The sequence below is a fragment of the Phragmites australis genome, chromosome 18 (assembly GCF_958298935.1).
Source record: "Phragmites australis chromosome 18, lpPhrAust1.1, whole genome shotgun sequence".
NCBI lineage: Eukaryota > Viridiplantae > Streptophyta > Magnoliopsida > Poales > Poaceae > Phragmites > Phragmites australis.
This window is the reverse complement of record NC_084938.1, coordinates 12637675-12709763: the sequence shown is the minus strand read 5'-3', so window position 1 is coordinate 12709763 and position 72089 is coordinate 12637675.

Below are 72089 nucleotides of genomic sequence, written 5' to 3'. Positions count from 1 at the left end.
TGGTTTCCCTTTGCACTCCTGCCTCCGGACGACTAGTAGAATAGCTAGTGGGGTTTAGACTAAGCCTGCCACGGGTGGCTCTATTGTGAAGACTAGGCAAGATGTCACACCAACTCTATCCTTAATCGAACCAAGGCAAATATCTCTATAATAAGCCTACCCCACAGGCATCACTTAACTCCCAAGGTATTCCCTGCTGGAACCCTGATTTACCATAGCTCTAACAGTTCCTTTTGTTACTAGCCATCTGGTAACTCTTCCCATCCCAATAACCCACACATCACCAAACCACCACACTTTACATAGTTCGCAAAAACAAATTATGGTAAAGCTTTAAAATAACAGTGTAATACACAGACTAAGCATACTAGTAACATGGAATTTGTCTTAGCGTAATTAATATTGCTGAGATGGTAATTCTAGGGTTATCAATGTTATATTCAGAATGATAGCAATCAGGTTAGCTAATCTACAATCGGACATAACTAGATAAACAAATCAAGTTATGCCGATAAATAATACTCATGCAATTATTTGGTGGAAAAACGGATTGAGACTTGCCTCCGCTGAAGTCCTCAAGGGGGTCCTGCTCGAAGTCTTGTGCTCTTGGCTCCTCCTCTTCCTCGAACACTCCGGTCTCTAAAGCGTGACATAGAACAAATAAAATAAATACACACAATCACACAATTTAGCTCCAAAAAATTATGAACTGAGGAGAACAAATAGGGCTTGAATTTAGATGAATATTAGCAAAAGAATTGTCAAAATTGGAGCTGAAATGGAGAAGAAACGGGCTTTCAAAAATTAAATCTAGGAAAAAGGAAAAAGTTTCCTGCTCATATTTCATTGGCTGGAGTTGGGAGAGACAACGGTCGACAGGAAAAACATGGAAAGACAGTCTAGGCCGGGTTTTTGGGCATTAGAAGTGAGCATGGGGAGAGAGGGAGGGATTTCCACGCTCGGTATGGCCGGTGAGACACCATTGGCGGCCATGGTGGCTCTGTGGCGATTCAGGAGAGAGGAGGAGGGGTTTTAGGCAGAGGGGCAAGGGAGGTGAAGGGTGGTCGGGTGAAGTTCCTCGTGGGGCCTAATTGGCTGACGGTGGTCTCTGGTGATGGATCGAAGGGAAAAAGAGTGAGAGGGGGAGAGAGAGGGAGGAAGAGAGCACCTTTGGCTTGTTTGGCTTTGGTGGAGTGAGGCGGGAGTTTGGGAAGGGCCTTTTATAGGCTCAACGGGGGGGGGGGGGGGGGAGATAGCCACGACAACGACCAATAATCACGGTGGATGTCTGACCATAGCATGCAGCTTTACCAATGCAGTGGGGGCGGTGTCAACTCGCACAAGAGGTTGAGGTGTAGGTGATGTCACATTGCGCGCGCGTGCAAGCACAGAGAGAGCGAGAGAGAGGTGGAAGGGGAGGTAAGGCAGTGGTTGGTGGTGACCTAATGTTGCCTGTACATGGCTCGCGCGGGCACTACGTGCTCGTCATTGGCTCTTGTGTGCGACGACCTCACAGAGAGGGGAGGGGAGATATGTTCTAGAGGTTCTCGATCCTTAAGCACGCCAATGATTCACTTGATGTTAGTTGTCTCTTGCTTGCCACTGTGACCTCTGAGCTTCAAAAGTAATATGAGAATACGAATGCTCACAATAAGATTGTGGGACTCTGTGGCATGTTTGAGAATCAAGCTAGGGTTGAGAGGTTCACCACTTCCATGTCCATATTTGCATCCATGTTGACAGAAAGTAGTCCAATCAGTCTTCATGTGATCAAGATGATTAGTTACATAGAGAGCCTAGAAAAACATGGTTTTCCCCTTAGCCCAAAGTTGGATAGTGATGTGATTCTCTAGTCACTGCCTACGATTTTTGAGCTATTTACTTTGAATTTTCATATGATTAGCATGGAGAAAAGCAATATTGAATTGCATGGGATGCTTAAGATGGCTGAGGAAAGCATTTAGAAAAGCACTAGTCTTGTGATGGTTCAAAAGGATAGCAAGAAGAGAAAGTGCAAGGCCAAGGCCAAAACTTAAGGTGAGAGCCCGAGCTCAAAACTTAAGCATGTTGGAAAGACCAAGGCTGGCACCGCTGCTGCTGTTGCATGTCACCACTGCCAAAAGGTTGGATATTGGTGGAGGAACTGCACACTGTATTTGGAAGAACTAAAGAAAAAGAAGGGAAGTGAGACTTCATCTTCAGGTATAAATGTTATAAAAATTAATCTTGCTATTTGTCCTAATGACTCATGGGCATTTGAAACCAGATCGATGATTCAAACTTGCAAATCATTGTAGGGACTAAAAAGGACTAGGAAAATTGCAAGAGGCATGATGGATGCTATCTTCGGCAATGGTGCAAAAGTTGATGTGTTGGCCATCAGGACGTATTCATTGTTGCTATCCTCAGGACTAGTTTTGAAATTAAATAATTATTATTGCATCCGGAGGCAGGGCCATCTGAAGCCTCGTGGCATTACCAGAGCAAAAGCCAATGGCTAGGCTAGGGGAGGCAGTCTGTGACCCCCTCAACCCTTAGCCGTGGCTAGGCTCTAGAGGCAGGGCATCCAGAGCCCCACGGCATTTACCAGAAGTGAAGCCGATGGCTAGGCCGGGGAGGCAGTCCGTAACACCTTCGGCCCTTAGCCACCCTGAGGCTTCAGAGGCAGGGCCATCATGAGCCTTGTGGTGTTTGCCGGAGGTGAAGCCGATGGCTGGGCCAGGGGATGCGGTCTGCGAACCCCTTGGCCCTGTGCCACGGCCAGGCTCCATAGGCAGGGAAATCTGGAGCCCCGTGGCATGTGCCGGAGGTGATGCCAATGGCTGGGCCAGGGGAGGCGGTCCGCGAACACCTAAGCCCTTAGTCGCAGCATTTGCTAGAGCTAAAGCCGATGGCTGGGCTGGAGGAGGCCGTCCATGACCCCCTCGTCCCTTAGCCGTGGCTAGGCTCTAGAGGTAGGGCCATCCAATGCCTCACAGCGTTTGCCAGATGTGAAGTCGATGGCTGGGCTAGGGGAGGTAGTTCACAACCCCCTTGGCCCTTAGTCACTCTCAGGCTCCAGGTGTAGGGCAACCTCGGGCCCCATGATTTTTTCCAGAGGTGAAGCCGATGGCTAGGCCGGAGGTGGCAGTCCGTGACCCTATCGGCCCTTAGCCTTGGCTAGGTTTTGGAGGCAAGGCCATCCAGAGCCCTATGGCGTTCTCTAGAGGTGAACTCGACGGCTGGGCTAGGGGAGGTGATCTATGACCCCCTTGGCCCTTAGCCATGACCAGACTCTAGATGCTAGGCCATCTAGAGCTCCACGGCATTTGCCCAATGTGAACCCGATGGCTGGGTCAGGGGAGGTGGTCCATGAACCCCTGGACACTTAGCTGTGGCCAAGCTCCAGAGAAAGGGCCATCTGGAGCCCCGCGGCATTTGCTGGAACTGAAGCCAATTGCTGGGCTAGGGAAGGTGGTCCATGACCCCCTCGGCCCTTAGCCGTGGCCAGGCTCTAGAGGCAAGGCCATCCAGAGCCCTGCAACATTTGCCAAAGCTAAAGCTGATGACTGGGGTGGGGGAGGCAGTCCATGACCCCCTCGTCCCTTAGCCATGGTCAGGCTCTGGAGGTAGGGCCATCCGACGCATCACAGCATTTGCCGGATGTGACGCCGATGGGTGGGCTGGGGGAGGCAGTCCGCGACCCCCTTGGCCCTTAGTCACTCTCAGGCTCCAGGGGCAGGGCAACCTTGAGTCCCATGATGTTTGCCAGAGTTGAAGCTGATGGCTAGGCCAAAGGCTGTAGTCCGTGACCCCGTCGGCCCTTAGCCGTGGCCATGTTCTGGAGGCAGGGCCATGCGGAGCCCTGTGGCATTCTCTAGAGGTGAACTCGATGGTTAGGCTAGGGGAGGCGATCTGTGACCCCCTCGGCCCTTAGCCATGGCCAGGCTCTAGATGCTAGGCCATCTAGAACTCCATGGCATTTGCCCAAGGTGAAGCCAATGGATGGGTAAGGGGAGGAGGTCCGTGAACCCCTCGACCCTTAGCTGTGGCCAGGCTCCAGAGGCAGGGCCATCTGGAACCCCGTGGCATTTGCTGGAACTGAAGCCGATGGCTGGGCTAGGGGAGGTGGTCCGTGACCCCCTCGACCCTTAGCCGTGGCCAGGCTCTAGAGGCAGGGCCATCCAGAGCCCCACAGCGTTTTCCAGAGGTGAAGCCGATGGCTAGGCCAGGGGAGGTGGTCCGTTACCCCTTCGACGCTTAGCCGCACTCAAGCTATAGAGGCAAGGCCATCCCGAGCCCTGCGGTGTTTGCCGGAGGTGAAGCCGATGGCTGGGACAGGGGATGCAATCTGTGATCCCCTTGGCCCTTAGCCATGACCAAGCTCCAGAGGCGGGGCAATCCAGAGCCCCGTGATGTTTGTCGGAGGTGAAGCTTTTTGCTGGGCTGGGAGGGGCGGTCCACAACCCTCGAGACCATTAGCCACGATTAGGCTCCAGAGGCAGGGCCCTTCGGAGCCTTGCCGCGGATTGCCTTAAGTGAAGTCGATGGCTGGGTAGGGGGTGGCAGTCCGTGACCCCCTCGGCCCTTAGCCATAGTCATGCTCCAGAGGCAGGGTCATCAGAAGCCCCGCGATGATTTGACAGAGGTGAAGCCAATGCCTAGGCTGGGGCAGGCGGTCTGTGACCCCCTCGGCCCTTAGCTGCAGTCAGACTTCGGAGGCAGGGCCATCAAGATCCCAACAGCGGTTTGCTGGAGGTGAAGTTGATGGCTGGCTTGGGGGAGGTGGTCTACGTCCCCCTCGACCCTTAGCTACGGTCAGGCTCCTGAGGCAGGGCCATCTAGAGCTTCATGGCATTTGCCGAAGGTGAAGCTGATGGCTGGGCCGGGGGAGGCAGTCCATGATCCACGACCCCCTTGGCCCTTAGCCATGGCCGGGTAGTGGGCAGTAGAGGAGTCCATACCGGCTTCATGCCATGCAGAGTGGAATTTTTTGTCGCACCAATGCTTCGGCTGTCTCCCCTTTCCCGCCCCCTTGCATCCTGCGGCTGCTAGTGGCCGAGGGGTGTCATTCTCTAGGGGTGTTTTGTCGAGTTGGCTGTGAGCAAAGCTATTTCTTGCTACCTTCTAGGTTATCTAGGCTACCGAGGATGTCCATCTAGTGCATGGCATCCACAGTACCACGACTATGCAATGCATTCCAGGTGACCTACGAATTAGATACATTCCAGGTGGCCTAGGCATGCTACGCCTGCAGGTGTGTAGGCTTCACTGCCGACCAAGACTATGAAATGCCTTTCAGGTGACATAGGCTTGTTGTCTTCTAGGTGACCTAAGCATGCTATGCCTACATGTGCGTAGGCCTGTCCGCCATCGAGAATGTCCCTTGGGTGCGTTGCATCTCCACTACCGAGGATGTCCCTCTAGTGAGTGGCATCCACACTACCTAGGCTATGCAATGCCTTTCAGGTGACTTAGGCATGCTGCGCCTGCAGGTGTGTAGGCTCCATTGCTTACTAAGGCTATGCAATGCCTTTCAGGTGACCTAGGTATGCTATGCCTACAGGTGTGTGCACGTGTCCGCTACCAAGGATGTCCCTCTGTGCGTGGCATGCGCACTACCAACACTATGCAATGCCTTCTAGATGACCTAGGAATAATATGCCTTCCAAGTGACTTTGGCATGTTGTGCCTACAGGTGTGTAGGCTCCACTGCCTACCAAAGCTATGCAATACCTTCCACGTGACCTTGGCTCGATTCCTTCTAGGTGACCTAAGCATGCTATGCCTACAAGTGCATGGGCGTGTCTGCCACCGAGGATGTCCCTCGGGTGTGTCACATCTCCGCTTCCGAGGATGTCCCTTTAGTGCTTGACATCTACACTACTGAAACTATACAATGCCTTCCAGGTGACCTAGGCATAATATGCCTTCTAGGTGATCTAGGCATGCTACGCCTGCAAGTCTGTAAGCTCTACTACCTACCAAGGCTGTGCAATGCCTTCTAGGTGACCTAAACATGCTATGCCTATAGGTGCGTGGGCGTGTCCACCACCGAGGATGTCCCTTAGGTGCGTCACATCTCCGCTATTGAGGATGTCTCTTTGGTGCATGGCATCTACACTACTGAGTCTATGCAATGCTTTCCAGGTGACCTAGCCATAATATGCTTTCCAGGTAACCTAGCCATGTTGCGTCTGTAGGTGTGTAGGCTTTTATTGCTGTGTACTATTTGAGCAAAGGCATAACTTAATTTAAGTTTTGCTACCTACAATTTGAACATAGATACAGCTTAAGTTTGACAGTCTACTATTGTTAGTGAAAGGCTAGTTGCGGCACAAGTGATGACTAGGTCGGATGGCTATTCTTAGCACATGCCAAACTAAGATATAACTTAAGTTTCGCTGTCTATTGTGAAGAAGAATATGACTTTACTATCTACTATTGAAACAGAGATATAACTTGAGCTCTACTATTTCTACCTGGTAGCTATCTGTCGTATAGACTTACAATAGCTAGGCTAGATATCGGCTAGGCAAACTATTGCTAGGTGGTCATAGGCGTATCTTTGCCAAAATAAGGTCTCCACCGCAAGGTACGAGGCCCAGAAGCCCTCGTAGCTTTGAGGCGGCGGAAGGGTTGGCCTCTCCGGCCTGAGTCGTCTGCTAGAGGGTTTTGGTCTTATGGACCTTCAGAGTACCCAGGGCCTTCTTTCTGTGGGGCCAGCGTCCTTTTCCCTTAACCAACCTTGCCCATACTAAGCCTGACAAGGGAGGCCTGCCGAGAGCTTTCACCGTCTGAAGCCTAAGGTGGGCCCCCCTCGTGTCCGTGACCTATCAGCTCCATTACGGTCAAGGCTGTCGGGGTGGCTCAGCCCTCATCACTGGGGTATTGTATCATCGGCGACGGAGTTGGTAGTGGCAGATTGGGGTCGGTGGCCCAAAGACCTACCTAGGGCCCAATCCAGTCTTATGACCCCTGTGTGGCTTGTAGCTGGCTTCCTCCCCTACCAGGTGTCCTACTTGCCTTCTGAGGTACTCCTTCCGAAAAGTTATGCAGGTCCGACAGTCTTTTGTACTGTGGCCACATCCGATCCTGTGTAGGATACACCCGTATACTTCCGATGGTACCAGAGCTTGTGGACAGCGTCGAGGGCGTCAGCGGGGGCTATGCACACCAGAGCATGTGGTTTCCCTAGAGTCCTTTTCCATCCGGCAGGATGATGAGGCTATCGGGCGAACCGGCTCTCAGAGTTGGAGTAGTCTGGACTACGCCTTCTCGTTCGGGATGGACTCAGAGCCTCTTTCACGCGTTGACATCGCGATTGCTGCGTTGATGGTGTTGGCGATGTCTGTGCGCCACGGAGTCCTGGGCCCCTTAGAATCCTCTTCTGCCAGAGGGGGTCGAGAAGGATGCTAGGCAGCCAGACTCTCCGAAGATGTCAGTTCAGTAAGGGTGTCTTATGTATTGTCAGAAGAGATGCCTTGGAGCTAGGCCCATGCATGAATACCCTTGTGTTTGAGTGACCATAACAATTAGAGAGCAGCTTGTGTGGCTATGGTCTTTGCCGCGCCACTGCTGAAAGGCCTCCACATCGGCCTGGGCCTCCATACCAACCCAAGCTATTGGGTCATTATTGGCCGGAGGGTCACCGTTCTACCCAGCTGCAAAGCTAGTGGGGGCACATAGTGTGCTTGGTCTCAGGTACCATTCATATTTCTTCATGGGTGTGGTGATGGTAACAGGTGCTAGGGCTAGTGCCTTGGTAGTCTTTTGTGGTGTCCTACCTCTCTTTGTACAAATATTCAGATCCCCAAAAATGACAGGTTGTTTGTGGAAGAAAATTTCTTCCACGAACAATTATGGCGAGAGCACACTCACAGGAATGGCTCAAGCTTGGAGAAGAAGTGGAGAGAAAGGAACACCAAATGTATTGATCGTCAAAAGATTCATCCTCTGGTCTAGTGGCAAGGGTCAGTATTTATAGTGCCATTCGGGGTGTACACGTACAACTATGCCCTTACAGAGATAATGATACAAGTTACTGTTGTACTGTAGGGACCCAGGACCGATCGAACTTACACAACCCAAGCTCTGGTAAAATACTTTTACCCCTACCTAGAAAATATTATCCATTATGGAAAATACAATGGTACAAGCAACCATAAGGGTGTGATGTTGAGCCATTCATCAATTATGGCACGGCTACGCACTGAACCTGGTGTTAGGATGTTCTCCACTTGCACTAGTATTAACTACCGGTCACTTTGTGTCATATGACTGCAGGGGGTGTCCTTCCTTTCCTGATATTTCCTCCGGAAGCTATTTGCCTCTCCCGCCTCGAGAAGGACCGACCTGATGAGCTGTTATAGCCTCCGGAGGTTGTAGTCTTTGTGGGGAGCTTAGAGCCTTGGGGCTCCAGAGTAGCACCAGATAGCACCTCCCTAGTAATGCCTGTGAGCTGGGGCATTTCCCCCAACACAGTTCAACTCGAAGAATTTTAGGAACCATTAGAAAGTGTTTTAGCTCTTACTAAACTGCAATAGAAAGTGCAAAATGTTGTAGAGCTTGTGGTGGAGGAACCAACCCCATGACGATCATAGAGGGCATGTCATGTACCTGAAAGGTTCATGTCCCTAACCACGGAGCAGCATGACATTTATTATTGGACAATGATGAGCCCCAGACTTATGCAGAAGCAACGGTGGGACAAGACTCTAAGAGATGGCTTGAAGCCATGAGATCCAAAATAGAATCCATGCATGATAATCAAGTTTGGAACTCTGTTGATCCACCTGATGGTGTAAAAACTATGAAGTGTAAATGGATTTTTAAGAAAAAGATGGACATGGATGGAAGTGTTCACGTCTATAAAGCACGATTCGTGGCGAAAGGTTTCAAGCAGATTTAAGGTGTTCATTATGATGAAACTTCTTTGCCCGTCATAACACTAAAGTCTATTCGGATCATCCTAGCAATTGCCCCATATGATGACTATGAGATATGGAAAATGGAGTTCAAAACGGATTTCCTTAATGGAAGCTTAAGTGAGAATGTGTACGTGACATAGCTTGATGGTTTTGTCTATCCAAAAAATTTTAGGAATATATGCAAACTTCAAATGTCCATCTATGGATTGAAGTAAGCATCTCGAGGTTGGAATCTTCATTTTGATGAAGTGGTCAAAGGGTTTGGCTTCATCAAGAACAAAGAAGAGCCTTGTGTTTACAAGAAGGCTAGTGGGGCACACTTGTATTTCAGATCTTATATGTAGATGACATATTATTGATTAGAAATGATATTCCATTGCTTGACGCTGTCAAATCTTCATTGTGAAACAATTTCTCAATTAAAGATCTAGGAGAGGTAGTGTACATATTGGGCATAAAGATCTATAGAGATAGATCAAAGAGGCTAATTGGATTAAGCCAGAGTACATACATTGACAAGGTATTCAAAATGTTCAATATGCATGATTCCAAGAAAGTTTTCTTGCTAGTGTCACGTGGTATTAGTCTTATCAAGAGTCAGTGTCCGATAACACCTAATGAGCAAAACAAGAAGAGTGTGATCCCATATGCCTCTGTTGTTGGATTCATCATGTAAGCTATGCTACACGCCCAGATGTCACCTATGCTCTCTAGGTGTTACAAGCAGATACCAATCCTTAAGAACTTGAGAACAACTATGGATATATTTCTGTTCTATAGAGGTGACTAGGAGCTCGTTGTAAATGGTTACACTGATGCTAGCTTCCAAACCAACAACGATGATTCTAGATCACGGTCTGGTTTTGTGTTTTGCCTCAATAGAGGAGCAGTGAGTTGGAAGAGTTCCAAAAAAGAAATAGTTTTTGATTCCATGATGGAGGCCAAGTATATCGCAGCTTCTGAAGCTGGAAAGGAGACTGTTTTGATCAGAAAATTTGTTGCTGAGTTGGGTATGATCTCTAGTGCGTCCAATCCAATGAATCTCTAGTATGATAATAGTGGAGTCATTGCACGAGCCAAAGAGTCTAGGTCACACCAGAAGTCCAATCACATAATCCGAGAGATTATAGATAGTGGTGACATAAGGATATGCAAGGTGTACACGGATTTGAATATTGTTGATCCATTAACAAAGCCACTCTCACAGCCTAAGCATGTGGCGCATATGAGAGCTATGGGTATTAAATACTTATATGGTTGACTCTTGCAAGTGGGAGATATTTGGTGACATGCTCTAGAGGCAATCATAGAGATGATTGTATCACGTCTATGTTTATATACATTTGAACAATATGTTATTTGGTTCCTTAGATAATTATCATTTACATTGAATAGCAATTATGTGACTTATTTGTTTTATTCTGATGTTATTCTAAAATGATTCCTAGTTGTTATATCATTGTGTGGGACAATAATGATTCATAGACTACCATATGTATTGATTGATGATCATGTTTCACATATCATAGAAATAGAGATATCAAATTAATAATGTGGCACATGTTAGAGAACATAGTGTTGGATAGACTCACCTTGAGATACTACTGGGATTGTTATATGATGTGCCATCAATTATAATCTCAAATGGTGTACCTGCAGAATCTTTAGATCTAAGATCATCATTGATTCCTAGAATGTGTAATGGCACACTTAGGGGCTATCAAACGCTACTCCCTGACTGGGTAGTCATAAAGGTAACTTTTGGGTTTGCCATGAAAGATGTCTCGGGATGTGAGCGATCAAGATTGAATTTCCCCTCCTATATAACAGGAGAGATATCTCTAGGCCCCTCATTGTGGTTGGATTAGAAAGTGCATGGTCATGCCAATGTAATTAAAGAGTTAATCAGGAGTTGAGTAATCCGCTACAAGATTGAGTGAATGGTCAAGCTATCATAAGGATGACACATGTATCGTCTTAAGCTTGACTGGTATCGTGCGGTAAGGGGATTGGTGCATGTGTATATCAAGGTTCAATCAATATAATCTTGATGTATACTTGAGAGTGAATACGCCATGTTAGGGACTGCTATTAATTATGGTTTAGAAAGAAATTTTTGAGTTGTAGCCGTTGGTACATGAACCAAACGGGTCACACACTTAACGGGTCAGAACATGACACACAGATTGGGTCCGTCAGAGGGTTTCAACAGATTGTGATCCATGAGGGACTAGAGTCATAATGGGATTCCAATGTGGGAGCCCATAGTAGGATCTATATAAGGAGAGATGTGGGGAGGGGCGCGTACGGTTGAGCCACTCTGAAATCATAGCCGCGCAGCTGACCTCTCGAAACACTAGTGGTATGTGTGGTGCTAGCACACCAGCAGTGTGGATACCATAGAGGCATTGCTGCTATTGCGGCGCTAATCGGCTTGACGTTGCTCTTGACAAGGTGATCACAACTAGTCGGAAGACTCTAGACTATGTAGTCAAAATGCTCTCGACAATGAAGCCGAACCTGGAAGTTGATTCCGACTAGGAGGTCTATCGTCTACGACTGTGACACCTAGTTTTATAAATGATCAAAACCAGATGTAAACTACATGTATGTCAGGATCAAGTTTCATACATGCAGCAACTTCATCAGTATATCACACACAGTGTCATTATTACAGTGTTTAACTTAAATAAATAGAAAGGACCTCATGGTCTTATCCAAAGCACACTAGCAAAACACAGCGAAGCTCCCATCTTCCACAGGCAATCGACCAGGGTCCACTAGCCTAGAAGTCCTCATCTTCGTCTGTGAAGTAGTCTGGTTCTCCTTCATTGTCTGAGCAGCATTTTGAAGTATATTTGGTATGGAACTAGGAAGTGTGAGTACATGTCGTACTCCACAAGTGTGGAAAATAAATAGCACGCAAGCTTAAAGAAAAGAATAGGCTACATGTACTATTTATATAAATGCTAACTATGCTAACGCAAGAGTTATAAAAGCATCCTATTTAACTAGGTGAATTAACATTAAACTTCCACGTCTGGAAACGTCTACACATGTTTCCCAATCACCTGAAATCCACATCAGGTTCCCAAACCAACCAACTTGATACCTATCGCAAGTAACCAAGAACCATTCACTACTATTACCCATAACAGGTAACAACCCACCAACCAAACCAATTAAACTAACCCAAACCAAACAAATTAATCATGTGAAGAGACCACACCACTCTTAACTATGAGCACACCTGATATATCAGTTTTACACTCTGTAGAAGTTGTCAAACTTTACCCATATCGTGATTTCTATGTTTCCGTGTTCTCGAGACACACCTACCTATGGTGTGTCGCCTGGAGATTACTACAAGGCTGTTACAAAGTATCCTCCCAACAAGAAAAAGCTCACTAAGGATTCACCGTCGTCAAAGTGGAGTCACACCACCTAGAAACCCCCTCTTGCGCCTTGTAACTCCAGAAAGAATCACTCTTCCCTTCCACTACACCACCATTGGCTCATTCTATGTTGAAGACCCGCTAATAAATTGACCAGGCTATACCCATATAAGCCTCATGGTTAAACAATTAATTAGGGTTACTCGTTCCACCAACTGGTCCTTAAGATACCAAGCAAACACTACTACCAACCATAGTGCTTCACGAACCTATGCTCCACACACCATCATCATCGAACCTTCTGCTCAACATCCCTATGTTCCATGCTGCTACAACAATTACCAGAATTTTCCAAATCATAGTTGCATAGTTTGTTAGACATGTTTAACCAACAACTCATTCATACTCTTGTGCGAAGCTAAGCATAAGCTACCCCAACATATCCACAACTGATAACTAAGGCAACAAGGAAAGTAAGGAACATGGTACTATAAGTAAATATGATTCATAATTAACAGCATGCATGTTTGAATTAAATAAACATATTTGAAAAGTAGGGATCAAAAAGTTCAAGGACCCTTGCCTCTTCCAACTTCCTGCTCAGACTCTTCAAAGACTTGGTGCTAGATATTCTCGATCTGCACCTCGTCTACTCTCGATACACACCAAAAACCACCCAACAAAACCATTTAAGAATAATACACCAAACAATAGCTAATATCTATAAAAAAGGTACTAAAAGATAGTACACGCTGCTATGAACGTGAGAGCATGAAAATCGCCTAATTCGAAGCTAGAACGAGAAAGTTACGCTAAAAATAAGTTTAGGGTTAAATCTAAAAAAAAGAAAAGGACTTATTTTGAATAAAACAGAAAGGACATGGGCCTTTTTTTGAAAATAGAGAAGTTCAGGGGGCTTTAGTGCAAAATTGCCAAATTTCTTGAATTAAAAATAAATAGAATTGACTGGGTAAAGGGCTTGCTGACGTGGCTGCTGACTGAGCTTGACACAATGGTGCACTGACTGATGTGGCAATGATGTGGTGCGATGACGTGGTGATGGCGCTGACTAGGTGTATGTAGCCACGTGGCAGCGCATTATTGGATGGTGAAGGGGTACGAACAGATCTAATCTCAACCATCCATCTCAGATCTAATAGCCAAGGGAGAGGGGTAGTGCTCTAGAACCAGCCAACGACAGAGGGGCCTCGGCACGGCGATAGAAGGGGAAACAAGTGGTAGCGAACTCACCAGAAAGGGCCAAGACCTCGTCATCGGGCACAAGGAACGACGACGAGTGGCAAAAAACAATGCCGCGGGCAAGGTGAACCAGTTTGAAGGCTTACCTCGGGCGATGCGGCGTGGGAAGAAGGTTGACGGTGACGGAGGCCGTGGCTGCGTACGGGAGTGTGTCGGGGAGGCAACTCTGGTGTCTGGGACGCTAAGGTGAGCGCACCCATGCACTCAGCTAACAACAGCAGAGCTCATAGGCGACTCGGATGGGGCAATGCACAACAAATTTCGGCTGGGAGCATAGTTGAGGCGGCAATGGCGGCGGGGCGGAGCAAGGGTTTTGGGCTCAGGCGCAAAACGACGGTGACTAGATGGGAAAACAAGGCGAGAAGTGGACTTATATAGGGGCACAACAACCACAAAGAAATCGGGTCGATTAGGGGGGTGGTTGTTAGGATTTTAGTGGCGGTGGTGCAAATCTGAAGTGGAGACAGCTGTGGCTAAGAGTGGAGACAAAGGCGCGGGCATGGACGCCAGTAGCGGGGGGAGGCGGGTTCAACCGGGGTGCCTTCGCGTGGAGGAGGGGGCACGTGGGAAGACCGACTTAGGCACGGCTGTGACGGGCAAAACCTAGGCGGGAGGCGGAGGAAGGAGAGATGGAGCGGATTCGGCCCAAGAAGAAAAGGAGGATGTGCTCCAAGGAAAAAGAAAGAAGGAGAGAAAAGAAGAGAGATTCGGTCCGAGGAGAAAAGATTCTTCTTTTTTGGAATTAATTTCAAACTTTCCAAGATTCTAGATGACGTGCCACCAGGGTTCAAAAAACCGTCGGTAACCGCTCAAAAATCGCGGTTACCGACCTTCCCGGTCCGGTCCGATTTCAAAAACCGCTCGGTAACCGAAATTTGAATTCAAAAAATTCGAAAAAATAAAAACTTTAAAAAAATTTCAAACAAAATCTTAAAAAAAACTAGACACAATTCTAAGAACTTCTGTGAAAATAACTTTCAAAAATAATGTCGTTTGCATCATATTCTATAGGGAGAAAGTTTGAAAAAAATGAAAAAAATTGAAGCGTGCGGCTCAATTATTAACTCACGTTAAGGAAAAGTGTAACATGCAAACACATATTTTTCTTGTATAAAACGTATTTTAAGAGAACCTTTAAAATTGATTTCACTTTATTTAGAGTTTTATTAAATTCTCTATGATTTTTACAAAGTTCACAAGCATAAAATGAATATGTTAAGAAACATCACTGTAATTAATTTTTTCATGTCTACTATTATTTTTTCTACGTAAATCATAATATAAATAAGCTAATGAAAGTGGTTTCACTAATTTTTAAGGTGTGATGGGTCAGTTATGAATTAATCTAGTCGCAACACATTTACACAATCATGCATGTTACAATAACTAATTCATGAGTTCATATATTTTTAAAAGATATAGGATCATGTAAGAAGACTAACAAAATTAGTTTCATGATTTTTGGATTAGCAAAGAGTAAACTATGCATTTACCTTGGTTTAACAAATAAAATTTCTCACAGAAAATTTTGAACTTTTTTATGAGTATAAATACTTTTATCATGTAGATCATGTTACAAGGAAGCCAACAAAATTTGTTTCACTTGATTTGAAGCTCGGATGAATTAGTTATTGATTTTACAAGATTGAACCCTTTTTTAGGTTTTTTGTTGAACTGCGCTGAAATTCGATAAAACCGCTCGATAAATCGAGAAAACCGAGCGGTTACCGAGCCAAACCGCTCGGTAACCGACCGAATCAAAAATGCGAGAAAATCGCTCGGTAACCGACCCAAACCGCTCGGTAACCGACCCAAACCGCTCGGTTACCGAGAGGGCAAAAACATGATTTTTTCGTAAAAATTTAAAATTTGCCGAATGAATTTTCTCCGAATTTTTTTGAATTTTTGACCGGTAATCGCGGTTACCGCGGTTTTTCGGTTATCGCCGGAGGTCGGTAACCGACCTCCGGTCGGTAACGTGAACCATGCGTGCCACTATGTTTTCAAAAATTTATTTTCACACAATAAAACCCTAATGCTTCTATGCCAGCATGAATGCAACATTAAAATAAATATAGCCTAAATTAATTATTTAATTTAGAAAATAATTTTCCACCTAGGGTTTTGACACAAAGATTAACACCCTAATCTAAAGAAAGAATATTTTATTACTATTTTAAAAGTTGGAAAAATTAGGGTGTTACAATGAAAACTCTGCTGAGTTTGATTGCTTCCTCTATATCGATGGTCACGGTCTGCTACAACTCTCCTTCTGTTGCACTACGTGTCTAGTGGTAACGATCTATGATCCCCTACTCGTATGATTTCCAGGCTGAACGCAGTAGATTTTTTTATTTTATGCAAACGTAGCCTACCTGTTCCCCAACAATTATTGGTGCATCTTTTTATGAGCTAGTATCACTACCGGTTTTTGTTATGAATCGGCAATGATACATCATTGCTGGATCCCTCTACGCACCGGTAGTGATAAGTTGTTTATCACTGCTGATTTTGTTACGAACTGGCAGTGATGTATCAGTGCCAATTCATAATAGGAAACAACAATGATGTATCGGTGCTAGTTCATAATAGGAACCGACAATGATAATCACTATCACTACTAGTTCTTGTTAGCTCAGCTTCTTATTTGCCCCTTGAGATTATAAACCGGCAGTGATAAATTATCATTGCCAGTTATAACAATAATGACAGTGACAATAGGGCATGAATGACCCTTTTGTAGTAGTGTGATCTCGACAGGGTAGCCCTAGGTTATTAAGTTACTCTTGTGTCTTGCATCATTGTGATAGGGCAAAGTAGTGAGGGCACTCCAGTTACGTTTGGCTCGAATGTGCTCGCACACCACAATGAGGGGATCAAACCTTTTCGACACAACATAGTGCTTTTCTATGATTGGAAGAGAGATCGACGTACTAAGGATTTTTGTCATTTTCTGTGCTGGTGCATGGTTTGGCCCTAGGTAAAACTAAGTTAAAAAGGTTTTGAATGATGGGTGATAACCGTCATAGGTAACAGGTCCCGTCCCGTACTTGTCACCCCGAATACGTCACTGATTACTATTCATCAATGACGGGTGATGACCCATCACCCATGACCACATTAGTGGTGGGTCATAAACGTGACTCGTCACTTATGACTTGTGACGGGTCGTAATCTTAACCCATCACTAATGATTGATGAACGTTTTTCACGTTTTTTCGACATGAAAAAAGTGAAAAAAAATATTTTTTTCACCCAAGCCATTCTAACATAGGGGCCATCACCATTCATTATGGGTCACATGATATTTTTCACACTATTTTCATACTCTACGTTCTATGGGAATCGAATGCATGACCTCCCCTCGTGCATGCAGCCCCCTTACCACCACACCCTCGCATGCATGGTAATGAAGCCGGATATTTTATCTTTTTAATCTTTTCTGCCGAAGGTCATGAGTGACGGGTCATAATCTTGACCCGTCACCAATGACTGTTTTGCCAATAGGTGATTCGGAGTGCCTTAAGTAAAAGAGGCATAACTTTCGCCTACAGACTCCAATTTTAATGTTTTTTTACTCTATGGGCATAACTTGTAACTTGTTGATACATTTTTCTGTAAATGTTTGTAGTTTCATACTTCTTTGTTTTGAATCTCAGTTATAGCATGATTATAAATTTAGTGTTTACATTTGTGCTTTTATGTGTAAATGTTAAGCTATAGTATGGTTATGACCTTTCTGCACAATATCTTTTCAGATCTGCACAATACGTTTAGTTTTAAGTTAGGAAAATTAAGTAAGAAAGACAGTACCTGGCTAGCTCTAATAACCGAGCTGAGTCATCAACGACGGGTTATAAGTGACAACCTAGGGAGACCTGTCACTAATGACAAGTCATCAGTAACGGGTCGTAATGTGACCCGTCACTGATGACTAGCCTATGATGACCCGTTATTAATTAGTTGGTCATTAGTGACGGGTCACAACTTCACCCATCACTAATGTTATTAGTGACAAGTAACTTTATGATCCGTCACTGATGACCTGTTATAAGTGATGAGTCATGGTTCGGCCCCGACCGAGGCTATGACTTAAAGTGACGGGTCATGATGACTTGTCACGTATGTAGTTTCTCCTTTATTTGTTATTCATGTAGTGTAATGTAATTACTTTGTTATGAACACGTGGCCATATACAATATGTTGTGTGAGGCAGTGTCGATATGTACCAAACAAAATGGAGTATTGTTGGGTGATATTGGATAGGAAAACTTGCTTTATGCTGAAAATATCTTGTAGTCTAGAGCCTTTGCTTTGTTAAGCATTGCATGATTATATGAACTGTGACATGTGTTGTCTCTTGTTATAAATATACTTACCCTTGCTTGTTGAATACTCGTAGTATGAAGATGAAGGCTGAGATTCACTAGTACAGAACGATACTGTACAGGCGGGTGGAAACGCCTTTTCATAGGCGTTTAGCGCACCCGTCTGTGACCGAAGGCCTGTGGAAATCAGGCGCAAAAGTGACCGCCTGTGGTATGTATTTTCACAGGCGGTTCCATAAGAGAACCGCCTGTGGTATGTATTTCTTTCAAAAAAATAATTAGAATATATTTTATTCCATCCAGATTTCACACAGTTTCAATAACATATGAATAGCATCACATATTTCAATATTTAATACAAGCACAATAATATTCACAACATCACAAGCCTATATAGCTAAGAGTCGCTCTCCCACACACAAAGTCTCGGATGGCTACCTAATTCGCCTCCGTGATCAAAGAATCTACCGTTCTTGTGGATGACTTCGTGCATAATAAACCGGCACATGTCACGTTGGACGTTTTGGATTTCTTTGTCAGTGAGAGCTTGGTTGGCACATTGGATCATCCTTGCCTGGATTGAAAACACAACTAAAAGAGTTAAAACACTATTGACAACGGAAACATAACTAAATAAGAATGTGCAGGCGCAATGATGACTTACGTCCTCAGGGTTCGTTGTGTACCTCCCGTTTATCCTAAGAAATTGGCAAACATAGTATCCACAAAGAACGCTATTGAAACCTTGCTTGTGGCACTACAAATAAAAATACAACGTATTCGTTAGTTCAATAAAACTCTTCGTCATTAATAGTGGGATACAAGAATTAGAAGTGTGTTATTACTGGAAAGTGTGTACGGCGCATCCAGCTTATCCGTATCGTGTATCCCACCTTTCGTTACGTACCACTTGTAGGCCCTATTCGAATGCCAACAAGTAATTATCAATTCATAAATAATCTATAAGAATTTTAAATATGGAGGATTTCCTTTACCTCTGTATAACATCAATGAAATCTTAGTAGGATTTTTATTGGAATCGGCAGAGTCAAGGACCATGAGTCTGCTCGACTTTGGCATCAGTATTATACAAATATAGTGATCGCTACATGAATACTTATGTTAGATTCTTGATCGATCAACTAAGTTGAACACTTATGTTAGATTCATAACGTATCACACTTACTTAAAGTTGTAGGGAGCGAAGATGCAGTCTTTGTCCTGCATTTCTAGCATAGCCCTTCCTATGTAGGTTGACATTTCGAGCCTTTTTTTTTGTTGCTTCTTTTATGACCCGTGCTTTATCCTTTTTAGTCTTCCCCTTAATCCTAGGGTCATCAGTCCTTATGTTCATGACCATGTTAGGCTGGGAAATTCGTTGCGGATCAATGAATCCGACAGGCCTCTTCAACTTTTCCGCATCATTAAATTGCATCCTATAGAACAAGTCAATAGTCATTAGCTTCTATAGCATATATTGGTACATATATGAACGTAGGGGTAGATTGTTGACACTTACAGGCACTACACGCTTATGAGATTGACGTCAAGTTTTTCGAGGCGGAACAAAGCATGTATGTCTTTAAAATCCAACATGAGGTAGTTGTCTCTGCTTAGATAAACGATAGCGAGGACAGAAGCAGTGATTATGGAGAGCCCTACGCGACATACCCTCATGTACCATTCGTGGAATTTCCTCATCTCCCACGGACCTTCTTGAAGTTGAAACGATGGCAGAAATGGCTTGCCATGATCATATTTCTCGGGAACATCCAGTGTAGGCACAAAATCTATCTGTGAAGTACTTAATGCTTTGACGATCTCTTTCGTGAGATTGCCCTTCGCTGGAGATTCCTGAGCGTATGATGCCTTTGGTTTTGACGAGGACAGAAGCCACCTCTTCATCGGATCAGGTAGATCAATCTTCTCATATGTGGTAATCATTTTAGGAACTCTTCGATGCTCAGGTGATGGTTGTGCCGAAGGTGGAGATGCCGGAGTCGAAGACGCTAGAGGCGGAGGTGCCGAAGGTGCCGGAGTTGTAGACGGTGAAGCACGATGCGAAGTTGCCTGAGGTGGAGATACCGGGCGCGGGGGCGACGGTGCCTGAGGCGGAGAGGGTTGGCACGGGGGCTGAGGTGCCTGAGGCGGAGTGGGTTGGCTCTGGGGCAGAGGTGCCGGAGTCGGAGTGGGTTGGCTCTGGGGCAGAGGTGCCTGAGGCAGAGATGCTGGGAGCTCGGATAGGCGTGACGCTGGCGATTGTGACTTCTGACAGCTGAATATGATATCCCGTCTGGGCCACAGAATGAAGTTGCCAACAGCCTCATCGAGAATCTCAATACCCTAAGGTGTGCTAATTTCAAGCTTGTACTTCATGAAAACCGGCTACACCGAGTCCACTTGTACCTTGGCGTAACCGACCGGAATATCTTGACTATGAAACACACGGCCTGGAATGGCCTGGCCAGTGGCAGCCTCGACAATGAAGTCTCCCTTGCCGATCGGAACATGAAGAATGCAAGGGGTAGCCTCTGTGATTTCATCCATAGGATATCTCTAGCTATCGAAATGTGTGGACCCGACGCTGCTCTGAAAGCCTGGGTTGGTTGGTTGCTCTATCAGCATTAATGCCACCCTTTCCTTCTCCTTTTCATTCCACATCTTCATGAATTCAACCTTAACCCGTTCTTGTATATGTTCCTCTAGGGTCTTCTTCTATCTATTACAGGTCTTGTACTGGCCCGCAGCATCTGGGAACCCATGCTTCCAGCCCACTTTTGATCCAATGCCTCAAGTGCGACCCGGGTGTTCCTTGTTCCCCAGGGCCTTGGTAAGCAGGTCATTCTCCCTGTCGGGCTCTAGATACCCTTCCTTAGCAAGCCCTTGGATGGTCTGGGTCACCTCCATGGTCTCGGGGCTATTGAAGGCTATGTCCCCAGACTCGGTTCGTTGTGACCGAGCGTAGACCCAATTCCTACTTCGTTTGTCACAATTTTCTAAAGGGTTGGGTTTCCTAGCCCGGGCAGCCTCTTCTTCTTGCCTCCTCCACTCAGGAATTTTGGGGGCGTACCCAGACGAGCCCAGGTGATGGTGGTGCTTGTTCTTCTTCGCAAGGTGCTTGAACAATTCACCCAGTTTGATGGCATTAGGTGTGGTCTTCTGCCTACGCTCGTCCCTTCTTCGTTTCAGCGTCGGCCCAGAGGGACCCGAAGTTTCGGGTACAAATGTAGCTGTGGGTTGTGGCGTAGAATGTTGTGGCGCAGATGATCGATGCGAAGATCTTTGCACCCTCACCCTCTAGAGAGAAAAAAAAGGAGAGTTGACATGAACAGAAGATATTCCTCCATTTAAGAAGTATAAAATGCATTGACTCAACTAAATACCTCTTCAGCGGGATCGTACTTGTTGTCACTTTCCCGACATCGGATCTCCCGATCGCACTGAACAGGGCTCGGGCTGTGATACGAGCCTGAGCTTTTGCTGCTGTCGGAGGAGGACGGCTGGTGAGGGCTTGGGCCCCTATCCGACCTCCTGCTTCCATCCTCTTCTACAAGCGACCTCTATGCCAGGGAGGCCTCTATTGCGAGAGTCCTCTGTGCCGGGGAGACCTCTATTGCAACATCCGACATCCTGCTTGCTTCTGGTTTCTTAGGGGTTACTGTCCTCTTCTGCCCCATGGTACTTACTCGACCGCTAGATTATTGTTGCCTAAAAAAAACTAACAAGTATGCAATGGTACATCAATGAATTCGTGGCATCGTACGGGCATTCTGCTAGTATGAAAAAAAGGGGAATTTAGTAGTAGTGTAAAATGCAAAATAGAGTATCATAGAACACAAGAAAAGCATAGAAATTAGAGAGCAAAGAATGACAATATTGGATTATTCCACGAGGTTGGTCTCAAATTAGAACAAGAAAAGAGAGCTCACCCTAAGTTCAACTAGATATTGTTCATGTGCTCCACAGAAGACTTTCTAAAAAGTGGTGATTTGTAGAAGGGGAAAAGGTCTAAGTGTAAGAAGTTTTTATAGCCCTAATTATGAAAGTACTATGAAAGTACTCATGTTTTGAGCCTCTTAAAGTACAGCTCTTAAAGACATTTTTAGAATAATAAACTGCAACTGAATAATTAATTTGATGTGTCAGGTTTCTTTCAAGGTTTTCCTTGTCATTAAAAATAAAAAATTTAACTTTGAATTTGATTAATATAAATATTATGTATATCGGATATATCAAATATAGGTGATTTTTGAAAAAAATATACAAATCTATGCTTCAAATATGGAGGATATGGCTTAATTTTAAAATAGACTGATGAAATATATATGTTGTAGAAGTGGGCATTTGATTTCTTCTATTCAAGCTATTTTCTATACAGTAAAGCATATACCACACAGATTCTTCTTTCCAATGACACACAGGGGCGGATCCAGCAAAAAAAAATGAGCAGTGTGAAGTATGCATAACAGTGATTGAGCCTTTGCAATTTCACGAAAAAAAGGACTAAGTCCACTTAAAAACAAAAATTTGAACGGAGTCATATACCCTCGCTTGCTCTATGCTGGGTCTGCCCATGATGACACACACTCTTCTTATTGGAAAATTCAGATGAATAATGCAAACACAGCGATAGTGGAACAAGACTTGTCAGCACTCTTAGCAAATCATATACCACACAGACGTCCGATGACAGTACTGTGTCATGGTGTAGTGCATGAATGGTGCCTCACAACCAGAATATTCCTCTTCCTGAAGCCTAACATGATAATTCACATACATTGGTCCGTTTTCATGCCAATATTCCAACCCTGAATTACACTATTGCCTGATAATCTTGTCGAAGCGCCAGATATGGAGGTTCCAAAATAAGCTACTAGGTACTTCTTAAACCTTACAACACACTGATCATATAAGAGTCTGCAAAGCATGCGCATAGTCCTTGCTGTGGCAAAGGCAGCACAAGAAACACAACTAGATCACGAGCTTGTGATAAGACTAACAAATATAATTTGTATATTGACATGTCATAGAGAAACCAAGAAGTATAAGAGAGTGGCTACACACAACTTTCTTCCTTGACCATATTTCAATATTTTTTTTCCACAAACTAAAGCTAGTTAACGAACTGATAAAATTGTAGTGTGGTTTTTTGATAACTGTATATGTTGATGGATTATATTTCCTGCACAAGAAGATATTTTCTATATATGTTCTTCAACGGTTTGTTTGTAGGCATTGACCTGAACATGTAGGACGAATGTGCTTGCATATCCCTATAATCAATTACAGCACTCAGAGCGACTCTTGTTGCATGTTAGCTAGGTAGCTAGTTTCATCTAGTCACTGGCTACAAATGTCACCCATTTAGTGCAGCTATTTAAGAGATACAATAAGAGTACTCATGCATTTTGCTAGTTGAGGAAGTTGAGAGATAAATCCGCACCAACTGTTACTACCATATCTGTTCCTATTGAAATTGCCTTTCTCTTTTTTGGGCATGTACTGGTCAATCGCCTTTCTCTTTTCTGGGATCAACAGAAGCACCAATAAAGGAAGAAAGCAAGCATGCAGTCTGGCTTAGATGGTACACTCCTATTACACTGCAGACTCTAACTGCCAAATACACTACACCGCACTAGTCTTGTTTTCCTCAAATACGAGGCTCTATATGTGCTTGGACTTGCATTGATCACTCCATGTATAAACCACAAAAGCTAGCTTACACATTCAACTCAGAATGATGCAGCAGGCAAAGCTTAGGCAGCCTGCAGCAACCGGACAAAACTTCTACTTGTAGTCTTTATCTGCTACCATAAAAAGCACAAAATGTATATGGCAGTGAGGAAGGCATCCTAAACAGCGACCGGTATAAACTTTGCAGACAGAAACACAGACTGCACTCACAGACAAAAACAAACGGTACTGCTACAAACTGAAGGTCCCGTAGAATGTTGCATTCATGAGAAAATTAGGTTCTTTTCTTTTAGGCTCTTTTCTTTCAGCGTTCCATCTCCTAGCTAAGGTAGTGTTTCCTAGTTAAGGTAGTGTTTAGTTAGGAAATGTTTAGTTAGAGAGTGAAATAAAGGAGGCTACCTAAGCAAGATGGTGGCCTAGACTCTGAAAGTGCTTCAGTGGATGGCCAAATTATCAAGTATCAGCCAATGATCAACGAAGCCGCCAAAGCAATGCTAAGGAACATCCTAAAGCTAGATGCTTCACATAGATTTGAATCTGTGGGCAATTCAGATAATTTTCTACTGGAGAATTATTTGCCAACTGCCCAAGGTTTTGACAGCTCTTCATCAACTGGGAATTCCGGGGTCACCCTTGCAGAGGTTCCAGCTAACTCAGGTTTGCCATATATCAGCGCTGGACTTTCATCTATTTGTTCGCCTTCAACGACTCCCGGAATCCATTGCCCAGCTGCGTTGGACAACAACTCATTCAAACAACTTCCTAACATGAGTGTTGTCCCTCCTGTCCCTCCTATGGAACTTCACCACGGCACGATGGCCGGCATCACAAAGAAGAGGGGGGCATCACACGGCCGCCCGGAGAACCGACTACGACGGCTCGGCCGGGAGGGGGATATGGACCTACTCACCAGCGGCGGCGTCTCCTCCTCGGCGCGGTCCAACTCAGCGGCGGCAGCTCCTCCTCGGCGCGGTCCAACTCAGCGGCTGCGGCTCCTCCTCGGCGCGGTCCAACTCGGCGGCGGTGGCTCCTCCTTGGCGCGGTCCAACTTAGCGGCGGCGGCTCCTCCTCGGCGTCGGAGCGGTCCTCCTCGTCAGGGGTGGGGCCGTCGTGCGGTGGCCCTCCTCGTCGGGGGCGGCAGCGGAAAGGGAGAGCGCGGGAGGTGGACGGAGGGACAGCCTGACGGCGCGGTCGAAGTTTTGTCAAGGCCCTAGGGTTTTCGGGGCCGCGCGCGGTTATATAAATAGAAATGATTTCCACAGGCGGTTTCTTACGTTAACCGCCTGTGGAAACCTGTGAAATGATTTTTGCTTGTTTGGGAAATACTATTCTATTAACATATTAAAGCATCTTAAATATTCTATTACATATTAAAGCATCTTAAATTAAAGCATATACATGCCCTAAATTAAAGAAAAATCTCTCTTACATCATGCATACAAGTCCTTAATACAAATTAAAGCTTATCCTAATTTTATACAAATTTCAGGGTTCTGTCACATTGGAAAATAATTCGCATAACATGGCACTATTTGCCTTGAACTGTTTTCTCTACACCATCCAGACGCATGTACGGCATCACAGATCTATCAAGGATTGCTTCTACAAGTTTGATCTTTTCTGGAGCTCCAACAATTCTTTGTTTTTCGGCAACAACTACATGCTTCTTTTCATTCGCGGGGTCGATTATATAGAAAACTTGTGCGACGTGATCAGCGAGTACCCACGGGTCATCTTTGTGGCCTACAATGCTGAGGTCAACAATTGTGAAGCCGTAGTTGTCCACCGCCACGCCATTTGGGTGTTTGACCCATTTGCACCGAAAGACGGGGATCTGCAGATTCACTCCATAGTCGAGTTCCCAGATTTCTTCTACGAACCCATAGTAGGTGACCTTTTCCCCTGTTGTGTCATAGGCTTCTGTTAGAACGCTGCTGTTTTGGGTCGTGCTCTTCTTGTCTTTTGCTTTGGTATAAAATGTGTACCCATTAATGTCATACGCTTGCCATGATGTAACTAAACTTGATGGGCCACAAGCCAACATTTTCACATTTTTTTATCTACAGATTCACCACCCGAAAGGTTTTGGTTTTTGAACCATGTGGTGAAGCGACGCTTGTGCTCTTTCAAGATCCAATCATACGAGCGGCCTTGATTCTTTGTGTAGAGCTCATTTAGGTGTTGCTCGACGTACGGCGCAACTAACTGGATCTGCTGCAAGATGGTGAAATGTGCTTCTTCCACTGCTTTGTAATCATGATCGATGAATCTTTTTTTTCCTTTGGTCCCTCTCCTAGACAACCTCCCCTCATGTCGAGATACAGGTACACCAATCGGATTAGAATCTTTTATGTAATCGATGCAACACTCAACGACTTCCTCGGTACTGTAGCCCTCGATCATGGAACCCTCTGGGTGAGCACGATTCCGTACATAGCCCTTGAGAATGCCCATGTACCGCTCAAATGCATACATCTGATGTAAGAATACAGGGCCCAGCGCAATTATCTCATTCACGATGTGAACCAAGAGGTGTACCATGATATCGAAAATGGATGGAGGGAAGCACATCTCAAGTTGGCACAAAGTCTCTACCAAGTAACTATGTAGAGCACCCAGTTTTTCAGCATCAATCACCTTCTAAGCAATTGCGTTGAAGAAGTGACACAACCGTGTGATGGCCACCTTTATGTATCTTGGCTTGATACCCCTGATTGCAATAGGGAGCATCTGCGTCATCATCACATGACAATCGTGAGACTTCATGCCGATTAGCTTCAAATCTTTCATCGAGACTAGGTTCTTAATGTTGGATGAGTGGAGTCGGAACTCTCACCCCACGTAAGCACTTGCACAGTGCCTTTTTCTCCTCAAGTGTTAGAGAGTAGCTAGCCAGTGGAAGATAATGTTTCCCATTTGGTCTGTCTTCAGGGTGTAGCTCTGGCCTAATTTCAAAATGCACCAAGTCCTTACGTGACTTGATTCCATCCTTTGTCTTGCCTGGTATGTCCAGTAAGAGGCCAAGGATGCTATCACACACATTCTTCTCAACGTGCATGACATCGATGCTGTGACGGACGTCCAAGTCCTTCCAGTAGGGCAAATACTTAAAGAAAATTGGCATCTTCTTCCACAGCGTGCTGGTCGGTGTCTCGTTTTTCTTCCTCTTTTTACCCTTCGGCGGCTTCCCAAAAACAACCTTGATGCTACTGATCATTTGAAACACTCGTGCCCTGCTGCGAGGTTTCGGGCCAGTATCTTCCTCAACCGTGTTGTCAAAATGTTTCTTCATATTGCGGTATCTGTGAGTTCTGAGTAAGAACCGTCGGTGTCGCGTGTACACTACCTTCTATGAGTACGGAAGGTACACAGACGTGGTTTCATCCAAGCACACTGCATATCCTTGCTTCCCTTTAACCTGTCCTGATAGGTTAAAAAGGGCGGGATAATCATTGATGGTAACGAAAATCATTGCTTTCAGCGTGAAGTACTGTCGTCGGAACTCATCCCACACCCGGACCCCCTCGTTCCACAGTTTCACCATATCTTCCATCAATGGTTCCAGAAATACATCTATATCGTTGCCTGGTTGTTTCGGTCCTTCGATAAGAATGGACAGCATAAGGTACTTCCGCTTCATGCATAGCCATGGAGGAAGGTTGTAGATGGCCAGGACCACTGGCTAAGTGCTATGTGAGGTGCTCATGTCACCGAAAGGATTCATTCCATCGGTACTCAACACGAACCTTACATTCCTTGGTTCTTCAGCGAACTCTGGATACATGGCATCGAACTTTCTCCATTGCCTAGCATCAGTGGTGTGTCGAAGCTTAGTTCCATCCTTCTTGCGCTTATCGAAATGCCAACGCATCAGTTCAGAGTCCCTAGGGTTCGAGTACAGGCGCTGCAAGCGGGGTATCACTGGTAGGTACCACATCACCATCGTAGGACTTCTTCTCTTCTTCTCCGCGTTGGAAGAAGTGTCTTTTTCATCACGACCAGCATTACTCTTCTTCTTCTTCGCGTTGGCGGAAGCATCTTCGTCCTCACAATCATCATTCCTCTTGTACCGACTCGCATTGCACACTGTACATCTATCCAAGGCTTCGTACTCTTTACGGTAGAGGATACAGTGGTTCGGATACGCGTGTATTTTTTGCACATCCACAACGAGCAGATAAGCTTCTTCACCAGATAAGTGGTGGTGGGCAAGGAGTTAGGCTTCGGAAGCATGTTTGCCAAGAGACTCAACAGATCCGAGAAACTCTTGTCGGACCATCCATTGCTGGCCTTCAACCTTAGAAGTTCAAGCACCGAATGCAACACCGTAAACTCCTTATCACAGCCTTCGATTCCTCATACAAAAGTTCCTTTGATGCCTTTTGTAACGCCTCGAAATTATCTAAACCTCTCGTGTCCTTTAAAACATGCGGTTTTGCGTGGCGCAGCATTTCCTCCAAATCAAAGTCAGCATCATCATCCAGATCAAAATCGGCATCATCATCCATCATAACATCAGTGTCGCCTTCGACTGCTCCCTCATCATCACCATCTACTTGATCACCAGCGATGTCTTAGTTTGGTTTGCTTGTACGTTGTTCGCCGTGATTGGACCAACATTTGTAATCCTCAACAAAACCTCTCAAGATCAAGTGTGATTTAATTATACTTGATTTGTCCCACGATTTCTGGTTCTTGCAGTCAAAACATGGACAGTATATTTCCTTTATCTTCTTAGCTAAAGCGTCCTTCTCTGCGACTTCAATAAAAATAGAGAGTCCTTTGATGTATATTTTTCCATATCTTGGCGCATCATACATCCATGCTCTGTCCATCTTTAACTTCAACCACAAAATTAGATACATTAATTAATTAATTTGAAAATCAGAATTAAAAAGATTTTTAAAAAAAAGGAAAATATGGTCTTGTTATGATTATAATATGTCTACACAATTGAATCTACATTAACGTAAATTTATGACTCAAAATAATGTAAATTCATTACTATCTCTCCCTCTCCCTCTCCCTAGATCTAGATCTAGATCTAGAGAAAAAATCCCCATTCATAATGAAACCTCCTAAGGCTAAAAAACATCACATTCTAGCTACATTTTTAAAATATAATACTAGAATCATGTGAATCTACACAATTAAATCAATATTGCAACAAATTTGAGCTAATTTGATGATCTAAATGGCAAGAACCATGAGCATCTCTAGATCACATTGAAACTCTAATTTAGCCTTAAATCTAAATCTAAACTTCAAAAAAATGCAAGCTAGGGATGAGATATACATATCTTATTTGGCTCCTCCAAGGAAATCAAAAACAAAACCTTCCCTACCTATTTTCCAAATCGACCGCCACAGTAAATACTTACTATTTCGAACAGTAAGTCTGTCTGAATGGAGCTGGCCGAGAAGAAAGAGTATTTATGGACTATTTGCACAAGCGGTCGACATAAGAAACCTCCTGTGGAAACTAATTTACACAGGTTGTTCCTAATGTGCACCGCCTGTGCAAATGATATCTATTTTCGCAGGCGATCCATATAAGAAACCGCCTGTGGAAATTACTTTTCACTGGCGGTCCTCAGCCGCACAGGGCCGCAGCCACTTTCTCAGGGGGTTCGTAGGAAGAACCGTCTGTAGAAACAAAAATAGGTGTCTCGGAAAATAGGTTTTGTAGTAGTGATTCTTGTGTAGTTTTGTGTTGCATGATGGTTTGTGGGCCATAACTAAGGCATATATAGCACCAGTTAGTTGTCTGTGGCTTTGGGCATACAACTTTGTACACGCATCATAGGACCTTTTAGTTACCACTTCTGCTGCATGTATTTTCTTATGTAACTATTTGTCCAGTCAGCACCTTAATTCTGTGTAAAACTTGGTTGGCCTAGGTCTGGTTCCGTACTAGTTTTGTTTTTTTTTGTCATGAATGATTTGTGGAGGCGGCCCTCCTCAGCGTCAGTTTGCTAGCTCGGTGATGTAGAAGAATCTCGGCGGTCAGCAACAGTATCCACCCTCGTAGGGTTCATAGAAGCGATCTTTGTGGCAGTAGAGACACTGCCAGTCGGTAACGAGCGGAGATAGCCTTGATCGGACAGCGAGGTGGCGGTGCATGGATGAAAATGGTGGAGCATGCCTGCCTATGATTTCATAGACGATAAACCAGTGGTGGGGTGGTAGCCGCTCAACGACTCACAGATGCGGGCCGATAGTAATGAGTCTAATAATGGGCCTTTTACCCTCATTGGTCCTATTTAGGTAATGAGTCTAATAATGGGCCTTTTACCCTCATTGGTCCTATTTAGGTCAAGTGACCATACAATCTTTGTATTGCAAATGGATATGCATATCTAATCAACAACAGTACTGCCCCATTATACATTGATTGCATTACTTTAGAATGCGTCAATACATATATACTCACATTGATTATCACAATTAATTGCTACTATATCTTTTTCCTACAATTTATGTGGTGCTATATAGTATTAATGTGCTTCTAAAAATAACAAGTTCTCATCCACTATAATACGTAGTTGCTATTCTGCGAGCTGTTATACACAGTTCAGACAACCATCAGCAGCTGCTCATTTGATCAGGATCACTAACTCTTCACGCCACCATTTCAACAAGCTAAACAAGATGAGGGCCAGCCAGATCCTTGTCCTTACCTTTGCCCTCATGATGCTATTGTCAAGTACATCTCTGCCCATTGCAGTTATAGTATATAAATACAGTGTTACAAGCATTGTTACTGTTGTTTTGGTCATACTTCTTTACAAGCGTTGTCACTGTTGTTTTGATCCTATTTTTTATGCTGAGATTTGTAGATGAGGTAGCAATGGCATCAGTGGAAAGAAGCAAGTCACCTCCACCTCATAGTTGTAAGCCAATAGTTATTAGGTTATATGACAAGTGTAGCCCCAAGGAATGTCTGACGGACTGCAAAAAACTGGGAGCGAAAAGTGGAAACTGCATCGAAGGGCCAGCATGCAATTGCGTTTTCTGCGGACCCTCCGGACCGTCGCCAGCTCCGCTACAATAAGATGTCATTATATGTGTGCGCTAAAATAAAAATTTATTTACTACATTAAAATATCTCATTAGTATCGGTTTAAAATCGTTATTAGTGATGTATTTTAAAACGACACTGATTACTCGGTATTGATAGTGATGACTATCAGTGCCGGGTATAGAATCGGTATTGAAAATTACTATCAATGCTGTATCAATGCTGGTTAGTGGCTCCAACCGGTACTGATAGTTAATCTTGTTTCAACATTTTTTGGATTGAAAAAAGTTTCAATTTTTTTTCGTGATAAGAGGCATCCAACCAGAGGCTGCCCACCCGACCGCAACCAATATTTGGAAAGTCACGTGATATTCGCTCGCATGCGGCAACCAAGACTCGAACTCAAGACCTCACACGCTGTGTGCACGCATGACCCCTCTAACTATATCAGCTATCATTCGTTCGTGAGTATAGTAGCAAAATAAATCTTTTTTACATCTTCTTACGAACGTTTGAATAGCTATTTGGATATCTAAATAATCTCAAATAAAAAAGTGATCAACTACAAAGTTGTAGATCTCGTCAAGACCTACAATTTTCATATAAATATTTTCCCCATCTGACTTCGTAGGAAAAAGTGATGAATTTTTTAATACGAGTTGTCATAGACCACTGCTGCAACTTTATTATAATTATTTAGGCATTTAAATGACATCAAATTAAAAAGTTTTCAACTACAAAGTTATAGATCTTATTGAGAACTATAATTTTTATATAAAGCTTTCCCAATCCAACTTCATGTGAAAAAAGTTATGAATTTTTAAGATGAGCTATGACAGTAATAATCATCAAAGTTCTAGATATGAACCGGCACTGATATATCAGTACCGGTTCTAGCCACGAACCGGTACTGATAATCAGTATCAGTGCCGGTTCTAGTTACGAACCGCCACTAATGATTGCTACTGTTAAGCTTATTTTAAAAAATTCATAACTTTTTCACACGAAGTTAGATGAGGAAAAATTTTATATGAAAATTATAGCTATCGATGAGATCTATAACTTTGTAGTTCAAAACTTTTTAATTTGATGTCATTTAAATGCACAAATAATTATAATAAAATTGCAGCAGTGGTCGATGATAGCTCACATTAAAAAATTCATAATGTTTTCACACGAATTCAGATGGGAAAAAACTTTATATGAGAATTGTAGCTCTCAACGAGATCTACAACTTTGTAGTTGATCACTTTTTTATTTGAGATCATATAGATATCCAAATAGCTATTTAAACATTCGGTTAGAAGATGTTAGAAAGATTTATTTTGCTACTATACTCACGAATGGACGATAGCTGAGATGGTTAGAGGGGTCATGCATGTACATAGGCGTGACTTTGCGAATATTGGACACGGTCGGGTGAGTAGCCTCTGGTGAGGTGCAGTCACGACAAAAAAAATTTTGAAGTTTTTTTAACCCGAAAAACGTTGAATGGAGACCGACTATCAGTGCCGGTTGGAACCAGCACTGATAGTGATTTTCAGTGCCGATTTTATACCCGTTACTATTAGTCAGTAACTATTAGCGCCGAATAATAAATATTGGTTCAAACCCCATCACTAATAATGATTTTAAATCAACAATGATAAGATGTTTTGTTGTAGTGAGCATAACTCTCTTAAAGCCATACATATATTTTGCTGGCAATGCAACATATATAGTGGATTTATCTTGGACAGTTCTAGATTGTGCAACATATGTAGGAAGCGTTTCGCAGGCTGGTTGGGGCAGCCTCGATGCGCGTGCCGACTACCCAGGCCTTCCAATTGCTTGTATGAACCACATGCAACGAGCACATTAATTGAACAAAGCAGCCTCGATCGCCTTATTTCAGTGCATCACACTACATTGAACATGATGAACTAAAACTGGAATTGCTCAGTACATCAGCTACAAAACTAATGAACGTCACAGCAGGGCAACAATCAATTCAGTGAATAATATATGAAAACTGGCAGCAACATCCACTGTACCGAATCATGCATTGCATTGAACTAGCAGAAAGACTAATCCTCTCAAAGTGCTGATGCACAAATAATGATGTAGAACACAAATCAATGATATTATTCCAAAGCATTCACCATTGTTCCTTTTTGTGATGTTACAGTACCCCATTCAGGTAACAGATGACCCCAAGAGATCTACTCTAAATAGTACCTATTGTTAGATATATGGGTCGAGCCCATTATATTTAAGAAAATTTTCAAATAAATCTTAAATGTCCAACTAAATGAATGTTGAGGTGTGACGGTGAATAATAGATAGTTACCATATCCGGGAATCTAAAGGTTTTCCGTAGTTCTTAGGGAATATCTCTATCTCCGGGAAGGATATCCCTAGATAAAAGGAAACTATTCATAGGTACCCAAGGCTCAGTACCTATTGTAACTAGGAAGGTTTATCTCCAAGAACAGGAAGGAGAATTAGGACTCCAAAAGATGTATGACACCCTCATATATATACGGAGGTAAGGACCTTGCGAAGGACAAGCCTAGACAAAGCAACACAAGCCCAGACAAAACAACACAAGCTAATAGAAGTCAAAGAAGTCGCTTAAGCCTTTCGACAAACCCGAAGCTGAGCATGGAAATTGCCGATTAGGTCTAAATCCATCTAGGCTAGCCACAAATCCCCTTGCAACAGGCTCAGATTAATACAAGACAAACATGACGTAGGGTTATTATCCTCTTGGAGGCCCGAACCTATATAGAAACCCCTATATGTTCTCCTAGAATTCATCTACTCAAAGCATCCTCCAATTCTTCAACAAGTTCCATTAGATTAGCGGTTCACAAATCGTCGACAGCTAGCACTATCTGTGGTGAGTATGGCAAAAGGCATTAAAGAATCTACACACAAGATACCTTTGACATCGCCCAAAGCTTCATCGAGAACAAGTTTTTTGGATGATGGGTTCTACGACAACTTTACCTCTCTCCCTAGGGAGCTGGTGATCGATTAGGTGAATTTCGATGATGAACTTTCCAGCATTGAGGTAAGTTGATTTATGGATCAATACGCTAAGAATTATGGCATCAAGTTTGGACCACTCAGTGGCGTAGACAACTGTGAATGTCCAATTCAAATCAAGTTAGGATCAATCCCTGTAACTTCTTACAATATGGATTGTCAAGACACCAACTCGGAGCAATCTGATAAAATATCCATGATGAATCTGGACACCTCCTCCAACGGAGGTTACCTGAGAGAAGTTTTCACTATCGGAGACGGAGGTGAAAATTTGGGTAATCATGACGACGATCCTACAAATAGACAAGGTCCTTCGGCTCTGGGTGCGACCAATGATCAACTACAGACAAGCACAGCACCCTGACCCTTAATGGAGTCCCGATCTTACCATCTCCCGATCATCAATAGGGGGCTAACCGCTTTAAATCCACAACTTTTAAGAGGATCCTTCCTCTGCAAGAGGCCCTCATGTGCCCTTCGACCACAGATCTGGCTACCCCAGCCGGTAAGGACTGAATGAACTTGGCTGTTGACTTAATAAAGGAGATCATCATCCAGACCAAGAACTCTCATCAGATCCTACCAGAAATAGTGCAAATAGGGCAGACTAGGCAATCCCCTGTCGTGAGACGCATTGCCCTCAGAGAGGCATAACCCTAGGAGCAAGGCTTCCCGGGATGACAATCATGTTAACAACCATCATTGATCCTTGCCAGTCAAATATCATCCGATCAATGACTTGTGTGAGGTCATCAATGACTGATGAAGGTGTCTGAGGACTTTTGAAGAGGCTTCATCTAATCGGGGAATGTTCCGACATTGATCAAATCAGGATTGATATCTAATCTCCGTGGCAAAGACTATTGGCGATGCTGGAACCAAGCAAGTCGCTATCAACGCATGTCTGCCTTCTCTCCAGATCTCCGTAAGCTGGCTGACAAGGTTCCATCCCAGGATGATCGAGAAATACAATAAAAGTACAAATCCTATTGAGTTTCTCCAGATCTATACCACGGCCATCCAAACGATTGGGGGGGGGGAGAGAAGGTAATGGTTAATTACCTCCCTACCGCCCTCGAAGGAGCTACCAGGACATGGTTGACCAATTTACCATCGGGAACAATTTACCCCTAGGAGTAGCTTTGCGATGTATTCTTAGCCAACATCTAGGGCACATACATTTGCCCAGCACGAAAAACAAAAATGATCTATATGTGCGAGCAAACAGGAAGTGAAACCTTGCGCGAGTTCATACGCTATTTTAGCAATATTCGAAACAACATCCCTAAAGTTAGTGACTACGACGTCATACATGCATTCACCCGGGGGGTTAAGAGTAGGAGATGCGAGGAAGATAACGTCATCCAATAGCCTAAGACAGTTAAGGAGCTCATGAAGATCTTCAATGAGCCCGCTGTGGCTGAAGACAAGCTTCTCTTCGTCACGGAGAAGACTCAGTGTATCAAACACCCCCATCCTGAGCTCGAGAGTGTCAAGTCAAAGGCCAAGAGCAAGAAGAATGCCAAGGGAGGTAAGGGCAAGAAAAATAATTTTGAAGAAGTTTTTTGTAGATCTGCTTGACACTCGTCTCGACAAGCGTCTTGGTTCCTCCTGGGGCAAGAACTTTACACCAGGCTCTGGCGAACGCGATGGTAAGCCCTGGTGCAACAACCTCCACCAGACCGATAGCCACAACCTCCATGAGTGCAGCCTCTAGAAGAAGATGGTCAAAGGAGGTTGAGAAAGCGGCCAAGGAATAGAAGATCCAAATCGCGACCCAAAGTAGAGACTCTAACTCGGATGGTAGTGAGAACGATACGGACCCGATTTCTTTCCAACCAGACGAGAGGATGATTGACCAAATGTTCGGTGGTTCTATAGCCTACAAGTCCTAATGGCAGTACAAGGCGGTGACCTGAGAAGTCCAAGTAGCCATCCCCAAGGGTTGTCAGGACGTTAAGTAGTCAAACGCTAAAATATCCTTCGGCCAAGAAGATTGCCCTAATAAGATCATATGGACAGGCCGTTTCCCAATAGTGGTCGATCCCATAGTAAATAACTGTAGGGTTACCCGAGTTCTGAACAATGGAGGGAGTTCCCTGAACATCCTCTTCGCAAATGCACTTGAAGGGATGCAGATCTCTTGGTTTGCTACCATGCAGGTTACTCAAGCCTTCCATAGAATAGTATTCGGATCTTCAACCACTCGTATAGGCCAGATATCTATATAGTTACCTTCGGGAAGCACGACAACTTCTAGAATAAAAAAAATCTATTTGACGTGATCGACTTCGAGACGACATACAATGCCATCTTGGGAAAACCTACTCTCGCGAAATTCATAGTAGCCACGCATTACGCTTATTAGTCCTTAAAGATCCTAGGACTTGAGGGGGTCATCACCGTCTGGGGTTATCCTAAGGTAGGTCTCTGTTGTGACAAGTGGAGTCTCGACATGACAGTTCAACACAAACTAAGTGAGGAATCCAAGAGCTCAAGGATCAAGGTAGATAAGAAGCCTCAGTTGTGACCATGATCACAGTGCCTCGAGATGCAAACCCAGAAACCTGGGGGTTTGGCTCCATGACTAGTCTAGCCTAGGAAATAGCATCTACGCTACCCCAGAAGTAATATGGGTCACTGCTTATCGTTTTCATCTAGTCTGTATTGTTTAGGTTTAAGATAATAGGTCTATATAGCCCGTTGGTTGTTAATAAACTCCGTAAGTAATAAGTGTAAGTCGTAAGAGTACCTTCTCATAATTATAAAGATCATATTGCCTAGGAAGTCGATTAATTTTCTTTTGCTGCATTACTTATCTTTTTCGCGCATCTTCATGCCCGACAAACGGGGTAAGTTCCTTCTCAGGTCCTTCATCTCAAACGCACAATTGGGGCGGCAAAAAGCTTGTCTTGACCCAAGGGCAATATGAGTTTCTTTACTTTATTATTTTTTTACTATTTGGACTACTTTCTCAGAAAGACAGTCGGGGGCTTTATTAGTATTAGGTGCTGGAAACCGAAAACAACATATTGTGAAAGCAGATTTCAACGAGAAGATAAGGACATTTGCGTCGTGAACTCAGGGTTGCAAAAAGGCTCGTAATCACATTCCATGAGTGACTAGGGGCTACGAGGCCTCCCACTCAAGCGGACCGAAGGTCGGTCATAATAAGCGCTTCGACTAGTGATCAGCATGTCCTAAACTAATCAAAGGATAAATGTAATAAGAAAACCATGATATGCTATCAAAAGAGTCCAGCACGAAGTCTACCAACCATCAAGCATGAAAACATTTAAATTACCAACTAAAACTAACAAATATGCGAAGTGTTTTTCACAAATTACAGGATAAAAAGGAAAAAGTACGATGAAGGCAAGAAATCCATCCCATCCAGAAAGACCTTGTCTATCCCCGTTGCCTTCTCAACCTTCTTGGCTAATGACTCTTCCGGCTAATTCCCAAAGCCTTCCAAGAGGATGCTTGTGTTGAACTCCATTTGGTGGGTCTTCAGGAAGGCCATCACAAAAGCGAGTGCCAGCTCCGCCGGGACTGGCTCAAAAGGTGTTAGGTACCTAGATAGCGAGCCCTGGAGCATCCTCTCGACTGAGAGCCTCTACATGGATCTGAACCATGGCAAGCACCTCCTAGAAGATGTTGAGCATTGCGATGAGTTTTCGGCGGGCGATTGACATCTGGGCCCCTTCCTGGAAGATAGCATATTGGGCTGTGGAGAGTTGTACAGGATGACGTATTAAGAAGACAAAATGAATGAGCAGCTTGTCGGGATACTAGAAGCTTACCCTTCATCTGGTCAAGCAACCAGAGCAGAGCCAAGCGACATCGCACAGCCGCCGCTGCTCTCAGCCCTGGTGCTCCATAGCTTAGGTCTACCTGGCCAACCATCAGGAAGACATAGGAAGGCCACATGAGCTCCCCAAGGTCGACTCCACACCAATTTGAGTGCACCAACACCCTCCACTCCGCCCCTTGCCAGTTCCCGCCACCACGCCGCATCTTCGGCCCAATTGAAAGCTCGTTGAGCTCCCCAGCTCTCTCTTCTGCCTTGTGCACGCACTGTTTTAGCTTCGGCCAACCGCCAGCACGCCCGTCCATGCGAGCCAAGCGCCGCTAGCCATACTCCAGCCAAACTCGCGCCTCCTCTCGCTCCCGCCTTAGTGCGCTGCACCTCCTCCCGGCTTCGGCCAGCCATTAGCCTTACTCCACCGCCCCGCTCCCATGCGCGCGCTACCGCCACCATACGTCACCGTTTGATAGATGCGCTGGTTCCGAACTTTCGATGAGAGGGGTAGATGTCGATTTAGGTGGAATAGACGTTGACGATCCGACTACACTGTCCAAGAACGCTGCGCCTTAGTGATCGATACCCCAACTCCAGAAGTTGTTCGTGATCTTTTGGAGCATGATCAACCTAACCACGAGGGTATTTATTCCTGCAAGAAATCGAAGAACGAGCAAGAACAAGATGAATAAGCAACTTAATTACGAATATAAATGAAGAGCACAATCTAAAAACAGAAGTGGTGGGGTTCCGAAAACAAGTAATCGGGCGGTCTAGCCGACACGCGCGTTTACAAGGCGAAGTAGCAAAAGCTAGATCTATTCTATCAAAACCCAAACCCTAGAAGAGGGTAAGACTGTCTATTTATGAGATAGAAGATGAGAAGTTTCGGCCAAAACACAGGAAGCCAAATTGGACTCTAATACAAGGCCCAAGTTTGATTCAGATTGGAAAACAGACATAACTCTCTTTAACGATTCCGGATAGCTCAGGAAGAATTTCGAGATGAGGCCGGATCCATCTGAAAGTAGACGAAATCATCTTTCCATCAAGTACTCATGGGCCCCAGGAATCCTTCGGAATCAATAGTTATGGCCTTTATCATTTGCTGCTATCAGGAGGGCCAAATCCGAATTGAACTCGCCTCCACTTATATATTTGGGCTTGTGTGGTTCTTCTCTCTGGTTCCTAAGGACAATAAAATCATCACATAGTTAAATAGTAATCCATTCTTGTAAACATTTGTGGGCAACCCTAGGAACAAGTTCACCTGATGATTAAGTTGGCGCGCTCGTGCTCGCGTTATTAGTCCTTCTATCACTTGTTCAGCGTGTTGTGTGATAGGAGGAATGCGTGTATCCATGGAAAGTATGTCATCATCCTGCCCTTCTTGCATTTGAGTCGTCCTCAACTCAAGCTCATCCTCTTCTCCCAAGTATGGCTTCAAATCTGCAATGTTAAAGGTGGGACTAACCCCAAAATCTGCAGGCAACTCCAGCTTATATGCATTATCATTAATCTTTTGTAACACTTTGAAAGGACCATCAGCTCTAGGCATCAACTTTGATTTCCTCAATGCAGGAAATTGATCTTTTCTCAAATGCAACCAAACCAAATCTCCAGGTTCAAAAGTTAAAAGCTTCCTCCCTTTAATGCCAGTAAGTTTATACTTAGCATTCATGTGCTCTATGTTTTGTTTAGTGGTTTCGTGAATTTTCAACATAAATTTAGCACGTTGTTCCGCATCAAAATTCAAATTTTCTGAAGATGGAAGAGATAACAAATCAATAGGAGCACGAGGAACAAAGCCATAGACAATTTGAAAAGGGCAAAGCTTTGTAGTAGAATGCATTGAACGATTATAAGCAAATTCAATATGAGGCAAGCATTCTTCTCACATCTTTATATTTTGTGTCGAAACAGCCCTAAGCATGGTAGACAAAGTTCTATTAACAACTTCAGTTTGCCCATCAGTTTGGGGATGACAAGTAGTCGGGAATTAAAGTTTAGTCCCGAATTTTCCCCATAATGTTCTCCAAAAGTGGCTAAGAAACTTAGTATCACGATCAGAAACAATTGTATTTGGCACACCATGCAAGCCAACAATTTTTCACAAAAAAATAAATCAACAATATGGGTAGCATCATCACTCTTATGACATGGTATAAAGTGTGCCATCTTAGAGAACCTATCCACAACAACAAAAATGTTGTCCCTCCCCTTCTTTGTTCTAGGCAGTCCTAAAACAAAGTTCATAGAAATATCTTCCCAAGGGACATTAGGAACAGGTAGGGGCATATACAAACCATGAGGATTAAGTCGTGACTTAGCCTTTTGACATGTAGTGCAGCGAGCAATGAATCGTTCCATATCTCTTCTCATATTTGGCCAAAAGAAATGACCAGCAAGGATGTCCTCCATTTTCTTCACACCAAAGTGCCCCATCAAATGAACGGAGCCAGCTGGAATGTATAGCTTGTTAGCTCTAAACACAAAACCATCATTGATGACAAATTTATTCCATGTTTTTCCCTCTTTACAATTCAGCAACACATCCTTAAAATCAGCATCATGCTCATATCGCTCTTTAATCGTTTCTAATCCAAAAATTTTGAAGTCAAGTTGTGAAAGCATAGCATATCGCCTAGATAAAGCATCAGCAATAACATTCTCTTTTCGCTTTTTGTGTTTTATGACATAAGGAAAAGACTAAATGAACTCAACCCACTTCGCATGTCTATGGTTCAATTTTCCTTGACTATGAATATGCTTTAAAGATTTGTCATCAGAGTGTATGACAAATTCTTTGGGCCATAAATAATGTTGCCATGTCTCTAAAGTTTGAACTAGAGCATACAATTCCTTATCATAAGTAGAATAGTTCAAACTAGGCCCACTCAACTTCTCACTAAAATATGCAACATGTTTTCCTTCTTGTAACAACATGCCACCCAAACCAATTCCACTAGCATCACATTCTCGTTCGAAAGTCTTTGAAAAATCTGGAAGTTGGAGTAGTGGTGCATGTGTTAACTTATCTTTCAACGTGTTGAAGGCGTTCTCCTGTGCATCGCTCCAAGCAAACGGTACACCCTTTTTAGTGAGCTCATTCAATGGTGCAGCGAAGGTGCTGAAATCCTTCACAAAGCGGCGATAGAATCCAGCAAGTCCTAAACAACTTTGCACATACCCTTTATCAAGCAGTTCTTTCACTTGGTGTTGTATCTCCTTTGTTTCTTCCGGGTTGGTTATGTACGACGCACGATTCGGTAAGGAGGCCCCGGGAATGAGGTCAATTTGATGCTCAATCCCACGGATTGGTGGCAGCCCCGGCGGCACTTCCTTTGGAAAGACGGCAGTGTACTTCTGCAAAATATTAGCAACAGCAAAAGGCAAAGAAGAAGATATATCCTTAAGTGAAAACAAAGCTTCTTTGCAAACTAATGCATAGCAAACAGAAGTACTAGCATCCAATTCATTCATATCATACTTGGTAGCAAGAAAACAAGCACCTTTCAATTTAATCTCATTTTTCTTCTCATGAACAAATTTAGGCTTTTCCGTTTTATGTTGCTCAAATTTCTTTGCTACAATCTAACTGTCACTCTTAGCATGCTTTTGATTGTTCTCTTTACTAGCTCTAGAAACTTCATCCTTTAAAATAGCACTAGGAGACATAGGATGCAATACAATTTTCTTTTCTTTATGCACGAAAGAATATTGATTAGTTCTACCATGATGCAAAGAATCTTTATCATACTGCGAGAGCCTACCTAACAACATAAAACATGCTTGCATAGGCACAACGTCGCAGTCAATAGAATCATGATACGAACTAATAGCAAAGTGTACTCTCACCAACCGTGTTACCTTTACCTTGCCACTGTTGTTGAACCATTGAATGTAATATGGTTGCGGGTGCAGTTTGGTGTTCAATGAAAGCTTTTCAACCATCTCGGAGCTTGCTAAATTGTTGCAGCTTCCCCCACCAATGATGATGCAACATGAATGTTCCTTGATCACACACTTAGTGTGAAACAAAGTATGTTGCTGTTTTCGCCTTCTCCATTTGTGCACTCAACACACGCTGCACAATGAGGTTCTCATAGAGGTTCGCATCTTCAGCACCAATGTGCTCTTCGTCTTGATCATGACCATCTCCACTCCCTGCATGGTCACCTGCAACCATAGCATATGTATCTTCATCCAAATCACTAGTAGAAGAAAACTCACCATCATCCCGCATAATCAAGACGCGCTTGCTTGGACATTCCCTCTTCACATGTCCAAAACCCTTGCATTGATCACATTGAATATCCCTCATTCGCCCTGTAGATGCAACAGAAGAAGCGCTCTTTGGTGGTGTTGGTGCAGCACTCTTTGTAGCCTCGATTGCCAGGAGGCATAATTGGTTGTAGAAGAGCATGGCTTGCTGTTGGTAGGAGAAGGCGTAGAAGCACGGCTGGTTGGAGCAGCACTTATGCGCGGCTGCTATGAACTTGCTCCTGCAGAAACATTAGTCCTAGCACTGCTGCGACGTCCCTGCACTTCTCTTTCAGCCTTACAAGCAAGATGAAATAATCGAGTGACAAAATTGTATTCCTTGTAAGCTAAAATGTCCTGAATTTCACGATTCAAACCACCCATAAATCTAGACATAGTAGCCTCGTCTCCCTCCTCTAAACCACAACACAACATACCTATTTGCAACTCTTGATAGTGTTCTTCTACACTTTTACTACCTTGTCTCAATTGTTGCAATTTATGTAACAGATCACGCGCATAATATGAAGGAACAAATCTAGCTCGCATGATTCGTTTTAAAGCATCCCAAGTTTGTGGTGTATTATTTGGATTCTTTTGACGATATTCACTCCACCAAACAGAAGCAAAATCCGTAAATTCACTAGTGGCAGTCCTAACCCTTTTACCTTCTGAAAAATCATGACAATCAAATTTTTGATCAACAGCTAGTTCCCATGTGAGGTAAGCATCAGGATCATATTTCTCATCAAAAGGTGGCATAGTGAATTTAATCTTTCCTAGTGATTCATCATTGTCACGTACCTCGCGGCATGGGAGTATAGGACCTATGCCGATGCGATTGAAACGTAATCGACGTCGATCACGTGCATCCACATCATCAAGCTCAGAGTCAGCGGCATAGTTGTCGTTGTTTGCTGCTACCTTGCTGCGCAAATCACCGTTGTTACTGCGAAGGTTGCCACTAGTGGCCGCAATGGTGTCAGCCGCTGGAGGGGCACGACCCATCTCTCCTAGGCGCTGCAAAATCCCTGCGAGAGAGGTGTTGATCTCTCCAACAGAAGTCTCCAAGGTTGCAAGCTTGTTGTTTGTGTCAATTTGAGCGGCATCCAACTGACCAAGTCGTTCATTGGTCACTTGCACATCCTCATTCAGACCTATAGTGTGCAGTCTAACTTGGCGTTCAAAGTGTTTTATGATGCCCCTGGTACAAGGAGAATGTGGTGGCGTAGCATTCTTCGGAGATCCTGCCATTGCTAGTGAAAAACCACAAAAACAGCAAACCAATAAAATCACAAGAATATGCCCTATGAACTACTCGAATGTGGGTATGTCAATTCTCTCACTCTCAACCTGTTCAACCAAGCTCTTGTTCTTGCCAGCTAAACAGGAGGTGATAGCAGCTGAACAGATAAGAACAACCTCCAGCGAATGGTTGTATCGATGCTGCAGTCGCTAGTTCTAGTGAAATTGTAGTCATATTTGTAGTCTCTAGGTAGGCTGAAAGTGTAGCAAGGAAAACATAGAACCACGCAAGTCAAAACTAGTTGAATAATCGTTCAATGATGGTACTGTGCTGGTCCCAGGCTAGACCGTACTAGAGACGCGAGCCTAGGCACAAACGAAGTCACCGATCAGAAGCGAAACAGAAAACACAAGCACGAGCTTCTGAATAGTTTTTTTTCCTTCTTCGTCGTCTTTTCTTTTTTTCACTTTTTTTTCTTTCTTTTTTTTTTGCAGGAGCTCGAAATCCTCCACTAAGGCAAAAATAACTCCCAAATAAACAACTCACAGTACAAAACTTTTTTTTTTGTGACCAGGGGTATACTTCTACTCTTTTTTTTCTTTATTTTTTCAAGGATCTCACAATTGCGGATTACAACTCAGTTTGTGAGCAGATGATGTAAATAAACACGGCGACGGTTGTAACACCCTAAAATTCAATTTTTGCAATAATTTAAAATTTTGCTAGAAATTTAATAAGGTGTTGCAACTTAGTTCAATACGAAATTAATTTCTAAATTTAACTTGGCCTAGGATAAATGTTTGAATGCATTCATCCCGTTGTAGATGTAATAAAGTTTTATTGGGTGGAAAAAGTTTGCAAAATTTCACTAGGATTCCCCACTTTAATACCTCTTTTGAAAATGTGTTGAAATTCTATTGGAAAAGGCTTTGAAAATTAAGAAAATCTCTTTCGGGCCGAATCCTTTTCTCCCGGCCCAGTCCGCCTCCTCCTCCCTTCTTTCCCTCCCACGTGGGCCAGCCCCTTCTCTCAGCGCCGGCCCAAGCCGCCTAGCCAGCCTGCTCCGCTTCGACCCAGGCCGTCCCTCCCCACCGCTCTCACCGCATGGTAGGCCCAGCTCAAGCCGGCTGTGCCAAGCCGAGCCGACGGCTCCCCTTCTCCCACCTCCGTCCGCCCGCCTTCCCGTTTAAACGCCGCCACCGCCGCCGGTTTCGATTGGAGCCTCCCCCGTTCAACTCCCCGCCTGAGTGCCGAACCGCCGTGTGCGCGTGCCCCTTTCCCTCCTTTTCCCTTCTTCAATTTGGTGAAATGGCAGCTCGTTGCCGTTTCTGGTCGCATGGAGCTAGCACCGGCATTGAAGTCCAGCCGACCATGCGTCCCTCTCCCATCCTTCCCCTCTATAAAATCCGATGCCATTGAGTTTGCCGTTCTCTTGCGCACCCCATCCAACCATCTCCACCCTTTCTTCTCTCTCGGTTTGCCATCGCCATTGTCTCCGGTGAGTCCAACGCCGCCACCGCCATTCTTGCGCGTTGTGCCATCTCCGGCCTCTCTAACCACCTTGCCGGCTTCGCAGGTGACCCCGAAGGAGTTCCCGTGCATCCTCGTCGCCGATTAGGTGCCCGAGCCCCTTTCTCGTCGTGCCCCGGCTGCCTCCGCCGCTTGTGCTCGTCGGCCGGCTACCTCGCCGCCGCCCCGACCTCGCCAAAGCTCGGGGTAAGTTCGCCGGCCTCCTCTCTCTCCCTTCCGCCACTCGCCAGAGCAGCCCGACCGCTGGAGCCCGTTTCGGCCAACTCCGGTTGTGCTCCGACCACCCCGCCGCCGTCAACCGTCGTTCGCGCCGCCGGACCGATCCTGGATCAATCTTGGCCGTCCGATCTCCTTTCTACGGCCAGGATTATAACCCCTTTGTTTTTTATGTTCGGTCCACCGTGGACCCGTGGACCGGCCTTTAGGCCATGGTCCACGGGCTCATGAACCCATTTCACAACATTTATAATAGAAGAATAAATCAATAAATGTTTATTGCATCATAAATCACATTTCCATTATAAAAATAATCCGTTCTATTCTCGGAATTAAACTAAAATTTGCAGTTAAGCCCCTCAAACTTCAAATGATCTTAACGTTTTGCTCGTAGCTCCGTTGTAGCTGATTTTTGCGCTCAAACGATCGTAGTGTCGCATGGAATATGTTCATAGGGTTTTTATCTAGTTTTAGGATTGTTTGGTGTACTGTTCTTATGTATGAATGTGTGCTCGTGTAGACAATTTAGTCCAAGAGTTTGGGAATTTCCAGGAAGAAGATTTTGAAGGACCTATGCATCACTTCAACGAAGGCAAGTGTCTTGACCATGTTGTGAACCCAGTTTTTACATAAAGATAGTCTTTATCAAATATGCATGCTATTTTACAAAATGGGTAGTATAGCAAACACTAGTGTTAGTTGTAGATGTTTTATTCTTAAATAACATCATGTTTATGCTTAGCCATGCTTTTAGATGAACATGTAGCATGTATGTGATGAATCATGAGTTATGAACTAAAAGTTGATATATGAAGTATGACATGAAAACTGATGTTACTAAGGGAGTTAACAACCCTCTGTTCTTTGCTCATGCCTTGGCAACCAACAGATGGTGAACACCAGGAGCAACCCCCGCGTTGACAACAACAATGTCAACAACAACCAGCAACTGCTGCATCCTCCTCCGCCACCTCAATTCAACTTGGAGCAAATGATGGCCATGCAAACGCAAATTCTTCGGGGACTAGCTCAGACAATGGCAAATATGCAGCAGGCCCCCGTGCACATGCAAGCTTCTCCTCCTCCACCGCGGAATAGGTTGGGAGAGTTCATGAGAACCAAACCCCCAGTGTTCTCATAGGCTGTGGAACCAATGGATGCCGATGACTGGTTGAAAGCCACAGAGAAGAAACTCCGGATAGCCCAGTGCAACGACAGGAAAAAAGTCTTGTTTGCTTCACATCAACTTTTCAGACTAGCTGCAGATTGGTGGGACGCTTATGTCAACGCCCATGAAGACGCACAAGCTATTACCTGGGCAGAATTTAGGACCAGCTTTCGCATTCACCATATACCAGCTGGGGCAATGAAACTGAAAAAGAAGGAATTTCATGAGCTTAAACAAGGAGCTATGTCTGTGAGTGAATATGTGGCCAAGTTCAGTCAATTATCAAGGTATGCCCCCGAGGATGTCGATACGGATGAGAAAAAGTAGGAGCACTTCCTAGAGGGTCTGAATGATGGTATCCAATATGCATTGCTTCCCCAAGACTTTGCTAGCTTCCAGGCTATGGTGAATAATGCCCTAGTGGTAGAACACAAACACCGCCAGATGGATCATAAGAGGAAAAATGTCTTCTCAAGGCCAAGGCTTAAGTAGTCACTCTCGACCCCGCTATAACCCACCTCAACAAGGATCGATGTTCCGCCAGCAGAATCAGCATCAGAATCAGAATCAGCATCAGAACCAGAACAAGCCACAGATGCAAGTTCAGCACTCAAACTTCCAAGCCCCTCGTCAGGCCCCACCACCGGCACCTTAGCAGAAGTTTGGCAACCAGGCACCTTCCACCGGAAAAGCATGTTTAGTCTGTGGTGAAGAAGGGAATTATGCCAATAAATGCCCAAAGAAGAAACCCAACAACCCTCCTATGCAGAATGGCAATGGGAATGCTCCAAGGCAAGGTCAGTGTATCAAGCTCCAGGCCGCAATGGGAACCAGGCACCAGCTCCAAACAATCGGGCTCAATAGAACTACGCACGTGGGCGAGTCAACCATGTCACTGCTGAAGAAGTCCAAAAAGCACAAGATGTGGTGCTTGGTATGCTCTTTGTCAACTCAAACCCAGCATCAGTTTTATTTGATTCAGGAGCATTGCATTCATTTATCACTACAAGATATGTTGCAAAGTATAATCTGCCAATTGTTCTTATGAAGCAGCAAATGATTATTAGCTCTCCTGGAGGAGAGATGAGGGAAAAGTATATATGCTCAAAGCTAAGCTTTTATATAAGGGGGGTAGACTTCTTAGCCAACCTTGTAGTTCTGGAATCCAGTGGAATTGATGTTATTTTGGGTATGGACTGGCTAGCGAACTACAAGGGAATCATAGACTGCACCAGAAGAGCAGTTCAACTGATCAACAGAGAAGGCACACAGGTCGAGTTTGTTGCAACTATACCCTCAGCAGAGGAATGCTCACTATATCAAATGAAGGGTATTCCTATAGAAGAGATCAATGTGGTGAACGAGTTCCCGAACATTTTTCCCGATGATCTTCCAGGTATGCCGCCAAATTGTGAAATAGAATTTGTTATTGAGTTAGTGCCAGGAACTGCACCTATATATAAGAGACCTTATAGAATGGATGCCAATCAGCTGGCAGCGCTCAAGGAGCAAATCCAAGAGCTGTTGGACAAAGGGTTTATCTGCCCCAGTTCTTCACCCTGGGAAGCCCCATTCATCTTTGTACCAAAGAAAGATGGAACGCAAAGGATGTACATAGACTATCAGGCTCTCAATGAAGTAACTATCAAGAACAAATATCCACTGCCTCACATTGATGGTCTGTTTGATTAGTTGAAAGGAGCGTGTATCTTCTCCAAGATTGATCTTCGGTCCGGATACCACCAGTTGAAGATTCACGCTTCGGATATTCCAAGGACCGCGTTCGTTACCCGATATGGCCTTTATGAGTTCACGGTAATGTCTTTTGGCTTGACAAATGCACTAGCATATTTCATGTACCTACTGAATAAGGTCATCATGGAGTTTCTGGACAAGTTCATCGTGGTGTTTATCGATGATATCCTGGTCTTCTCCAAGAACGAGGAAGAGCACGAGGAACACTTAAGGATGGTATTACAGAAACTCAGAGAGAACTAGCAATATGCCAAATTGAGTAAGTGTGAGTTCTGGTTGACAGAAGTACCTTTCCTTGGTCATATTATTTCATCAAGAGGTGTATCTGTGGATCCATCCAAAGTGAAGGATGTTCTAAACTGGAAAACCCCACAGAATGTTTCAGCAATCCACAGTTTCTTAGGACTAGCAGGGTATTACCCCCGATTTATAGAAGGTTTCTCCAAAATCATGAAGCCAATGATAGAACTGCTAGAAAAAGGAGTAGAATTCAAATGGATAGCCGCTCGAGAAGCAAGTTTCAATGAGTTGAAGCAAAGGTTAACCTCAGCTCCGGTTCTCATGATGCCCAATGCCTAGAAGCCGTTCTTGGTGTATTGTGACGCGTCTCGACAAGGGTTGGGATGTGTACTTATGCAAGGAGGTCATGTGGTAGCATATGCATCTAGGTAGTTGAGGAAACATGAGGAAAATTATCCAACCCATGATTTGGAGTTAGCTGCAGTGGTTCATGCCCTAAAAATTTGGAGACACTACCTCGTTGGCAACCGATGTGAAATATATACGGATCATAAAAGCCTAAAGTATATTTTCACCCAACCGGATCTTAATCTTCGGCAACATCGATGGTTGGAATTGATCAAAGATTATGATGTGGGAATACATTACCACCCTAGGAAAGCAAATGTTGTAGCAGATGCTTTGAGTAGGAAGGGTTATTGCAATATGGCTATTTTGTAAGGATGTCAGCTGGAATTATGCAAGGAGTTTGAAAGGTTGAATTTGGGTTTTGTTGCTGACATGAATGCAACGGTAATAGAAATGAAGTCATAATTGGAACAAGACATCCGAAAAGGACAGTGGGAAGATGAGAAAATAAAGGAGATCAAAGAACACATGAAAATAAATAAAGCCCCGGGATTCTCGGAAGATAGTCAAGGAACAGTATGGTTTGAGAAAAGAATTTGTGTGCCCAACCAGAAAGCTTTAAGGGATTTGATCTTGCAAGAAGCACATGATTCTGCATATTCCATCCATCCCGGAAGCACTAAGATGTATCTGGATCTAAAAGAGTATTATTGGTGGTATGGTATGAAAAGAGATGTTGCAGAATATGTAGCTTTGTGTGACACTTGTCAGAGAGTAAAAGTAGAACATCAAAGGCTAGCAGGATTATTGCAACCCTTGAAAGTTCCAGAGTGGAAATGGGAAGAAATCGGTATGGATTTCATCATTGGGTTACCCCGTACTCAAGCAGGCTACGATTCTATCTGGGTAGTGGTGGATTGCTTAACGAAAGTTGCGCATTTTATCCCAGTCAAGACAACATATTCAAGTGCAAAACTTGCCGATCTGTATATGTCAAGGATTGTGTGCCTACATGGTGTACCCAAAAAGATCGTGCCAGATAGAGGTACCCAATTTACCTCTCGCTTCTGGCAGAAGTTACATGAATCCTTGGACACTAAACTGAACTTCAGTTCTGCATATCAACCCCAAACCGATGGACAGATAGAGAGGACCAACCAAGTGTTGGAAGATATGTTAAGAGCCTGCACCTTGAAGTACAAGCAGAGTTGGGATAAAAGCTTACCATATGCAGAGTTTTCTTACAATAACAGCTACCAAGCCAGCCTCAAAATGTCTCCATTTGAAGCTTTGTACGGTAGAAAGCGCAGAACTCCGTTGTACTGGAACGAAACTGGAGAAAGCCAAGTGTTTGGACCAGAAGTTCTTAGAAGAGCAGAAGAGCAGGTTCACACCACACCGGAAAACTTGAGGACTGCACAGTCCCGACAGAAGAGTTATGTGGATAAACGACGAAGAGAATTGACCTTTGAACTATGAGATATGGTGTATTTGAAAGTCTCACCTGTTAGAGGTTTTTGCAAGTTCAAGGTTAAAGGGAAATTGGCACCCAGGTATATTAGACCATTCAAGATAGTTGCCAGACGTGGAGAGGTAGCATATCAGCTGGAATTACCGCCTGCACTAGCCGATGTGCTTGACGTATTTCATATATCTCAACTAAAGAAATGTTTAAGAGTGCCCAAGGAACAATTGTCTTTAGAAGAAGTGGACCCAAAAGAAGATCTGACATATGCAGAATATCCTATTAGAATTCTTGACACTACAGAGCAAACAACAAGAAGAAAGGCTAGTAGAATATGTAAGGTTCAATGGAGTCATCACTCAGAAGATGAGGCAACCTGGGAGTGAGAAGATGATCTGACGGCAGAATTTCCGCAGCTCTTCGAAGATCAACCCGAATCTCGAGGGCGAGATTCATCATAAGGGGGTAGGTTTGTAACACCCTAAAATTCAATTTTTGCAATAATTTAAAATTTTGTTAGAAATTTAATCAGGTGTTGCAACTTAGTTCAATAGGAAATTAATTTCTAAATTTAACTTGGCCTAGGATAAATGTTTGAATGCATTCATGCCGTTGTAGATGCAATAAGGTTTTATTGGGTGGAAAAAGTTTGCAAAATTTCGCTAGGTATTTGCCGCTTTAAAACCTCTTTTGAAAATGTGTTGAAATTCGATTGGAAAAGGCTTTGAAAATTAAGAAAATCTCTTTTGGGCCGAATCCTTTTCTCCTGGCCCCGTTCACCTCCTCCTCCTCCCTTCTTTCCCTCCCACGTGGGCCAGCCCCTTCTCTTTGCGGCCCAAGCCGCCAAGCTAGCCTGCTCCGATTTGGCCCGAGTCGTCCCTCCCCACCGCTCTCACCGCCCCGTAGGCCTGGCTCAAGCCGGCTGCACTGAGCCGAGCCGACGGCTCCCCTTCTCCCACCTCCATCCGCCCACCTCCCCGTTTAAACACCGCCGCCGCCACCGGTTTCGATTGGAGCATCCCCCATTCATCTCCCTGCTCGAGCGCCGAATCGCAGCGTGCGTGTGCCCCTTCCCCTCCTTTTCCCTTCTTCAATTTGGTGAAACGGCCGCCCGTTGCCGTTTCTGGTCGCATGGAGCTAGCACCGGCATTGAAGTCCGGCCGGCTGTGCATCCCTCTCCCTTCCTTCCCCTCTATAAAATCCGATGCCATTGAGTTCGCCGTTCTCTTGCGCACCCCATCCAACCATCTCCACCCTTTCTTCTCTCTCGGTTGGCCGTCACCATTGTCTCCGGTGAGTCCAACACCGCCGCCGCCATTCTTGCGCGCTGTGCCGTCTCCGGCCTCTCTAACCACCTTGCCGGCTTTGCACGTGACCCTGAAGGTGTTCCCGCGCCTCCTCGTCGCCTATTGGGTGCTGGAGCCCCTTTCCCGTCGCTCTCTAGCCGCCTCTGCCGCTTGCGCTTGTCGGTCGGCTACCTTGCCGCCACCCCGACCTCTCCAAAGCCTTGGGTAAGTTTGCCGGCCTCCTCTCTCTCCCTTCCGCTGCTCGTCGGAGCAGCCCCGCCGCCGAAGCCCATTTCGGCCAACTCCGGCCGCACTCTAACCACCCCGCCGCCATTCGCGCCGCCGGACCGAGCCTGAATCAATCTCGGCTGTCCGATCTCCTTTCTACGGACAGGATTATAAACCCTTTGTTTTTTAAGTTCGGTCCACTGTGGACCCATGAACCGGCCTTCAGGCCATGAATAAATAAATAAAAGAATAAATAAATAAATGTTTATTGCATCATAAAATCACATTTCCAGTATAAAAATAATTCGTCCTATTCTCGGAATTAAACTAAAATTTGCAGTTAAGCCCCTCAAACTTCAAATGATCATAACTTTTTGCTCGTAGCTCCATTTTAGGTGATTTTTGCGCTCAAACGATCGTAGCGTCGCGTGGAATTTGTTTATAGGGTTTTTAATCTAGTTTCAGGACTGTTTGGTGTACTGTTCTTATGTATGAATGTGTGCTCGTGTAGACGATTCAGTCCAAGAGTTCGGGAATTTCTAGGAAGAAGATTTTGAAGGACTGGTGCATCACTTTGGTGAAGGCAAGTGTCTTGACCATGTTGTGAACCCAGTTTTATATAAATATAGTCTTTATCAAATATGCATGTTGTTTTACAAAATGGGTAGTATAGTAAACACTAGTGTTAGTTGTAGATGTTTTATCCTTAAAATAACATCATGTTTATGCTTAGCCATGCTTTTAGATGAACATGTAGCATGTAGGTGATGAATCATGAGTTATGAACTAAAAGTTGATATAGGAAGTATGACATAAAAACTGATGTTGCGAAGGGAGTTAACAACAAGGATATTTGGAGTTTTGGTCAAGAAAGGGTTATTCTCGGCATGGTTGGTTGAATGGAGATGTTTGGTAATCTACCCTTATGGGGTTATTGGCGGTCTTGCCCAGACCATTTTAAGGACCGGTTCGTGGAGCGACCATCCATGGCAACAGAACAACCACGAGACCAATATGGTACGGCTTTGCCTAGTAATTAGATGTTTTTTCCAGTGTTGTATGAGCCAATTGGATGCGTAGATAAGGAAGGGTTACTTCACGATTCTACCCGGCACAAGAGGGGGCTTCTGGGGTTGAAGGTTACTCCACTTATGTACGGCGGTGAAACCTCAGTGGGCAAGTGCATACTAGGAGACTCTTTGGAAAAGCCTCGTAGTGATCTTTTGGCGCACACCCCGGAAGTGTGTAAGGTACCGGCTGGTACCGGCAAAAGAGAAGATCACGACTCATGGGTAAAGTGTACAAACTCTGCAGAGTGTCAAACTGAATATTCAGCCGTGCTCACGGTTATGAGCGGCATGGACCCTCACATGATTAGTCGGGTGGATGTCTTACATGGTAGAGAATTGGTTGAATTCTCGGAGGTTAAAGAAAATCTTTTGTACACCTTTTCCTTTTTAAAATAAAATTTGCTTTTCCATAGTTCAGGGGTAAAAATCGGCTTTTATGTAAATAAAACCCTAGAGAATAGGAAATCTTGGTTCAAGCCACCATGTCATATTTTTCCCCCACTTGTTGAGTATTGGAAATACTCACGCTTGCTGTTTCAAAAGGTGAAGCTTTTGAAGTTTTCCCTGAAGATGATGCCGAGTTCTAGGCTTGTGGAGTTTTCGGTCGACTGCTTGTTGGCGTGGAGCTGCGCTGTGTTCTGTTCCGCTGCACTGTGTTCTGTTCCTCTACGACGTAATCTTTCTTTTAGACCCGTGTGTGGTCTTTTTTGTAATAAATAATGTTATAATAAGAAGTACTGTGTTTGTTATGCACTGATGACGTTGCTATATGTATGAATAAGCTGATCCTGGCATATATATAGTTTACACTTGATTTTAATCTTAAAATCGGGTGTGACAACGGTTCTGGTGGTGGTGGTGGAGAGGATTGCAGCAGCGATGGTTCTGGTGATGGGTTGCGGTGGTGAAACAAACGTGATAAGAACTCGAAACTCTGAAGGACTAGACGCTAAGACTAGCAACTTGATACGATGATGCAACCGAAAACTCAACAAGCCTCGACTACGCAGAACTAGTAAAAGGCACAACATGTTTTGGAACACGGGGAAAAAAACTAATCTACTATTTTTTTTTGGTTTTTGTGGACTGTAGGTAAAGCAAAAAGAAAAACTAGCTGTCTCTCACCGATCAACCTGAAATCTGATACCACTTGATAGATGCGCTGGTCCCAAACTTTCGATGAGAGGGGTAGATGTCGATTTAGGTGGAATCGACGTTGACGATCCGACTACACCATCCAAGAACGCTGCGCCTTAACGATCGATACACCAACTCTAGAAGTTGTTCGTGATCTTTCGGAGCACAATCAACCTAACCACTAGGGTATTTGTTCCTGCAAGCAATCGAATAACGAGCAAGAGCAAGATGAACAAGCAACTTAATTGTGAATATAGATGAAGAGCACAATCTGAAAATAGAAGTGGCGGGGTTCAAAAAACAAGTAATCGGGCGGTTTAGCCGACACGCGCATTTACAAGGCGAAGTAGCAAAAGCTAGATCTATTCTATCAAAACCCAAACCCTAGAAGAGGGTGCGGCTGTCTATTTATGAGATAGAAGAGGATAAGTTTCGGCCAAAACACAGGAAGCCGAATTGGACTCTAATACAAGGCCCAAGTTTGATTCGGACTGGAAAACAGACGCGACTCTCTTTAATGATTCTAGATAGCTTAGGAGGAATTTCGAGATGAGGCCGGATCCATCTGAAAGTAGACGAAATCATCTTTCCACCAAGTACTCATAGGCCCTAAGAATCCTTCGGAATCAACAGTTATGGCCTTTATCATTTGCTGCTGTCAGGAGGGCCAAATCCGAATTGAACTCGCCTCCACTTATATACTTGGGCTTGTGCGGTTCTTCTACCTGGTTCCTAAGGACAATAAAATCATCACAATAGTTAAATAGTAATCCATTCTTGTAAGCAATTGTGGGCTGCCCTAGGAATAAGTTCACCTCATGATTAAGTTGGAGCGCTCGTGCTCACATTATTGGTCCTTCTATCACCTGTTCAGCGTGTTGTATGGTAGGAGGAATACGTGTATCTGTGGAAAGTATGTCCTCATCACCGTTGGTCACGTTCTGTTGTCGACATTGTCCATGTGTGCCTCGAATGGGTATCCCATGCTGTGATTGTGCTTATGGTTCCCTCGACCGGGCCGATTAGGCCGCTGCTCACCGCCTGCAAGGTCTAGCTGAGTCGGCCAATGATGGCTGCAGTGTGCAAGATAGGCTTAGGTCAATTTTGACGTAGTCGGGGCGGGCCTGGGCCCACCAGCCCATGGGTGTGGCTAGCCGGCTTTAGGTACAAAAAGGTGTTCGGTGCTTTAGATATGTTTTTTAGTTCGGTTATTTCAGAAAATGCGAAACAGAATTATTGTTGCACTGTTAAATCGGCTAAAAACTTGTAAAATTCATAGGAACATAATTATAGCTCCAAGAATCATACGACCAATTTTGTTAGCTTCATCTGGTCATACTCTACTTATTACAAATACTACGAGCCATGAAATATGTACCCAAATTCCTTTAATTAATGAAATGTTTTTAATCTTTATTAATTAATAATTAATTATTGGTAAGTGTAAAATTGGTGAAATCTTATTACATTTTTCCATGTGCATTAAAAATACTCACCCTCATGTTAAAAATAATTAAATTCCTATTTAGGATTAAGCTTTGATTATTTTTAATTAATCAAGGAAAAACATTAAATGATTAATAGTAATCCAAATTAAGAAAATTATTGATGCTATAGATTCATGCACGATGCGTTGCACCCACAATTTTGTCATGAATTGTAGAGCATCTTTCATCGCATGCCATCCATACTCATTGTGATGCACCGTTCATTTATTTTGAAATTAACGTTTCGGAGAGTCGTGTACTTAAAACCGGAGTCAAACTAGTCGAATTCGTGAGTGAAGAATAGGAAGCATTAGGCAAGAATCTATCTTATCTCTCCTATATTTTAGTGAGTTGTTGGTCAAATTTCTAGATATTTCTAGAAGTCCTAGATGCATGTTTTAGCGAGTCGATATCGGAAATGTGGGTAGATCCTATTTGTTGCATAGTACCTACCTTGACAAAGTTGTTAATCCTGATCCTTGTAGCCTGAGTATAAATGTATCATGGTTTAATTTAAAAGTGATGTGATAATTGCTTAGCCTTTGCATAGGTCCTCGGTAGAAGTCAAGCAATGGATGTCACCATCATTTACGAGTTACATGACTCTCAATTACTCCTTCAAATGAGTGATAAGTTGGGATGATGAGTTGGTTAGATTGAGATGAGATGTGGGCAGTGTTAGGTGCAGTTCAAGCGAGGGGACACGGATGCCATAGACTGCTTGTGAGTTGGAAAACAAAATGAGACGAGATATGGGCAGTGTCAGGGGAACTTCGGGACAGGAAACCCGAAAGTTGATGCAGGTAATGACGAACTTGTGGATGAATATTTCTATCCTACCGATGCCGGTGATGGGCAGGAGTAGAGGAGGTCTAGTTAAGCTAGCCTCGGTGGAGCCTTTTGGGCCATGGCGGCATTGATCTTTTGTTGTTAAAAAACTTTCTACTGCATATGAAAACTCTGATATTAAGTAGAAACTGGAAATTATGTACAAGGTCTGTAATATAAGTCAAAGTATTCGCACTCTATTTATATCTTGTGATGAAACTATGTTGTAAATGGTATATGCTGTGATTTTGTGTTTTGTTGAGCATATATCGGGACTGGAGGAATTGCTCTCATTTTAATCGAATAGTAGCTGCGATGGATGTCTTTAGATAAGTGTTAGCCCTTGACACATCAAATAATGGGTGTGCGCTAGTTCTTATCTTTATAGACAGCAGACACTGTCGATTAAGCCAAGGTTGATAGAGTTAGCCATAGCTTAGTTAGTAAGTGGGTTAACTAAAACCCCATAACTTCATTAATTAAATCACTAATTGAAGTAAAAAAATTCAAAATTTAGCATGGTTGCTTTATTTTATTCCTTCTCTATCTTAGAGCTATTCTTGTCGTGTTGCTTAACACATAATTTAGAAAAATCTTGATCTCTAACATGTCTTTTCCTTCATGGGTTAAGGATGGCCACATACAGTATGGTGATGGTAACACACGCTGAGGGTGTAGTGGGTTTTCCCGCTCTCCTCCGCGAGGTGCTTTGGCGTGCAAATTTCACCTTTGCACCTAAGTATGCGGTGTATGCCAAGTGTCTCGGATTGGTGGACTATTTGGTAACGGTGGACAACCGAGAGCATATGGTTATAGGGCTATCCCTCATCATGGCGAAGAAGAAGGGACCTCAAAGGACATGGAAATACAGGTAGTGGATTATAAAGCGATGGCTGCTCTTTGAGACAAGTTACCCATTTTGGGAGGATGGCAATTTCTTTATTTCCCCATACATTAAGAAGATCTCGTCAACAACTTTGTGCAGGTGCCAAATATGGCCTCTCTCTTCGAACATCACATCATAGACCTGGTTCGCTCCTTGGATCGAGGTTACCGATGTGTAATGTTCGAATTAAGGGAGACACACAGCCGCTACTGTCAACTACAATATGCAAAGGAAGCTTATGCTCATCGTGGCTTGGTGAACTGTGGGGTGTTGTACAGGGAAAATCGTTCCACATCATATGAGGCAGCTCCCATTCTATCGTTTTCCTATGGTGCATAGTGTACAAATACCTAGTCTCCATGACTGCTCCATGGGGACATGCAATGAAATGCCCATGCTACCATATCCGCACATGAGTAACACCCGGGTGTCACTTTTGGGTGAAACGCAAAAACTTTCTCACCCTTGCAACCCAAAAGACACTGGTTCTCCCGGGTATCATTCCTTTCTGGATGAGTTCCCGCAGGACTTCGCTAGGAATCCATACACACCATACTAGGATTTAATTTTGGGTAACATATGTAATAATGATAAGCTAGTAATGTTATGTCCCTATATGTACTGAATCTGACTTATGTTGCTTAGTAATATATAGTGTGTTTACTTACGCTGGGGCTTGCCGAAATGTGAGCGACACATAGATTAGGGTCATGATCATCTTCATGTCTATCATTGTGCATGCATGCATAACTATCAAGTTGGAATGATTCTTCCACTTGTTAGTTACTAGTTTTAAATTCTACAATTGTATTAGAATTCTTTCACTATCTGACTCTTTAGAGCCTTCTTGTCATAACTAAACCTTGGATGGACAACAGGATAAGGACCAACAACAATATCGGAAACGATGATCTGGAAGGCTGAAGTGAATGAAACCCACCCCCGCCACCAACCGTGGCAGAGGTGTTGATGTGAATTGAGCAGAGCTGTCAAGAACAAACCCAACTCCTCGAAGCTTTGGTCCGAAATATGGCTCATCATGGTAGAGGTGGGGCAAATCCTCACAACAACTACTCTAACTTTCTTTGTACTCATCCATCCATCTTCACTCGCCCCGAGGACCCCCTTGATGGTAATGATTGGCTTCACACCATCGAGCAAAAGCTTGCTCTTATTTGGTGTGAGGATCATGAGAAGGCCCTCCATGCCGCGTACCCACTTCAAGGAGTAGCTGAGGCATGGTGGATGAATTTCCTCGCCCTGCAACTGGTCAATCAACACATTTCTTGGACAGAGTTCCATGAAGCTTTTTGCACCTACCACATCCCTACGGGTGTGATGGATATCAAGAGGCAGGAATTCATTGGTTTTAAACAAAGGGGCAAGTTCGTGATGGACAATGGGTGAGAGTTCAATTATTTGGCTTAATATGCCCCCGAGGAAGTCAACCGATGGAAAGAAACAAGATAATTTCATAAATGGGTTGTCAAGCAAGATGCAAGATAGACTTGGGGCTCTTGAGTTCATCGAGTTCAACAAGCTGGTAAAACACGGCTATCATGGTGGAACACAAAATGAAGACCCACCAAGAGAAGAAAAGGCACAAGAGAGCTCCATTGCCTCAGGCAGGCGATAGCTCGCAACATCCATGCATGGGGTTCCCTCCTCCATCCCGTGTATCATCTTAGGCTCCTCCATAGCCTATGTGGGTTGCTCGATGCTCTCCTCCTCCAGGACAACCACAAAGGCCCGTCTCAGGCTCCTCCACAGCCTATGTGGGTTGTTTGACGCCCTCCTCCTCCTCCTCCTCTAGGACAACCGCAAAGGCCCACCAGAAATCAAGTCAACCCGGGTAGTGACCAAAGGGGCCCATGGTTCAATTGTGGTCGTAACGGACACCTAGCTCGGGAGTGTTGCTTTCCGAGGCAAGGCGGTATCGTGAATGCCCCTGAGATAGCCAACCCTACCTCTAGTACAGCCACCGTGCCAAGCATTTGAGAACACTCAGGCCTCAAAGAGTGGTCATGTTAATCACATCATCGCCGAAGAGGCTCGAGAGGATGTCGACATTATCTTGGGTACATTTCTCATGAAATCTCATCCAGCAACCATACTTTTTGATTCCGGTGGATTTCATTCTTTTATCAATAAGGATTATGTCATGCATCATGAACTACAAATCCGCACCACCAATGCACCGCATCTCATAGAAGCACTACGTGCAAAATTCCTCACTGACAAAGATAGTTCCAAGGGTCCCAATTCTTATCAATGGGATTCTTTTCTCTGCAAATTTATTTGTTATAGACATGAAAGGGTTAGATATGCATGAAAAGCTAGAAAACTTTGAAAGAAACAAATTTGGGTCCTTGTAAAACCACCCCCAAATGTGCATCATAGGCATCAAATAGGTTTTCAAAAACAAACAGGGGGAGGATGAGTTTGTAGTGAGAAACAAGGCTACACTTATAGTTAAGGTTTCACTCAAATAGAGGGGAAAGACTTTGTAGAGACCTTTGCACCGGTAGCTAGACTAGAAGCCATTATGATCCTCCTTGCATTTTCGGCATCCCAAAGTTTTAAGTTATACCAAATGGATGTCAAAAGTGCATTCCTAAATGGGTTCATACAGGAAGAGGTCTATGTCAAGCAACCTCTCGTCTTTGTGCACCTCAAATACCCACATATAGTGTACAAGCTTCAAAAAGCTTTGTATGGGCTTAAACATGCACCTAGAGCTTGGTATGATAGGCTTTAATCCTTCTTGTTAGAGCATGGGTATTAGATGGCGCCGGTTAATAAAACTTTGTTCAACTTTAGGCACGACAATTATTTCCTACTTGTTTAGATATACATGGATGGTATCATTTTTGGTGGCTCTTTTTATGCTCTTGTGGCCAAGTTTGCAGAACAATGAGCTGGGAATTTGAGATGTCGATGATGGGCAAGTTCAACTTCATCATTGGACTACAAATAAAGCAATGCAATCAAGGTACATTAGTCCACCAAACGAAATACACCAAGGATTTGATGAAGAAGTTCGATATGAGCGATGCAAAGCTTTTGGCGATACCGATGGCTACCTCGACTGTGCTTGATCTGGAAGAAGATGGAGAGGAGGTAGACTAGCATGAGATCGGCTCTCTCCTATACCTGACAGTGATAAGACCCGATATCCATTTTGCCGTATGCTTGTGTGCCCGCTTCCAAGAATCACCAAAGGCATCTCACCGCCAACCGGTGAAGCACATATTGAGGTATCTCAAACACACCCTTGAGTATGGTCTTTGGTTTTTGCATCTTGTTCTCTCTCTCTTCATGGTTTTGCGAATGAAGATTTTGCTGGTTGTAGAATTGATAGGAAAAGTACCTTTGGTATTTGTCATTTCTTAGGTACTTCTCTTATATGTTGGTCTTCTCACAAGCAAAATAGTGTTATGCAGTCAATTGATGAAGCCGAATATGTTACTGTCGCTAGCTATTGTTCTCAAATTTCGTTGATGGTTGCTACCTTGAAGGATTTTGGGTTAGACTTCAAGAGTGTGCCACTTTTGTGTGACAACACCAGTGCCATCAGTTTAGCCAATAACTTAGTTCAGCACTCCAGAACCAAACACATAGATGTGAGATTCCACTTCTTGCGAGACCACAATAAGAAGGAATATATTGACTTGATAAACATAGATACCTAACACCAGCTTACCGATATCTTTACCAAGCCTCTAGATGCAATAAGATTTGCCGATTTGAAGGGAGAGCTTAGAGTTTTCCATCCCTATGGCATTGTATGAGGGGGAGTTGCAGCTGTACATATTCTATCTTACTTTTGTTGCATTTTCATTGCATCTTATCTTGTAAGATAATCATAGTAGTTAAAGTTTGACTTGTATGTCTTTAGCATTTTCAGTTGCTAGAATTGAATTTGGACTAAGTTGAGTTGTTGTGCGTAGCAATCTTTTAAACTTACACTCCTCTTAATGCTTTGACATAAATTATTCTAAGCAAGCTAGCTTTTCTAAAGATGAAACTTGGTGATTTTATGAATCATGTAGACTATAAAATGCTACATTCTTGATCACCATGTTCGTAATTCCTTTGACTTAGCCAATGCTTGTGTTAAGACTAGTTTGATGAATATCTTTATCTAGGCTTCTTGGATCAAGATAGTAGATTGGGGAACATTGCACTATATTTTCTATTTTTGTCAAATTTTTAGCTTATGATGTTGGTGGAAGAAAATCTCTTTCATGAACAAGTATGGCGAGAGCACAGTCACACAAATGGCTCAAGCTTGGAGAAGAAGTAGAGAGGAAGGAATACCTTGTGTATTGATCGTTAAAAGATTTTGTCCCCCTGGTCTGGTGGCCATGGGTTTGTATTTATAGTGTCATTCAGCATGTAAATGTACAAACATACCCCTACAGAGATGACGGTACAAGTTACCGCCATACTGCAAGGACCCAGGACCGATCAAACTTACACAGCCTGAGTCCTAGTAAAAATATATTTACCCCTACCTAGAAGATATTATCTATTATGGCAAATACAGTGGTGCAAGGAACCGTAAGGGTGCGAAGCTGAGCCAACCGTTAATTATGGCACGGCACCGCACTGTCCTAGGTCCAGGATAGCCTCGACTTGCACTCACATTAACTGTCGATCACTTCGTGTCAGATGACTGCAGGGGTGTCCTTTTTTGCTGTTATTTCCTCCGGAGGCTAGCTTCCTCCTTTGCTTGTTGAAGGAGTGGCCTAACGAGCTCTTACGGCCTCCAGGGGTTGTAGTCTCTGTGGGGAGCCCGGAGCCTTAGGGCTTCGGAGCAGCACCCGATGGCGACTCCTAGGTAATGTCTGTGGGCTGGGGCAATTTCCCCAACAGTACCCCTCATTGTTGGCCCCGAGGTTCAGAGGGGTGAGCAGATGTTAGAAGGAATTAACTCCAGCCCAGCCTCATAGTTGAGATCTCTTGAATAACCCCTTGCCATCGAGGAGTGTCTCCATAGAAAATGTTGTCCGGAGAGGGGTACTTGGTTCCTCATGGGCTCCGGAGCCTATGTGAAGGCTGGAAGTGTGGCAGTCATTGGATCTGAAGGCCGTCAAGGTTGTGATGGAGGCAGGTGGTCATGAGACCATGTGGGGACCATAGTGAGCCCTTCGGGCCCCTTGATGGTGAGTCCTTTCACCACATAAAACGTTGCAGCGAAGATTGCATGTAGAAGCAAGGCATTCTTCTCGTTTTCTTGGCCCAAATATTTAATGACGTGAAGTGACAGTGGCACAGCTAACTGGGTAACATGTACGTTCGCTATAGGTTTCGTGCCCACAGCCCTTACAAACACCAAAAGGAGGCCTGAGCCATAAAGGCAATAAGACACATGCGTATGGGAGTTGACTAGGATGTAGCCACGGGCCCCTAGGGGAGTAATGGGAGGTGCCACAAAGCGGCACCCACGACTATTCTATTTCCTTCCCTAGGTGTGTGTGACTGATCGGTTCAGCTATAAAAGCTAGGGTTCATCCAGCTAATTCCTCACTACCGTGTGAGGGAGCGCATCTCTTTGGCTTCAGCATGGTGCCTTCTTCCTCCTTATCGTCGGAAATGACGATGGTCTTGATTGGTTCGTCACCTCCGATACCTGCCCTGGATCCAGAGGTAGCACGCTTGGCCCTTAGCTATGGTTAGGCTCTTGAGGCAATGCCATCCGAGGCCCCATGGTGCTTGCCGGAGGTGAAGACAATGGCTGGGCCAGGGGATGAGGTCTGTGACCCCCTCGCCCCTTAGCCACGGTGAGGCTCCAGAGGCAGCGCCATCTGGAGCCCCATGGCTATTGCCGGAGGTGAAGCCAATGGCTGGGCCGAAGTAGGTGGTCTGCGACCTCCTCAACCCTTAGCCGCGGTGAGGCTCCGGAGGCAGTGCCATCCAGAGCCCCGTGGTGGTTTGCCGGTGGTGATGCCAAGGGCTAGGCCATAGGAGTTGGTCCGCGACCCCATCGGCCCTTAGTCGCGATAAGGCTCTAGAGGTAGCGCCATGAAGAGCCCTGTGGTGGTTTACCGGAGGAGAAGCTGATGACTAGGCTGGAGGAAGCAGTCTGTGACCCCCTCGGCCCTTAGCTGCAGTTAGGCTCTGGATGTAGTACCATCTGGAGCCCCATGATGTTTGCTAGAGGTGAAGCCGATGGTTGGGGCGAAGGAGGCGGTCCGCGACCCCCTCGGCCCTTAGCCATGATTAGGCTCTAGAGGCAGCACCATCCGTAGCCCCGCGGCATTTTGCTAGATATCATGAGTAGTAGAGGAGTCCATACCAACTTTCGTGCCACACAGAGTGGACTTTTACTTACTATTTGGTATATTTTTTAAGTATGATCTATGAATATGTATAGATGAAATTGTACTGTACTGACTTCACATTTTGCCTTACATTTTTTGTCACACCGATGCTTCACTTGTCTTCCCTTTCCCAGCCCTCTTGCATCCAACGGCTGCTAGCGGCCGGTGGGTGTGATTCTTTAGTGGTGTTTTGTCGAGTTGCGTGTGGCAAGGCTGAATTCTTATTGCCTTCTAGATGACCCATGCTACCGAGGATGTCCCTCTAGTGTGTGGCATCCACACTATCAAGGTTATGTAATGCCTTCCATGTGACCTAGGCATGCTACGCTTGCAGGTGTGCAGGCTCCACTTCCTACCAAGGCTATGCAATGCCTTCTAGGAGACCTAGGCTTGATGCATTCCAGATGACCTAGGCTTCCTATGCCTATGGTGTGTGGGCGTGTCCCACCACCGATGATGTCCCTCGGGTGCGTCGCATCTCCGCTACCGAGGATGTCCCTCGGTGCCTGGCATCTAGACTACCAAGGCTATGCAATTCCTTCTAGAAGACCTAGGCATAATATGCCTTCGAGGTGACCTAGGCATATTGCGCCTGTAGGTGTGTAAGCTCCAGTGCCTACCAAGGCTATCAATGCCTTCTAGGAGACCTAGGCTTGATGCCTTCCAGGTGACCTAGGCATGCTACGCCTATACTGCGTGGGTGTGTTTCGCCATCGAGGATGTCCCTCGGGTGCATCGTATCTCCGCTACCGAGGATGTCCCTTGAGGCTATGCAATGCCTTCTAGGATACCTAGGCATAATATGCCTTTTAGGTGACCTAGGCATGTTGCGCCTGCAGGTGTGTAGACTTTCATTATTGTGTATTGTTTGAGCGAAGGCATAACTTAAACTATGCTTTGCTACCTACTGTTTGAACAGAAATATAGCTTAAGTTTGACTGTCTCCTGTTGTCAGCGAAAGGCTAGCTGTGGCACAAGTGATGACTAGGTCGGATGACTATTCTCAGCACATGCCAAACTAAGATATAACTTAAGTTCCGCTATCAACCCTACCCATACTGAGCCCAACATGGGAGGCCTGCCAAGAGCCCTGACCATCCGGAGCCTAAAGAGTGGCCACCTTGTGTTTGCTCCCTGTCGGACTCCATTATGGTTAGGGCTATCGAGGTGGTTCAGTCCTCATCACTAGGGTATTGTATCGTCAGTGGCGGAGTTGGCGGCAGCAAGCGGGGTCGGCGGCCTGAAGACCTACCCAGGGGCCCACTCTAGTCTTATGACCCCTGTGTCGTCTGTCACCGGCTTCCTCCCTTACCAGGTGTCCTTCCTGCTTTCTAAGGTACTCCTCCTGGAAAGTTATGAGGGTCTGACAGTCGTCTGTATTATGGCCACATCTGGGCCCATGCGGGATACACTCGTACACTTACGGTGGTACCAGATCTTGTGGTCAGCGTCGAGGATGTTGGCGGGGGTCGTGGTTTCCCTGGAGCCCTTTTCCATCTCGACTAGGATGAACTTGGAGCCTCTTTCACATGGTTAACATCACGATTGTTGTGTCGATGGCATTGCTGGGGGGTCTGCATGCCTCGGAGTCCTAGGACCCCTTGGAATCCTCTTTCACTGGAGGGGGTTGAGTAGGATGCAAGGCAGCCAGACTCTCTGAAGATATTGGTTTGGCAAGGGTGTCCCAGGTGTTGTCAAAAGAGATGCCTCAAAGCTAGGCCTAGGCATGACTACCCATGGGTTCGAGCACCCAGAACTATTGAAGAGCAGCCTGTGTGGCTGTAATCTCGGCCGTAACCTCCCGTGGTGGGGTGAGGTCTTTGCCGTGCCACTGTTTGAAGGTCTCTATGCCAGCCTAGACCCCCGTGCCAACCCTAGCCATTGGGTCATTGTTGGCCGGAGGGTCGCCATTCCGCCTAGCTGTGAAGCTAGCGGGGGCACACGGTGTGCTTCATGGATGTGGCAATGGTGACAGCTACTAGGGCTAGCGCCTTGGTGGTCTTTTGTGGTGTCATACCTCTCTTTGTACTTCTATGTCCAACCTTTACGGATGACACGCTGTTAGTGGAAGAAAATCTCTTCCACGAACAAGTACAACGAGAGCACACTCACTTGAATGGCTCAAGCTTGGAGAAGAAGTGGAGAGGAAGGAACACCTTGTGTATTGGTCGTTAAAAGATTTTGTCCCCTGGTCATGTGCCCATAATTCTGTATTTATAATGCCATTCAGGGTGTAAACATACAAACATGCCCCTAAAGAGATGAAGGTACAAGTTATTGCCATACTGCAAAGACCGAGGACTGGTTGAACTTGCACAACCCGAGTCTTGGTAAAAAAATATTTACCCCTACATAGAAGATATTATCTATTATGGCAAATACAGTGGTGCAAGCAACCGTAAGGGTGAGATGCTGAGCCGGTCGTTAATTGTGGCATGGCGCTGCATTGTCCCGGATGTCAGGATAGCCTCCACTTGCACTGGCATTAACTGCTGGTCACTTCATGTCAGATGACTGTATGGGGTGTCCTTTCTTTGTTTATATTTCCTCTAGAGGCTGGCTACCTCCCCTGCTTCAAGAAGGAGTGGCTTGACGAGCCCTTACCGCCTCTGGGGGTTGTAGTCTTTTTGTTGGAGGCTTCAGAATCGCGCCAGATGGTGACTCTTTGGTAATGGTTATGGCCTGGGGCATTTTCCCCAACAAGAACTTTGAGGGAACATGTGTTTCTTGTGTCACAAAGACACTACTTGACTTGATCTAAGTGAAAACTTGATAATTTTTGCAATTTGAATTTTTTGAGCAATCAAGTTTCTTTTGCTAAAATATAATCCAATACGGTTGTCTTAATGCTTAATGTGGTTTGCCAAAGAAGAAAACCCATGGTTGCTAGAGTCAACTTGAGGATAACATAAATCACAATGAAATGTTCCTAAATGACCAATTTCGTTTTAGTTACTTGATCTAACTAAGTCTTAGTTTCATATGTGAGTGTTTGCAAAGCCTATTGTCATGAATACTTGTTTGGTTAGTTTGATATTGAAGTTTTCTAGTTCTTGATACTTGTATTCCTCGGTACGAGTGGATGCTTATATGGTGGTCACTTTTAACATGATTCGGCTACTTGAACATAAATGCGCCAAATATTCTTTAGGATTATATTGTAAAGCTTCATGCTCTTATGTAACTGTCTTTTTGTGAGCCTTGATGCGATTGTGAGCTTCACATTCTACTCTCCATAGCCCTTTGATGTTTCTAGCTTGTGCAAATGCTTTGTGGTTTACTTATGAAAGCTCATTAGATTTGCATATTGATACGAGGGCGGCCTGATCTTCTCGGGAAGAGCTGATGATTAAACATGTGAAGTAGACGATGTTGCTAACTGAACACTTGCACCGCTGTACAAAACCTCAACTCTTCGGAATACACCCAACACACACCTGTAGATGATCATCGTGAGACCACGAGTGACGATTGCCATGTCCCCAATTCCCAGCGGAATGATAACTTGACCTTAGATTGCAGAACGATAAACAATGATTGCCTAATTCTCTCTCAGCTGTCCTCGCACGAACGCTGTTATGAAAGAACAAGCAATATGTTTCAATCTTATGCTTAAAGTGGTCTGCCCTCTATGGGTCGTGAACTCTACTATATATACTACCTAGGACTATGGAAACTGAATTGGATTTGTTACAACATAAAAAAGGAAACCTAAGCTAAGACCGATGAATTATTTTGATGACTGAGACTGACTCAATACAAATTTGTTAATGGGGCTGGATCCGTTGGAAAGGTAATCAAATAAGCATTCCAGAGGGTATTTACACAAACCAATCCGATTTTGTGTCAACTTACTTTTAATCGACGTCTATTTGGCTGTAATAAACCGAGTTCTTGTCAACTTCAATCTTTCTTATTTTGCTGCACCTTGATTGATTCCGTGTAGGAATTGAAAGAAAAGTCTCCAATGCATTTGGAAAGTCCATGTACAGCTGCATATGACCTTTAGACACCTTGTTATAACATTTTTCTCCCACGCATCCCTCAGTTCTTCTTTGTCTATGTGCCAACAAACAATGCAGCTCTTCTTCCTCTTGTGCATTGTATTGATCCAAATACCTAAGCACAAGTAAATTACAAGATTGGGGTAGTATAAAATTCTCCTTAAAATTAATGATATGGTCATTAAGAAACAAGTTCACCTGATCTTGTATTTTCTTAGCACGTGATCTTGTAATTGGTCCACTTGGCAACTTGATACGTATATCTTGGTCATTAGGTGGCGGTGAAGAATATGTCGTAAGGTTGTCCTCATCATCTCTCCCCTCTTGAAAAGGCGTCGCCCTCGACACTAGATCGTTACCACCGAAAAATGGTGATAAATCAGCAACATTGAATATAGAGCTCACACCGTACTCATCTCTTGGAAGCTCGATCTTGTATGCATTGTCATTAATTCACTTTAATACTTTAAATGGTTCATCACCTCTTGGTAGCAGCTTTGACTTGCGTCGTTCTGGAAAACAATCTTTGCTATAATGTAACCACACTAAATTTCCCGGTTCAAATAGTACCTTCTTCCTTTTCTTGTTTGCTTTCTCAGCATTGTACTTCGCCTTCTTCTTGATTTCTTCTTTTGTTTTCAAAAGTAATTTCTTGACATAGTCAGCTCGCTTTGACACTTCCATATTTACTTGGTGTTGACTTGGAAGTGGCAGCAAATCATGTGGCGTAATCGGTTTAAAACCATACACCACTTCAAAAGGACACATCTAAGTAGTGGAGTGCACAACCCAGTTATAAGCGAATTCCACATGCGGCAAACAGTCCTCCCACTCTCTTAGATTCTTCCTGATTATGGTCCTTACCAGTGTTGAAAGTGTGTGGTTCACCACCTCCGTTTCACCATCATTTTGGGGATGACAAGTTGTGCTGAATAACAACTTCGTCCCCAACTTACCCCAAAGTGTGTTCCAGAAGTAGCTCATGAACTTCACATCGTGATCCAACACAATGGTACATGGCACACCATGCAACCTCACGATCTCCCTGAAAAACAAGTTAGCAACATGCGATGCATCATCACTCTTGTGGCACTGAATGGAGTGTTCCATCTTCGAAAATCGATCAACGACAACAAAAACAGAATCTCTCCCCCTCTTAGTTCTAGGTAATCCTAAAACAAAATCCATACTAATATCCTCCCATGGTGCATTAGGAACAGGTAGAGGAGTATATAACCCATATGGATTTAACTTCGATTTGGCCTTGTGGTAAGTAATACATCGTTGCACATGCCTTTCCACGTCAGCCTCATCTTAGGCCAAAAAAAAATGATCACTCAGCATAGACAATGTCTTCTCACGCCTAAAATGCCCCATCAATCAACTTGCATGAGATTCCTGCAGCAAGAGAAAACGTACGGACGATTCTGGAGCGCATAATTTGTTAGCATGAAACAAAACTCCATCATGTAAGTGATATTTTTCCCATCCTTTTCCCTCCTTGCAGTGCGCATAGGGAACAACAAAATCATGGTCATTAGCATATAAATCACGCAAACTCTCTAAACCAGGAACTTGCACATCTAACAATTTAAAAACATATTTTTCCTAGAAAGAGCATCAGCAACCACATTTTCTTTTCCCTTCTTATATTTTACAATGTAAGGAAACGACTTAATGAATTCAACCCACTTAGCATGACGACGGTTCAGTTTAGATTGACCTTGCAAATACTCCCTAGGCTATAAATGATGTTGACAGGCTTCTAACACTCGCACTAACGCATAAAGCTCCTTACCATAGACCGGATAATTCAATTGGGCACCTTTCAGTTTCTTGCTGAAGTATGCTACCGGTCTACCCTCTTGCAGTAAAATACCACCAATACCAATTCTACTAGCATCACATTCAATTTCAAAAATCTTAGTGAAATTAGGTAAAACAAGTAATAGTGCCCCAGTTAATCTTCTCTTAAGCTCATAAAAAACAGCTTGTTGTGCTTCCCCCCAACGAAATTCAAAATTCTTTTTAGTTAATTCATTCAAACGGGTAGCGATGTTGCTAAAATATTTGACAAAGCGCCGATAAAAACCAGCGAGACCATGAAATCTCCGAATTTGATTAACATTCACAGGTGTAAGCCAATTTCTAATAGCTTCAATTTTACATTCATCTACTTCTACTCCCTGTGCTGAAGCCACATATACTAGAAATATCACACAATCTTTGCAAAAAGTGTATTTTTCTAAGTTACCAAACAACTTTGCATCACGTAAGACTTCTAGCACTTGGCGAATATGATCAATATGTTCAGGTTTAGTACGGCTGTAAATCAAAATATCATCAAAGTACACAACTATGAATTTACCAATGAAATGTCTTAAAATATGATTCATTAGTCACATGAAAGTACGAGGCGCATTGGTTAAACCAAATGGCATGACTAACCACTCATACAAACCAAATTTTGTTTTAAAGGCTGTTTTCCACTCATCCCCTTCTTTCATCCTAATCTGATGGTAACCACTACACAAATCAATTTAAAGAAAATAACAGCACCACTCAATTCATCTAACATGTCATCTAAATGAGGTATAGGGTGACGATATCAGATAGTGATATTATTAATCGCTCTACAATCTACGCACATGTGCCATGTACCATCTTTCTTAGAAACCAAAATAACAGGAACAACACAAGGGCTTAAGCTTTCACAAATGTACCCTTTGGAGAGAATCTCTTGCACTTGTTTCTAAATTTCTTTCATTTCCTCAGGGTTGGTAAGGTACGGTGGTCGATTAGGTAGCGTTGCGCCTGGAATCAAATCAATTTGATGCTCTATCCCTCTGATCGGTGGTAAACCAGCAGGGACCTCTATCGGAAACACATCGCTGAATTCCTAAGAAGCACCACTGGGTTGAAAAGTCATGTAGTTAGTCAAAAGTAATGCATCTTTGTACAGCAATACAAAGTGCACCAAATTAGGATCCTTGCTGAATTCTCTCATCTCTGATTTGGTGGCTAGCATTACTAAATTCTTCTCCCCGTCACTTTTCTTTGTACCACTCAGATTTGGCTTGTGGCGCTCACTCACCGAAGGTTGAGTCACTCTATGTTTCTCTAGCTCTTTCTCACTCCCAACGTGCACCTCAATTTTCTGCATTGAAGAATTCACAATCTGTTGTGGTGTAAGCAGCTTCAAGATGATCCCCTTATTGTTCCATCGGAATGTATAGCGATTGGACGCCCATCGTGAATAGCAGAACGATCATGTTGCCACACTTGTCCCAACAGCAAGTGATATATCATCATAGGCACAACATCGCAATCCACAGTGTTGGTGTATTTCCTAATAGTAAATGTCACACGAACCATATAGGTCACATTCACTTCCTCTTTATCGCTCAACCATTGCACCTGATACAGCCGTGATGTGGCAAATACTTCAAACCCAACATATTGCACATGTCTTTGCTGGCCAAATTTGATAGCTACCTCCATCAATAATAACTTTGCACACCTTGTCGTTATCAAGCTTTGCCCAAGTCTGAAACAAATTGCATCGTTGTTCGAGTGATAGTGATGGCATCACACTAAGCAGTTTGGGTGTGCAAACAATGGAATACTGCTTCAGGTTAGGAAACTCTGGATCACACCCACATTGCTCTATCTCATCAGTGTGCAAAACTGATGTTGCATCAAATAACTCATCATCACTAGCAGAAACATACCCATCATCTGTAATAAGCATAACCTTTGTATTGGGCAATCTTTCTAAAAAATGGCCAACTCCTTTGCACTTGTGGCAAACCAAGTCACGTGAATGCCCCGTTGACCCCATAAAAGAGGCTGCACTACCAGCAGGCACCACTGGGTGATGTGTCGGTGGTGGAGTACTCTCAGGTTTCTTAATTGCTGAACTACGCATTGCTGAATTGCTTCCAGACTGAGTACTCTTGTTTGGCTGACTCATGTTGTATGGCTGCCCCACACTTGCTGAAAAATGTGAACGGGCAGCAAACTTTGCATCTTCACTAACTTGGATCACACTTCACGCGCTTGGTGCAATAACTCAATCATATCATTGTAAGGATGGTGATTGATGATGCGCTTGATGGCATAATTCATACCAGCTAGGAATCTTGCCATTGTTTGCCCTTCATTCTCATGCACATCAGCATTTATCATGATGGTGTCCATCTCCTTATGATACTCATCAATTGATTTGAGACCCTGGCGTAACCCGGTCAACTTCTCAAACAGTGAGCGTTTGTAGTGACGAGGAACAAAACGTGTATGCAAGTGTTGCTTCATTTTCTCCCATGTGATAATAGGCAACTCATGGCGCTCCATCCGCTTGTGAACAAACTGCTCTCACCAATGTGTGGCATAATCATCCAATCCATTGGACGTAAGTAATATTTTCTTCTCATTGGAATAGTTGTTCATCCGGAATAGCCTATGTTGACACCTCCTCCTTGGGTGCCGTTAGAAACACCGTTGCCTTGACCATGCCCGGAAGCAACAAGATGCGCTATTGCATCTTGCTACGCCACCAAACGATGAGCTTGTCGCTGTCGTCATTCCTCATCCATGCGAATAGCACGCTCCTCCTCGGTCTAGGTACGCTGAACAGCTTGAGGCCCGTGTACACTTGTCTCGTCAGCTCGTAGACCCCCACACACATGGAGATTTGCAAACATAGCACACAACTCTTCGAAGTTGTAAATTTCTGTACGCTGCTACGTGACCTCCTCCCCGAGTGTGTTCAATCCAGTCTGAACTTCCCCGAGCTCATCACGCACACCATTGTCACCATGTTAGAGTTGCTTTTGCAGCATCTCACGTAGCCTAGTGTACTCAGACCATGAAACCGTTACCTCCGGATTACACAGATCCTCCTCTTGTCCTGACATGGCAAAAGGTCACAAATACCGAGTGAAAAATATATGTGGATATAAGTGGAACACTCAACGCTCACAACTCACTGTTCTGAAACAAGACAAGCTTACCGTTTCGAAGTGAATTAAAGATAGCAAAAGTACACTCGTGACATAGAATGATCAAGGACAGCAACACACTCATAATGATAATGGGAATATCGCGACCAAGGAATGAGCTAAGAAGATGGCCAAACCAAGCTCATATTGCAATATTTAAAGGAGAG